The sequence below is a fragment of the Danio rerio genome, chromosome 13 (assembly GCF_052040795.2).
Source record: "Danio rerio strain M-AB ecotype USA chromosome 13, GRCz13ab, whole genome shotgun sequence".
In the NCBI taxonomy this organism is placed as follows: domain Eukaryota; kingdom Metazoa; phylum Chordata; class Actinopteri; order Cypriniformes; family Danionidae; genus Danio; species Danio rerio.
Window position 1 is genome coordinate 4634608 of NC_141033.1, and position 72089 is coordinate 4706696.

Consider the following 72089-nt stretch of genomic DNA (forward strand, 5'->3'; position numbering starts at 1 on the left):
GGATCATCAATATAAAAATTCACTAATGTTGATCCTGGATCATCAATATATAAATTCACTAATGTTGATCCTGGACCATCAATAAATAAATTCACTAATGTTGATCCTGGACCATCAATAAATAAATTCACTAATGTTGATCCTGGATCATCAATATATAAATTCACTAATGTTGATCCTGGATCATCAATATATAAATTCACTTATGTTGATCCTGGATCATCAATATATAAATTCACTAATGTTGATCCTGGACCATCAATATATAAATTCACTAATGTTGATCCTGGATCATCAATATATAAATTCACTTATGTTGATCCTGGACCATCAATATTTTAATTCACTAATGTTGATCCTGGATCATCAACATATAAATTCACTAATGTTGATCCTGGATCATCAATATATAAATTCACTTATGTTGATCCTGGATCATCAATATATAAATTCACTTATGTTGATCCTGGACCATCAATATATAAATTCACTTATGTTGATCCTGGACCATCAATATATAAATTCATTAATGTTGATCCTGGACCATCAATATTTTATTCACTAATTTTGATCCTGGATCATCAATATAAAAATTCACTAATGTTGATCCTGGACCATCAATATAAAAATTCACTAATGTTGATCCTGGATCATCAATTTATAAATTTACTAATGTTGATCCTGGATCATCAATATATAAATTCACTAATGTTAATCCTGGACCATCAATATATAAATTCACTAATGTTGATCCTGGACCATCACTAAATAAATTCACTAATGTTGATCCTGGACCATCAATATTTTATTCACTAATGTTGATCCTGGATCATCAATATAAAAATTCACTAATGTTGATCCTGGACCATCAATATATAAATTCATTAATGTTGATCCTGGACCATCAATATTTTATTCACTAATGTTGATCCTGGACCATCAATATATAAATTCACTAATGTTGATCCTGGACCATCAATATATAAATTCACTAATGTTGATCCTGGACCATCAATATTTTATTCACTAATGTTGATCCTGGATCATCAATATATAAATTCATTAATGTTGATCCTGGACCATCAATATTTTATTCACTAATGTTGATCCTGGATCATCAATATATAAATTCACTAATGTTGATCCTGGACCATCAATATATAAATTCACTAATGTTGATCCTGGACCATCAATATATAAATTCACTAATGTTGATCCTGGACCATCAATATATAAATTCACTAATGTTGATCCTGGACCATCAATATATAAATTCACTAATGTTGATCCTGGACCATCAATATTTTAATTCATTAATGTTGATCCTGGATCATCAATTTAAAAATTCACTAATGTTGATCCTGGATCATCAATTTAAAAATTCAATAATGTTGATCCTGGATCATCAATATATAAATTCACTAATGTTGATCCTGGATCATCAATATATAAATTCACTTATGTTGATCCTGGACCATCAATATATAAATTCACTAATGTTGATCCTGGACCATCAATATATAAATTCATTAATGTTGATCCTGGACCATCAATATTTTAATTCACTAATGTTGATCCTGGACCATCAATATATAAATTCAGTAATGTTGATCCTGGATCATCAATATATAAATTCACTAATGTTGATCCTGGACCATAAATATATAAATTCACTAATGTTGATCCTGGATCATCAATTTATAAATTCACTAATGTTGATCCTGGATCATCAATATATAAATTCACTAATGTTAATCCTGGACCATCAATAAATAAATTCACTTATGTTGATCCTGGATCATCAATATATAAATTCACTAATGTTGATCCTGGACCATCAATATATAAATTCACTAATGTTGATCCTGGATCATCAATATATAAATTCACTAATGTTGATCCTGGACCATCAATATTTTAATTCACTAATGTTGATCCTGGATCATCAATATATAAATTCACTTATGTTGATCCTGGATCATCAATATATAAATTCACTAATGTTGATCCTGGATCATCAATATATAAATTCACTTATGTTGATCCTGGACCATCAATATTTTAATTCACTAATAATGATCTTGGACCATCAATATATACATTCATTAATGTTGATCCTGGATCATCAATATAAAAATTCACTAATGTTGATCCTGGACCATCAATATAAAAATTCACTAATGTTGATCCTGGATCATCAATTTATAAATTCACTAATGTTGATCCTGGATCATCAATATATAAATTCACTAATGTTGATCCTGGATCATCAATATATAAATTCACTTATGTTGATCCTGGATCATCAATATATAAATTCACTAATGTTGATCCTGGACCATCAATATATAAATTCACTAATGTTGATCCTGGATCATCAATATATAAATTCACTTATGTTGATCCTGGACCATCAATATTTTAATTCACTAATGTTGATCCTGGATCATCAACATATAAATTCACTAATGTTGATCCTGGATCATCAATATATAAATTCACTTATGTTGATCCTGGATCATCAATATATAAATTCACTTATGTTGATCCTGGACCATCAATATATAAATTCACTTATGTTGATCCTGGACCATCAATATATAAATTCATTAATGTTGATCCTGGACCATCAATATTTTATTCACTAATTTTGATCCTGGATCATCAATATAAAAATTCACTAATGTTGATCCTGGACCATCAATATAAAAATTCACTAATGTTGATCCTGGATCATCAATTTATAAATTTACTAATGTTGATCCTGGATCATCAATATATAAATTCACTAATGTTAATCCTGGACCATCAATATATAAATTCACTAATGTTGATCCTGGACCATCACTAAATAAATTCACTAATGTTGATCCTGGACCATCAATATTTTATTCACTAATGTTGATCCTGGATCATCAATATAAAAATTCACTAATGTTGATCCTGGACCATCAATATATAAATTCATTAATGTTGATCCTGGACCATCAATATTTTATTCACTAATGTTGATCCTGGACCATCAATATATAAATTCACTAATGTTGATCCTGGACCATCAATATATAAATTCACTAATGTTGATCCTGGACCATCAATATTTTATTCACTAATGTTGATCCTGGATCATCAATATATAAATTCATTAATGTTGATCCTGGACCATCAATATTTTATTCACTAATGTTGATCCTGGATCATCAATATATAAATTCACTAATGTTGATCCTGGACCATCAATATATAAATTCACTAATGTTGATCCTGGACCATCAATATATAAATTCACTAATGTTGATCCTGGACCATCAATATATAAATTCACTAATGTTGATCCTGGACCATCAATATATAAATTCACTAATGTTGATCCTGGACCATCAATATTTTAATTCATTAATGTTGATCCTGGATCATCAATTTAAAAATTCACTAATGTTGATCCTGGATCATCAATTTAAAAATTCAATAATGTTGATCCTGGATCATCAATATATAAATTCACTAATGTTGATCCTGGATCATCAATATATAAATTCACTTATGTTGATCCTGGACCATCAATATATAAATTCACTAATGTTGATCCTGGACCATCAATATATAAATTCATTAATGTTGATCCTGGACCATCAATATTTTAATTCACTAATGTTGATCCTGGACCATCAATATATAAATTCAGTAATGTTGATCCTGGATCATCAATATATAAATTCACTAATGTTGATCCTGGACCATAAATATATAAATTCACTAATGTTGATCCTGGATCATCAATTTATAAATTCACTAATGTTGATCCTGGATCATCAATATATAAATTCACTAATGTTAATCCTGGACCATCAATAAATAAATTCACTTATGTTGATCCTGGATCATCAATATATAAATTCACTAATGTTGATCCTGGACCATCAATATATAAATTCACTAATGTTGATCCTGGATCATCAATATATAAATTCACTAATGTTGATCCTGGACCATCAATATTTTAATTCACTAATGTTGATCCTGGATCATCAATATATAAATTCACTTATGTTGATCCTGGATCATCAATATATAAATTCACTAATGTTGATCCTGGATCATCAATATATAAATTCACTTATGTTGATCCTGGACCATCAATATTTTAATTCACTAATAATGATCTTGGACCATCAATATATACATTCATTAATGTTGATCCTGGATCATCAATATAAAAATTCACTAATGTTGATCCTGGACCATCAATATAAAAATTCACTAATGTTGATCCTGGATCATCAATTTATAAATTCACTAATGTTGATCCTGGATCATCAATATATAAATTCACTAATGTTAATCCTGGACCATCAATATATAAATTCACTAATGTTGATCCTGGACCATCAATATATAAATTCACTAATGTTGATCCTGGATCATCAATATTTTAATTCACTAATGTTGATCCTGGATCATTAATTTAAAAATTCACTAATGTTGATCCTGGATCATTAATTTAAAAATTCACTAATGTTGATCCAGGATCAACAATATATAAATTCACTAATGTTGATCCTGGACCATCAATATATAAATTCACTAATGTTGATCCTGGATCATCAATTTAAAAATTCACTAATGTTGATCCTGGACCATCACTAAATAAATTCACTAATGTTGATCCTGGATCATCAATATTTTAATTCACTAATGTTGATCCTGGACCATCAATATATCAATAATGTTGATCCTGGACCATCAATATATAAATTCACTGATGTTGATCCTGGATCATCAATATATAAATTCACTAATGTTGATCCTGGATCATCATTTTAAAAATTCACTAATGTTGATCCTGGATCATCAATATATAAATTCACTAATGTTGATCCTGGACCATCAATATATAAATTCACTAATGTTGATCCTGGACCATCAATATATAAATTCACTAATGTTGATCCTGGACCATCAATATATGAATTCACTAATGTTGATCCTGGACCATCAATATATGAATTCACTAATGTTGATCCTGGACAATCAATATATAATATTACTAATGTTGATCCTGGACAATCAATATATAAATTCACTAATGTTGATCCTGGACCATCAATATATAAATTCACTAATGTTGATCCTGGATCATCAATATATAAATTCACTAATGTTGATCCTGGACCATCAATATATAAATTCACTAATGTTGATCCTGGACCATCAATATTTTATTCACTAATGTTGATCCTGGATCATCAATATATAAATTCACTAATGTTGATCCTGGACCATCAATATTTTATTCACTAATGTTGATCCTGGATCATCAATATGTAAATTCACTAATGTTGATCCTGGACCATCAATATATAAATTCACTAATGTTGATCCTGGACCATCAATATTTTATTCACTAATGTTGATCCTGGATCATCAATATATAAATTCACTAATGTTGATCCTGGACCATCAATATTTTATTCACTAATGTTGATCCTGGATCATCAATATATAAATTCACTAATGTTGATCCTGGATCATCAATAAATAAATTCACTAATGTTGATCCTGGACCATCAATATATAAATTCACTAATGTTGATCCTGGACCATCAATATATAAATTCACTAATGTTGATCCTGGACCATCAATATTTTGATTCATTAATGTTGATCCTGGATCATCAATTTAAAAATTCACTAATGTTGATCCTGGATCATCAATTTAAAAATTCAATAATGTTGATCCTGGATCATCAATATATAAATTCACTAATGTTGATCCTGGATCATCAATATATAAATTCACTAATGTTGATCCTGGACCATCAATATTTTAATTCACTAATGTTGATCCTGGATCATCAATATATAAATTCACTAATGTTGATCCTGGACCATCAATAAATAAATTCACTAATGTTGATCCTGGACCATCAATATATAAATTAATTAATGTTGATCTTGGACCATCAATATTTTATTCACTAATGTTGATCCTGGATCATCAATATGTAAATTCACTAATGTTGATCCTGGATCATCAATATATAAATTCACTAATGTTGATCCTGGATCATCAATAAATAAATTCACTAATGTTGATCCTGGACCATCAATATTTTAATTCACTAATGTTGATCCTGGACCATCAATATATAAATTCAGTAATGTTGATCCTGGATCATCAATATATAAATTCACTAATGTTGATCCTGGACCATCAATATATAAATTCACTAATGTTGATCCTGGACCATCAATATTTTAATTCATTAATGTTGATCCTGGATCATCAATTTAAAAATTCACTAATGTTGATCCTGGATCATCAATATTTTAATTCACTAATGTTGATCCTGGATCATCAATTTAAAAATTCACTAATGTTGATCCTGGATCATCAATTTAAAAATTCAATAATGTTGGTCCTGGACCATCAATATATAAATTCACTAATGTTGATCCTGGACCATCAATATATAAATTCACTAATGTTGATCCTGGACCATCAATATATGAAATCACTAATGTTGATCCTGGACAATCAATATATAAATTTACTAATGTTGATCCTGGACAATCAATATATAAATTCACTAATGTTGATCCTGGACCATCAATGTATGAATTCACTAATGTTGATACTGGATCATCAATATTTTAATTCACTAATGTTGATCCTGGACCATCCCTAAATAAATTCACTAATGTTGATCCTGGATCATCAATATATAAATTGACTAATGTTGATCCTGGACCATCCCTAAATAAATTAACTAATGTTGATCCTGGATCATCAATATATAAATTCACTAATGTTGATACTGGATCATCAATATTTTAATTCACTAATGTTGATCCTGGACCATCCCTAAATAAATTCACTAATGTTGATCCTGGATCATCAATATATAAATTCACTAATGTTGATCCTGGACCATCAATATTTCAATTCACTAATGTTGATCCTGGATCATCAATATATAAATTCACTAATGTTGATCCTGGATCATCAATATATAAATTCACTTATGTTGATCCTGGACCATCAATATATAAATTCACTAATGTTGATCCTGGACCATCAATATTTTATTCACTAATGTTGATCCTGGATCATCAATATGTAAATTCACTAATGTTGATCCTGGACCATCAATATAAAAATTCACTTATGTTGATCCTGGATCATCAATATATAAATTCACTAATGTTGATCCTGGATCATCAATATATAAATTCACTAATGTTGATCCTGGATCATCAATATATAAATTCACTAATGTTGATCCTGGACCATCAATATTTTATTCACTAATGTTGATCCTGGACCATCAATATAAAAATTCACTTATGTTGATCCTGGATCATCAATTTAAAAATTCACTAATGTTGATCCTGGATCATCAATATATAAATTCACTATTGTTGATCCTGGATCATCAATATATAAATTCACTATTGTTGATCCTGGATCATCAATATATAAATTCACTAATGTTGATCCTGGATCATCAATATATAAATTCACTATTGTTGATCCTGGACCCTCAAGATATAAATTCACTAATGTTGATCCTGGATCATCAATATATAAATTCACTAATGTTGATCCTGGACCATCAATATATAAATTCACTAATGTTGATCCTGGATCATCAATATATAAATTCACTAATGTTGATCGTGGATCATCAATATATAAATTCACTAATGTTGATCCTGGATCATCAATATATACATTCACTAATGTTGATCCTGGATCATCAATATATAAATTCACTAATGTTGATCCTGGACCATCAATATATAAATTCACTAATGTTGATCCTGGACCATCAATATATAAATTCACTAATGTTGATCCTGGACCATCAATATATAAATTCACTAATGTTGATCCTGGATCATCAATTTAAAAATTCACTAATGTTGATCCTGGATCATCAATACACAAATTCACTAATGTTGATCCTGGACCATCAATATATAAATTCACTAATGTTGATCCTGGATCATCAATATATAAATTCACTAATGTTGATCCTGGATCATCAATATGTAAATTCACTAATGTTGATCCTGGACCATCAATATAAAAATTCACTAATGTTGATCCTGGATCATCAATATATAAATTCACTAATGTTGATCCTGGATCATCAATTTAAAAATTCACTAATGTTGATCCTGGATCATCAATATGTAAATTCACTAATGTTGATCCTGGATCAACAATTTAAAAATTCACTAATGTTGATCCTGGATCATCAATTTAAAAATTCACTAATGTTGATCCTGGATCATCAATTTAAAAATTCACTAATGTTGATCCTGGACCATCAATTTAAAAATTCACTAATGTTGATCCTGGATCATCAATTTAAAAATTCACTAATGTTGATCCTGGACCATCAATATATAAATTCACTAATGTTGATCCTGGATCATCAATATATAAATTCACTAATGTTGATCCTGGACCATCAAGATATAAATTCACTAATGTTGATCCTGGACCATCAATATATAAATTCACTAATGTTGATCCTGGATCATCAATATATAAATTCACTAATGTTGATCCTAGACCATCAATATATAAATTCACTAATGTTGATCCTGGACAATCAATATATAAATTCACTAATGTTGATCCTGGACCATCAATATATGAATTCACTAATGTTGATACTGGATCATCAATATTTTAATTCACTAATGTTGATCCTGGACCATCACTAAATAAATTCACTAATGTTGATCCTGGACCATCAATATATAAATTCACTAATGTTGATCCTGGATCATCAATTTAAAAATTCACTAATGTTGATCCTGGATCATCAATATATAAATTCACTAATGTTGATCCTGGACCATCAATATTTCAATTCACTAATGTTGATCCTGGATCATCAATATATAAATTCACTAATGTTGATCCTGGATCATCAATATATAAATTCACTTATGTTGATCCTGGACCATCAATATATAAATTCACTAATGTTGATCCTGGGTCATCAATATTTCAATTCACTAATGTTGATCCTGGATCATCAATATATAAATTCACTAATGTTGATCCTGGACCATCAATATTTTATTCACTAATGTTGATCCTGGGTCATCAATATTTCAATTCACTAATGTTGATCCTGGATCATCAATATATAAATTCACTAATGTTGATCCTGGACCATCAATATTTTATTCACTAATGTTGATCCTGGGTCATCAATATTTCAATTCACTAATGTTGATCCTGGATCATCAATATATAAATTCACTAATGTTGATCCTGGACCATCAATATAAAAATTCACTTATGTTGATCCTGGATCATCAATATATAAATTCACTAATGTTGATCCTGGATCATCAATATATAAATTCACTAATGTTAATCCTGGACCATCAATATATAAATTCACTAATGTTGATCCTGGACCATCAATATTTTATTCACTAATGTTGATCCTGGACCATCAATATAAAAATTCACTTATGTTGATCCTGGATCATCAATTTAAAAATTCACTAATGTTGATCCTGGATCATCAATATATAAATTCACTATTGTTGATCCTGGATCATCAATATATAAATTCACTATTGTTGATCCTGGATCATCAATATATAAATTCACTAATGTTGATCCTGGATCATCAATATATAAATTCACTATTGTTGATCCTGGACCATCAAGATATAAATTCACTAATGTTGATCCTGGATCATCAATATATAAATTCACTAATGTTGATCCTGGACCATCAATATATAAATTCACTAATGTTGATCCTGGATCATCAATATATAAATTCACTAATGTTGATCGTGGATCATCAATATATAAATTCACTAATGTTGATCCTGGATCATCAATATATAAATTCACTAATGTTGATCCTGGATCATCAATATATAAATTCACTAATGTTGATCCTGGACCATCAATATATAAATTCACTAATGTTGAACCTGGACCATCAATATATAAATTCACTAATGTTGATCCTGGATCATCAATATATAAATTCACTAATGTTGATCCTGGACCATCAATATATAAATTCACTAATGTTGATCCTGGATCATCAATTTAAAAATTCACTAATGTTGATCCTGGATCATCAATACATAAATTCACTAATGTTGATCCTGGACCATCAATATATAAATTCACTAATGTTGATCCTGGATCATCAATATATAAATTCACTAATGTTGATCCTGGATCATCAATATATAAATTCACTAATGTTGATCCTGGATCATCAATATGTAAATTCACTAATGTTGATCCTGGACCATCAATATAAAAATTCACTAATGTTGATCCTGGATCATCAATATATAAATTCACTAATGTTGATCCTGGATCATCAATTTAAAAATTCACTAATGTTGATCCTGGATCATCAATATGTAAATTCACTAATGTTGATCCTGGATCATCAATTTAAAAATTCACTAATGTTGATCCTGGATCATCAATTTAAAAATTCACTAATGTTGATCCTGGATCATCAATTTACAAATTCACTAATGTTGATCCTGGATCATCAATATATAAATTCACTAATGTTGATCCTGGACCATCAAGATATAAATTCACTAATGTTGATCCTGGACCATCATTATATAAATTCACTAATGTTGATCCTGGATCATCAATATATAAATTCACTAATGTTGATCCTAGACCATCAATATATAAATTCACTAATGTTGATCCTGGACAATCAATATATAAATTCACTAATGTTGATCCTGGACCATCAATATATGAATTCACTAATGTTGATACTGGATCATCAATATTTTAATTCACTAATGTTGATCCTGGACCATCACTAAATAAATTCACTAATGTTGATCCTGGATCATCAATATATAAATTCACTAATGTTGATCCTGGATCATCAATTTAAAAATTCACTAATGTTGATCCTGGATCATCAATATGTAAATTCACTAATGTTGATCCTGGATCATCAATTTAAAAATTCACTAATGTTGATCCTGGATCATCAATTTAAAAATTCACTAATGTTGATCCTGGACCATCAATATATAAATTCACTAATGTTGATCCTGGATCATCAATATATATATTCACTAATGTTGATCCTGGACCATCAAGATATAAATTCACTAATGTTGATCCTGGATCATCAATATATAAATTCACTAATGTTGATCCTAGACCATCAATATATAAATTCACTAATGTTGATCCTGGACAATCAATATATAAATTCACTAATGTTGATACTGGATCATCAATATTTTAATTCACTAATGTTGATCCTGGACCATCACTAAATAAATTCACTAATGTTGATCCTGGATCATCAATATATAAATTCACTAATGTTGATCCTAGACCATCAAGATATAAATTCACTAATGTTGATCCTGGACCATCAATATATAAATTCACTAATGTTGATCCTGGATCATCAATATATAAATTCACTAATGTTGATCCTGGATCATCAATATTTTAATTCACTAATGTTGATCCTGGATCATCAATTTAAAAATTCACTAATGTTGATCCTGGATCATCAATATATAAATTCACTAATGTTGATGCTGGACCATCAATATTTCAATTCACTAATGTTGATCCTGGATCATCAATATATAAATTCACTAATGTTGATCCTGGATCATCAATATATAAATTCACTTATGTTGATCCTGGACCATCAATATATAAATTCACTAATGTTGATTCTGGACCATCAATATTTTATTCACTAATGTTGATCCTGGACCATCAATATAAAAATTCACTTATGTTGATCCTGGATCATCAATTTAAAAATTCACTAATGTTGATCCTGGATCATCAATTGATAAATTCACTAATGTTGATCCTGGATCATCAATATATAAATTCACTAATGTTGATCCTGGATCACCAATATATAAATTCACTAATGTTGATCCTGGACCATCAAGATATAAATTCACTAATGTTGATCCTGGATCATCAATATATAAATTCACTAATGTTGATCCTGGACCATCTATATTTCAATTCAATAATGTTGATCCTGGACCATTAATATAAAGAATTCACTAATGTTGATCCTGGACCATCAATATATAAATTCACTAATGTTGATCCTGGACCATCAATATATAAACTCACTAATGTTGATCCTGGACCATTAGTATACAGAATTCACTAATGTTGATCCTGGACCATCAATATATAAATTCACTAATGTTGATCCTGGACCATCAATATATAAATTCACTAATGTTGATCCTGGACCATCAATATATAAATTCACTAATGTTGATCCTGGACCATCAAGATATAAATTAACTAATGTTGATCCTGGATCATCAATATATAAATTCACTAATGTTGATCCTGGATCATCAATTTAAAAATTCACTAATGTTGATCCTGGATCATCAATTTAAAAATTCACTAATGTTGATCCTGGATCATCAATATAAAAATTCACTAATGTTGATCCTGGATCATCAATTTAAAAATTCACTAATGTTGATCCTGGATCATCAATATATATATTCACTAATGTTGATCCTGGACCATCAATATATAAATTCACTAATGTTGATCCTGGATCATCAATATATAAATTCACTAATGTTGATCCTGGACCATCAAGATATAAATTCACTAATGTTGATCCTGGATCATCAATATATAAATTCACTAATGTTGATCCTGGACCATCAAGATATAAATTCACTAATGTTGATCCTGGATCATCAATATATAAATTCACTAATGTTGATCCTGGATCATCAATATATAAATTCACTAATGTTGATCCTGGACCATCAAGATATAATTTCACTAATGTTGATCCTGGATCATCAATTTAAAAATTCACTAATGTTGATCCTGGATCATCAATATATAAATTCACAAATGTTGATCCTGGACCATCAATATATAAATTCACTAATGTTGATCCTGGACCATCAATATATAAATTCACTAATGTTGATCCTGCACCATCAAGATATAAATTCACTAATGTTGATCCTGGATCATCAATATATCAATTCACTAATGTTGATCCTGGATCATCAATATTTTAATTTACTAATGTTGATCCTGGACCATCACTAAATAAATTCACTAATGTTGATCCTGGATCATCAATATATAAATTCACTAATGCTGATCCTGGACCATCAATATATAAATTCACTAATGTTGATCCTGGACCATCAATATTTTAATTCACTAATGTTGATCCTGGATCATCAATTTAAAAATTCACTAAGTTGATCCTGGATCATCAATATATAAATTCACTAATGCTGATCCTGGACCATCAATATATAAATTCACTAATGTTGATCCTGGACCATCAATATTTTAATTCACTAATGTTGATCCTGGATCATCAATTTAAAAATTCACTAAGTTGATCCTGGATCATCAATATATAAATTCACTAATGTTGATCTTGGACCATCAATATATAAATTCACTAATGTTGATCCTGGATCATCAATATATAAATTCACTAATGTTGATCCTGGATCATCAATATATAAATTCACTAATGTTGATCCTGGACCATCAATATATAAATTCACTAATGTTGATCCTGGATCATCAATATATAAATTCACTAATGCTGATCCTGGACCATCAATATATAAATTCACTAATGTTGATCCTGGACCATCAATATTTTAATTCACTAATGTTGATCCTGGACCATCAATATATAAATTCAGTAATGTTGATCCTGGATCATCAATATTTTAATTCACTAATGTTGATCCTGGATCATCAATATATAAATTCACTAATGTTGATCCTGGACCATCAATATTTCACTTCACTAATGTTGATCCTGGACCATCAATATATGAATTCACTAATGTTGATCCTGGACCATCAATATATGAATTCACTAATGTTGTTCCTGGACCATCAATATATAAATTCATTAATGTTGATCTTGGACCATCAATATTTTATTCACTAATGTTGATCCTGGACCATCAATATATGAATTCACTAATGTTGATCCTGGACCATCAATATTTCACTTCACTAATGTTGATCCTGGACCATCACTAAATAAATTCACTAATGTTGATCCTGGATTATCAATATATAAATTCACTAATGTTGATCCTGGATTATCAATATATAAATTCACTAATGTTGATCCTGGACCATCAATATTTCAATTCACTAATGTTGATCCTGGATCATCAATATATAAATTCACTAATATTGATCCTGGATCATCAATATATAAATTCACTAATGTTGATCCTTTATCATCAATATATAAATTCACTTATGTTGATCCTGGACCATCAATATATAAATTCACTAATGTTGATCCTGGACCATCAGTAATTTATTCACTAATGTTGATCCTGGACCATCAATATATAAATTCACTAATGTTGATCCTGGATCATCAATATATAAATTCACTAATGTTGATCCTATATCATCAATATATAAATTCACTAATGTTGATCCTGGATCATCAATATATAAATTCACTTATGTTGATCCTGGACCATCAAGATATAAATTCACTAATGTTGATCCTGGACCATCAATATAAAAATTCACTAATGTTGATCCTGGATCATCAATATATAAATTCACTAATGTTGATCCTGGATCATCAATTTAAAAATTCACTAATGTTGATCCTGGACCATCAATATATAAATTCACTAATGTTGATCCTGGACCATCAATATTTTAATTCACTAATGTTGATCCTGGATCATCAATATATAAATTCACTTATGTTGATCCTGGACCATCAATATTTCACTTCACTAATGTTGATCCTGGACCATCAATATATAAATTCACTTATGTTGATCCTGGACCATCAATATTTCACTTCACTAATGTTGATCCTGGATCATCAATATATAAATTCACTAATGTTGATCCTGGATCATCAATATATAAATTCACTAATGTTGATCCTGGACCATCAATAGATAAATTCACTAATTTTGATCCTGGACCATCAATATTTCACTTCACTAATGTTGATCCTGGACAATCAATATATAAATTCACTAATGTTGATCCTGGATCATCAATATATAAATTCACTAATGTTGATCCTGGATCATCAATATATAAATTCACTAATGTTGATCCTGGACCATCAATAGATAAATTCACTAATTTTGATCCTGGACCATCAATATTTCACTTCACTAATGTTGATCCTGGACAATCAATATATAAATTCACTAATGTTGATCCTGGACCATCTATATTTCAATTCAATAATGTTGATCCTGGACCATCAATATATAAATTCACTAATGTTGATCCTGGACCATTAATATATAAACTCACTAATGTTGATCCTGGACCATCAATATATAAATTCACTAATGTTGATTCTGGACCATTAATATATAAACTCACTAATGTTGATCCTAGACCATTAATATAAAGAATTCACTAATGTTGATCCTGGACCATCAATATATAAATTCACTAATGTTGATCCTGGACCATTAAAATAAAGAATTCAATAATGTTGATCCTGGACCATTAATATAAAGAATTCACTAATTTTGATCCTGGACCATCAATATATGAATTCACTAATGTTGATCCTGGACCATCAATATAAAGAATTCACTAATGTTGATCTTGGACCATCAATATATGAATTCACTAATGTTGATCCTGGACTATCAATATAAAAATTCACTAATGTTGATCCTGGACTATCAATATAAAAATTCACTAATGTTGATCCTGGACCATCAATATTTCAATTCACTACTGTTGATCCTGGACCATCAATATAAAGAATTCACTAATGTTGATCCTGGACCATCAATATATAAATTTACTATTGTTGATCTTGGACCATCAAGTTGTTAAATTCACTAATGTTGATCCTGGACCATCAGTCGTATTAATTCACAAATATTGATCCTGGACCATAAATATATAAATCACTAATGTTAATGCTGGACTATCAAATATATCAATTCACTAACGTTGATCTTGGACCTTCAAAAATTAATAATAATAACATATAAACATGTCAATCTTGGTGTTTTATTTCCATATTTAGTAATTTGGGGAACATATTTAGTAATTTGGGGAAATTATTAAGGGGGGGGGGGTGTCCCTTATTTTCACATCCCAATGTTGACAGGTATGGGATAATCTGTTGATACAAGGGTCAATGACTCTACATCTACTGTGCCCTACAGTTATTGGCAATTTTTCCAGAATGCCTGACAGGTGATATAATAGTGCTTTATTTTGCGAAAACAGCTACCTTCATGTACATTAGTCTGCTTATTACAAAGCTGCTTGCCCCTAAAGCAAACAACTACACACAAAACATCAATCTGTGCTGTAATAATTAACTCTTTATTAAATGTAAAGCTTGCAGAATGAAAACACGAACCTAACCTACATATTATTCAGTCACAAGATGGCGCCAAACAGAAAAAGTGGTGTGACAGATAAGCATGTAATAAACATATGAACCTAAAATGAGTTGAAATACCCTGCTGAGCCTTTATTGTTATTAGTTTTAGCAGTTGTTATCTAAGATTATTAGTTTACTGATTGGTTAGTTATGACATTCTAAGGTCTGTTCATCTGAGATAACAACATAACACATGATCATCCGTGTATTCAGAAGTTAAAATTGGTAACGTCTGAATCATAGCAGCACTTGAAAATGAGAAATGTCCTAATACATAAGTCCTATGGTAATGTTTGAACACATCATCCCAAGTCCAGCTAGGACTTTACACCTCCGCCAAGAAGGACACTTTGCTGAAGGCCACTGATAAGATACCACTGTCTGAAATGTAGCTTATTCCCCCATCTAATCCTGTTTTCTCCCTAAATTGTTGTTGTTATTTTTTTTGTATTGCTTGATCAAGTTTGGGTTCTTTGTCATAGTCACCTTTAGTTAGGGTCAGTACAACTGCCTTACAGTTAAAACACAACCTCCACAACACTGACGTTTGTTTTGAACAACACAGGCTCATTGTAAAAATGTAGCCCTGTAAACATTTCTGGAAAGCACAAATTATGTAGCCAGAGCTACATATGGCTGCATTTCGTCTTTAAAATGAACGATACGAGGCGGTATGACACCGCTGATGGCTTCTGTTACTTTTCACGTTACCAGCTGACCACTTACCTCCATGTGGACGGCTTTTTCCCCTGTTACCAATTTGCTCAGTAGCTCACCATGTAGAGATAATGCAGAAATAAGTTGACCGCAACAATGGTATTTGATTCCGGCAAAGAGCTGCTCCAGAAAACAGGTAAAACAAAATCAAAAGCCAAAAAATAAAGCAAACAAGTAAAAAACAGAAGAGTGATCGGTCAGTCAGTCACTCGACAGCGACCTCTGGTGGATTTACATGAGAATAGCAGATGTGAATGGCGGGAGAAATCTGAGATCTGAAAAAGCGTGCACGGCGGCCTCTGGGGGATTTGGAATAACAAAAACTGCAAAAAATAAAATAAATAAATAAAAAACAAAAAAAAAACATAGCTCCTGGGACATATTTCGCAATCTACAGAAATGTTTATATAGTGGATGTAACAATAATGAGCCTGGGTTCATTTGGAACTCAACAAAAAAAAAAACTTTTCACTGCCATCTAGTGACAAATAATGACATTTCTTATGACAACACATAATAAAAGTAAATCTTTACAACGTAATGTCCTTTCCAGAACACAATCTGAACATGTTCCTTGTGCACAATTGAAATCAGTGGCATGCGGTTCATGTGATAAGAAACTAAGTGAGCAACTGAACATTTAAAGACTGACACTAATAATCAGTCTAATACTTGTACATAAGAAGGATTAATTAGAATATTTAAAATCATTAACGGTATGTTGGTTAACTACGCAAGCATTAATATTATACAATACAACACGACTTAAGGTGAAACCAAAAATAGCTTACAAAAAACATCCACCAAACCCTTGCTGATTCTTCAGACTAACCAAGTGTACAGAACTAAAAATAACACACTATCACACTTGTGTTGTTTTACATCAGGCATTCCAAAATACGTTAGAAAATATATTTAAATGAACACTTTGTATTCAAGTCAGCTGTACAAATACTTTACCAACAACCAGTGGTGTAAAGTAACAAATTACAAATGCGTACAGGTTTTTCTTAGGAGTTTTTATTTATTAAAGATGTGTACTTTTACTTTCCCTTGAGTACCTTTTTAGTGCTGTATCTGTACTTTTACTCCACTATCTTTCAACCAGCAGTCACTACTTTATTTTTTTCCTGTCTAAGGGGATTAGAAAAATCAGTCCCGTGATTCCTGTCAGATTAAATTGCACATAAAAGATAAATCGCATCATAATGAACAACCTCAAGACATGCAGCAAACTTTTTGGAAGCATTAAAAGTGTCCAAGAAAATATACACGACTCAGAGACTGTTTAGATTGAATATCCCTGATGAGAAGATGGCGAATGTTTATTGTAGGATGACTGAAATAACCTTAAACAATAACTAAATGCACTACAGAATGTTACGTTTACACACACACACGCACAAAAGCACAAATTACATGTAGACACAAGTAGAAGCTTTCCCAGCATAATATTCACTACTCATTACTCTTGGGTACTTTTGAAAGGTCTACTTTTCACTCAAACTTTGAGTAATAATTACACAAGATACATTTACTCTAATTGCATTACATTTCTGGGCAAGTAAAGGTACTTTTACTTGGGTATGATCTTTCAGTACTCATTCCACCACTGCCAATAGCTGTAACAAATCAGCCATCATTGATCCATAAATCTTATCAAAGCCTTGTAACCCAGTATTACTTCATACTTGCTATCTCCATGCTACTTCACATGACTAAATAGCCTAGCATGACTAGCTTTTTAGATTACCAACAGCATGCTAAAGCCGAAAACAGTTGTAACAAGCCAGCTAGTTTGACAGATAATTTAATCTGTGAGAGGAGACCATCTTCTTAGTGTGAACTGGAGATAAAGAAAGCCAAGATTGAATTACACTAGAGGAGTGTGTTTGACTGTGATTCACCGAGAGAGCAGCCTCAGCAAGAGATTGGACCTTACCTTTAACCTAAGCCCCAATCAATGCTTTGCTGTCTGCTTGATCTAATCACAGGTCAAAGTCCCTTCCACGAGGCACTATCAACACTGTCTGTTTTTTTCTGCTGCTCACTCTTTTTCCTTCGAGCCCTTCAACTTCGTCGGTCTCCCTGGACTGTACTGTAATAGGACATCATGTTTCCTCGCGCACTACCCCTGCTCCTGCTGTGTATCTCTGCAGGCTTGGCTGCGACTCTTATCCAGGCTTCAGTAGATGCGGCTTCAGTAGATTCGCCTGCTGGTGAAAGCCCAGATGTTAATCAGGAGAATCAGGCAGAGCATGTTTTAATGGCAGATGCCCCTGTTGAGGGAAAACCTGCACCGAGTGCCACAGAAGAATCTGAGGACGATGATGACTGGGGGTTCGGCTCTATCCGAGGAAGTTTACAGTCAGTCAATGGCTATTTTGACTCAATACTGGAGTTGATGGGAGGCCGTGATGGTGTATGTCAGTTCCGCTGCAGATATGGTAAGTGAAACTTATACTTTTACTTTTAAAGGGGACCTATGACGCAAAATCAACTTTTGGAAGCTGTTAGAACTGAACTGTGTGTAGGTATAGTGTGTCCACTGACATATTGGAGTGTTAAAAAGACAACAAGTCTCTTTTTAAAAAAATTCCTGACATTAAAATAGGCCTCAAATCCCAGTCATTTTGATGCCACAGCAACGTGATGAAGGACTGCAGTTTTCCACACCCACCAAATTGATTGACAGGTGCCAAGTCTCTGTAATAACATGTTTACACATGTCCACAGATCATTTTTTTGCAATGAAACTGGAAGATCTGTTTGAACTCTCTGTGATCAGCTGCACCTTAAAAATTAGTGTTATTAGTTTAAAACGTTTTTAAAACAGAACATGTTTGTAATAAAGAAAGTAAAATCACTGTGTAATTCTAAACCGCTATAATCACCGCAGCCGCATATGTGTGTGCTGCAAACGACATTAGTGTAACTCATCGTTTCAGAAAGGCTTGAATAAACTCCATAACAAATACATCAAATAAACATACTTGGCATTTTTGACCAATGAGCTGTATTTCAGCTTCATCCATGTCTGTCTGTATCACTGACTGCTGTTTATCTGACCTAAGGCATGATGAGAAGCAGACACAGATGAGAATGGTGGGCGGGGAGAACAAGCTCATTTGCATTTAAAGCCACAGGCTACAAAAACAGCCATACTGTGCTTACACTAAAATAGGAATATCCTGCATAAATAATAAATGATCTGATGGGTATTTTGAGCTGAAATTTTACAGACACATTCTGGAGATACCAAAGAATTATTTTACATCTTGTAAAAGGGGTAACATAGGTACGCTTTCAAGTTAGACAGATATGTCATATGACAGATACAAGCCTTAATAGGTAGATTAAAATTCATTCATTCATTCATTCATTTTCCTTCGGCTTAGTGCCTTTATTCATCTGGGGTCGAGAGCTGATGCTCTCCCAGCTGCTACCCAGTACTGGGAAACATCCATAAACAATCATTCACACTCATAAACTAAGGCCAATTTAGTTTATTCAATTGACATATAGTGCATGTTTTTGGACTGTGGGGGAAACCAGAGCACCTGGAGGAAACCCACACCAACACGGGGAGAACATGCAAGCTCCACACAGAAATGCCAACTGGTCCAGTCAGGACTCAAACCAGCAACATTCTTGCTGTGAAGTGACAATGCTAACCACTGAACCACCAAACAAACAGTTGAGATTACAACGTTTTCCCGTTTTATGTACAATGACATCACCGGTTGTAGGTTGAAGCTGCTCTGTGCACTGTTGACACAGTAGAAAGGTAAAGTTTTTAGATTTTCTCTGGAAAAAGCAGAGCACCTGGAGGCGTGCCATGGGCCTTTTCTGAGAAAAGATGGATGCAGTACTACTAAAGTACTCAAGATTACTATGAGAATGGCAAAATGAGCATGATACACCCACTTTTAAAACCTACAGAGACAAGCATCGCATTCCAGAATGAGTGTCTGCCTCAGGGGTGCTCTTGGCGGGGAATTCGAGGCTGAACACTGCTGACACAATGGAAGTCTCATCCATGAAATCATCTAAACACATTTTCGAATCACTAGCCTAAAATATAAACCACATAATCAAAATCTAAATGACAATATTCTCACCTTTAATGTATAAAAAAAAAAAATAGTAAAGTGGACGAACAGCCACAATATTTGTCTGTTATGTTTAGTCTCCCGCATGGCACTCTCTGTGGGTGGAGTAATACACACAGGTGAATATGTACACAGTTGAAAATATATATATATATATATATATATATATATATATATATATATATATATATATATATATATATATATATATATATATATATATATATATATATATATATATATTTTTTTTTTTATGCCTGCACAATAACTTTTCTAATTAACCTGACTTGCCTAATTAACCTAGTTAAGTCTTTAAATATCACTTTAAGCTGAATATTAGTATCCTGAAAAATATCTAGTTAAATATTATTTACTGTCATCATGGCAAAGATAAAATAAATCAGTTGTAGAGACGAGTTATTAGAGCTATCATGTTCAAAAATGTGTTGAAAAAAAATCTGCTCTCCATTAAACAAAAATTGGTGAAAGAAATATTTAGGGGGGCTAATAATCCAAAATATATCTTGCCAAAAGTTTTAGGACACCCCTCCTAATTCCATCACATGTGATCAAGTACCAATACATGCAGTCTGCTTTTATACACATTTGCGAAACAATAATAATGAAGTTTAATCAAATCAAATAAAAAGTCATTAAAAGATTCTTTTAATAATACCATAACATATTCTATTTGTTTTTGTTTTTTTTTTTTGTTTCAGGTAAAGCTCCTCAGCCTCGTCCTGGCTATCAGATGTCAGAACCTGATGGTTGTAGCACGTCACTGCTTGGCTTCCAGGTACCGAATAGTGTATGTGTCCTTTTATCACTACTAACATTAGCCAGTGGCCAGGCTGCCACCATGAAGCTTTGGTAAGATCCATCCACATGCTTGACAATGAAATCAAGAGACTTTGACATGTGCACTGTTAAGGGGAAGAATCCGTTCAAATTAACCTGCTTATGTGAAGTATTCTAAATAAAATAAGAAATAAATGGAGGATTATGATAGAATTATACAGTATGATGGAAAATATTGTGTCTTTTAACTAAATAACATGTTTCAGACCAGCTTTCAGTGTAATTAGTTACTATAATACGCTGAAAAGTATGCATGAGTTTCTATAAAATATGGTGCCAATAAATTAAAATTTTTGTGTTTTGGTCTTTTATTTAAAATGTTAGTGTTAAAATTAAAAAGACAAAGATCCTGTTTGTCTCAAAAAAATATGATTTAAACACTTTAATTTCTATTGTCTATGCCTTGAGATTTATGGGCATATGGGCATGTAACATTTAGCAGACTAATCAAATTACTTGCTGAGTAACTATATTAGAAAGTATTAGAAGTAATTTACTGTAAATACAATTTTAAGGATGTAATTAGTAATTAATTACTTTTAAGTAACTTGCAGGGCGAAATGTTGGCTCAGTGGTTAGCACTGTTGCCTCACAGCAAGAAAGTCGCTGGTTCAAGTGCCGACTGGGCCAGGTTGCCGTTTCTGCATGGAGTTCTGCATGTTCTCCACATGTTGGTGTGGGTTTCCTCTGGGTGCTCTGGTTTCCCCCACAGTCCAAACACATGTTCTATAGATGAACTGAATAAACTAAATTGGCTGTAGCGTATGAGTGTGTCTTTGAATGTGAGTGTATGGGTGTTTCCCAATACTGGGAAGGGCATCGGCTGTGTAAAACATGCTGGATAAGTTGGTGGTTCATTTCGCTGTGGTGACCCCTGATTAATAAAGGGACTAAGCTGAAGGAAAATTATTAAAAAGTAATTTGCATCAGACTCAGAATCAGTCAGACAATTGTTTCTATGATTTAATTCATAATAAGCTGCAATGTGGCACAGACTGTAAACCACTTAATTAAATGTCTGGCTTTGCAAGACAGCAAATTATTAAATATGTGGCTCCTAAAGCTGAGAGATTAGAAAGGACTTGTGAAGTGAACATCCAACATGTTCCAGACAGTGAAGTTTGGCATCTGACCAGAGGAAGACAAATGTGCCAATTACTTTCCTCACAAAGACTCACTGAACACCCTCTGTGAAGCTTTTTGCTCCTAAATAAATTAACTTTGAAGATAAGTGTCCACTCAATGAGTACTAAGCAATGTATGTCTTGTATTATAGTAGGCGGCAAATGAAACTTTGTTATGTTTCAACTTATGATGAGACTAAATAATATTATTGTTACATAACCAAGATTCTGACTAAATCAGTCAAGTCTTTTCACACCAAAGATGATGCAGGGAAGTTAAAACACATAGGGCCTTATCATACACCCTGCACAATGAGGCGCAAGGTGCGACGCAAATGTTGTTTAATAGTTTCAGCTCGGTGCAAGAGTCGTTTTGACGTTTGCATCACACTGTTTAAATAGTAAATGCATTTGCGCTAATATGTTCGCCCATGGGCGAGGCAGTGGCGCAGTAGGTAGTGCTGTCACCTCACAGCAAGAAGGTCGCTGGGTCGCTGGTTCGAACCTCAGCTCAGTTGGTGTTTCTGTGTGGAGTTTGCATGTTCTCCCTGTCTTGGCGTGGGTTTCCTCCGGGTGGAAAAGACATGCGGTACAGGTGAATTGGGTAGGCTAAATCAGCGGTTCATTCCGCTGTGGCGACCCCGGAATAATAAAGGGAATAAGCCGACAAGAAAATGAATAAATTAATGTGCGCCCATTCTGGTCTAGAAAAAATAGTTGGGGCGTTGCTGTTTTGAGGAACTATAATAGACTGCAAAATAGACCAGAACAAAGCAGGTCTTAAGTCCAGCGCAGAGTGCACTATTTGTGCGCTTCGCTGACACATTGCTTAATACACACAGGATGTACAGCAATATGCAAATATCTTTACAAATGAAAAATAATTAAAGGATTAAAATATTTAAAAAATTATTATTATCTAGCCTACATATAAAAACCACCGCCTCCATGCCTTCTTAATCTCAGGAGGCTTTTTCAGTTTATTAATAACAATTTGCACATGTATAATGTTATTATTATTAGCAGTATTATTTATTATATGCATATTTATATTTGTTTTATTAAAAACAAGCTTAGACTTGCCCACCTGTCAGGCTTTAGACCATATGGGGCACAGCAGGTGTATTTGGATATAACTCAGGTTTTAGAGCACACTTGGTTATTATTGTTCATTTATTAGTTTGCTGGAAATTTGAACTAAATTTAGAAATAGTTTTGAAACAAATCTTTGCACTTAACAAACGAAATTAATTATGTATAGGCTAATGGATGTCTATGCATCCAACACATTTCCCTATCCACGAGAGTGAAAGTGAAAGTCAAAAATGAGGAGGCTCATCTCTCATTCTCGCGCTGCAGATGCTCTGTTTAACTGTTTTCTCTCTAGTGAAGCGCTCGGTTTTTCCACTTACAAAGTTTGTCATGTAAATAGCAAATGCGCCATCGAGCGATGCAACTGAGATGAGACTCTGATTGGTTTATTCTCAAATAAACCATTCAGCCGAACCCAATGCGCAACCATCTTCATACCCGCTCCTCAGTTCGCGCACCCCCAACCCCCTACCCTTGGCTTATCCAATTCACCTATATCGCATGTCTTCGGACTTGTGGGGGAAACCGGAGTCCCCAATGGAAACCCACACCAACACAGGGAGAACATGCAAACACAGAAATGTGAACTGATCCATCCGGGACTCGAACCAGCGAGCTTCTTGCTGTGAAGCGACAGTGCTAACCACTGAGCCACCACAGCACTTTACAGTGAAAATTATTTTCGCCCAGACTGCAGTTATTGCATTCAAAAACAACTCTTTCCATCAACACTATACAGCATAAAGCCATAAAACACAGGAGCATTCACATTCTGCCAGCATCCATACTTGCAGTTTATTCATTCATTAATTTTCTTGTCGGCTTAGTCCCTTTATTAATCCAGGCTCGCCACAGCAGAATGAACCGCCAATTTATCCAGCAAGTTTCTTTCCCACCCCTGGGAAACATCCACACACACTCATACTCATACACTACGGACAATTTAGCCTACCCTATGTCTTTGGACTGTGGGGGAAACCGGAGCAACCACGCAAAGGCAGGGAGAACATGCAAACTCCACACAGAAACGTCAACTGAGCTGAGGTTCAAACCAGCGACTCAGAGACCTTCTTGCTGTGAGGCGACAGCACTATCTACTGCGCCACCGCCTGGCCCTACTTGCAGTTTAGTGTTTGAGTAATAGTCATAAGAGAGTGGCTTGACAAATCAAGGAAAGATAAGCAATAGTCCAGAAGACCAATTAGAGAGCAGTTGTGTTTAGCTGCACCTTTGATTTCAAAATTTCGCTTTACAGTCTATCCATAGATGAATTAAAACTGATTTTTATTATTATTATTTTTTAATGATTCTCTGGCATCCTCACTCCTCCAGCATCTTCAACAGACTCTGTACTGAAATGGAACATCAGTATTTCCAAAGAAAAATGGGATCTACAAGGTTTTTAAATATAGCTCTGTTTTTGTGGGTCGAAGATACTGGAGTAGTGTGGATGTCAGGCATATCTGTGACAATAATTCAGCAATTTTAAACAATTACACATTTTTGTAAATGCCATTGCATTTCAAGCACCTACCAGCAGCTGTATAAATGATGTATAAAATATTGGGTAACACTTTACTTGAAGGGGTGTTTACAAGACACCTTTATAAATATGACATGACACATGCCAGGACTGTGAATGAGATTTTATGCATGCTTATAACAACTGTCATTAAGTGTCATTTGCTTAGTTAAGACATTTTAAATGCAAAGATGACATTGTTTGGTATTTCAACTTAAAAAAAAACAACAACCTGTTTTTATGTTTGTTGTGATAACCTGACATTACAAGACAACAAAACTTGTCATAAATCTGTCATAAACATGATTGTCATTATAAATATGTGATAATTTTTTAACAGCATCATTAATATTATTTTTTATTTCAACTACAGTGGTAAAAGCTGAATTTGTCATTAAAATGTCATTAAATATTAATGACAGCGTAAAAATTATTTGATCGAAGAATGATACTTTTAAAGAGACTTTTTAATGACAAATACAGTTTTATTACACTGAAAAAGTGATCAGAAAAATATTCATGACACAATTATAATGCCCCATTACAATTATGTGTTGTTAATGTCAAGTTGTCATGACAATGAAAAAAAAAACTTTATGATTTGGGTTATGATGTGTTTTTTTTATGCCATTGCATTTCAAGCACCTACCAGCAGCTCAAGCTTCATGAACTTTTTGTAACTAACATGTTTTGTGTGTCTGCACTTTGTGCTTGCTTGTTTGCCAACAGTACTGTTTTCATATGCATATAAAGGTAACACTTTACAATAACACTACATGACTTTACTTGTAAAGACTTTACTTGGAGGGGCACACTATCATGAACTCATTCTTACTTACTCATGAACTATTTAAACTGTTCATTTTGATGTAGAATAAACACTTTTCTATCAATTCTCAATGTAAACAAGCACTAGACAGAAGTGCATAACTGTTCGTTTTAACACAGGAGTTGACGAATATAGTTAGGAGTGACTTAATGATAATAGTGTGCCCCTCCAAGTAAAGTCATGACAAAGATACATTAACATGTTATGAGTTCATGGTAGATACAATCAGCTCAAACGAAAGTGTTAATTCATATATTAATTAACAAGCATGTACTGACAAATAAATAAGGCAGTCGTTATTCACAGATGAACTTGTGTGTCTTATGTGGTAGTTAAAGTTGGTTATTAATTACTGCATGCCTTAACTCATCATCAGATCATAATAAAGTAACATTTAATTCACATATTAGTACATCATTATTCATGTAATGTTATTTTAAAGTGTTACCCATATATGAATGCATGATCTTGTTATGCACGTGGATTGTATTTTGGTAAATTGGTTTATTCTAACTAGTGTGAAAGTGTTATATTGTTTTATTTATCTTGTAAAATGTGTCTTTACTCCACAGTTTGATATGGGTGTCCCAGCCATGACCAAATGTTGCAACCAGTTAGATATTTGCTACGAAACCTGTGGATCCAACAAGTACCGCTGTGACACCAAATTCCGCTGGTGCCTCCACAGCATCTGCGGTGACCTGAAGAAGAGTCTGGGCCTTATGTCCAAAGTTGAAGGTGCGGAAATATTCACACACTGATGAATGCGGGTCTAACTTAAAGATTTTGTCTTGTTTATTTTTGTTCAAATATCTAAAAATTCTTAATTCAAGGAGCATTTTCTTGACATGTATAAAATATTGGGTAACACTTTACTTGAAGGGGTGTTTATAAGACACCTTTATAATTATGACATGACACATGCCAGGACTGTGAATGAGATTTTATGCATGCTTATAACAACTGTCCTTAAGTGTCATTCGCTTAATTAAGACATTTTAAATGCAAAGATGACATTGTTTGGTATTACAACTTAAAAAAAACAACAACCTTTTTTATGTTTGTTGTGACAACCTGACATTAAAAGACAACAAAACTTGTCATAAATCTGTCATAAACATGATTGTCATGAAGCCATTATAAATATGTTATAATTTTTATAACAGCGTCATACCTAATATTTTAATCTCAACTACAATGGTAAAAGCTGAATTTGTCATTAACATGTCATTAAATATTAATGACAGTGTTCATTATTTGATAGAAGAATGATACTTTTAAAGAGACTTTTTAATGACAAATAGTTTTATTACACTGAAAAAGGGATCAGAAAAACATTCATGGCACAATTATAATGCCCCATTACAATCATGTCTTGTTAATGTCAAGTTGTCATGACAATGAAAATAAACAGGTAATGATGCATTTCTTCATGTCAAGTTCTAATATATATATATATTTGCATTTGAAATGTCATAACTGAGCGATTGACACTAACTAACAGTTGTCATAACCACGCATAAAATCTCCGTCACATTCATAACGTGTCATGGCATAATTATTAAGGTCTTATGAACACACCATTCAAATAAATTGTTACCAAATATTTTACTTACACCACTGACTAGTTTAGCTTGGTTTAAGGAATAATTATCCTAATTTTGATTTATTATTTCTGAAAACAAAAGAGTATTTTTACTGTTTAATATTAAATACTTTCCTAGAAAATGCTTCTCGATTTTAATTTCTTAAATATTTGGGCTAGTTAAAAGATGAAAACACCAGGTAAGATAAAAAAGTGCACTAATACAATAACTACTGAGCTGAAAGGGGGAAAAGGCCGTTCTTTATTTTAGCTACACTCTATAAATGCTGGGTTGTCATTACTCAAAGTTAATGATGTCAAATATGGACAAAACCAAAGTTGGAATACATTTTTTTCAATTCAAACTTTCATACTTTTCACACTTGACCCAACTTTGGGTTGTGAAAAGCCATCATATTTAGAGTCTATAAAGACAGAAGACAATTATATAAAACACATTAAGAATCTTAGTCAAAAAAGCAGAAGTAAAATGTTTGTATTGAAGCAGAGCCATTGTCTAATATTTAAAAAATCAAATCCAACTTAGGCTCACTGAGATACACTCTGCGATACATTGTTGAAAACCGAGAAATATGTGTTTGAGGGTACATATGGCTGCATTTTGTGAGTAAAGCAAACGCTATGGATCGGTACTTACCTCCGTATGGACGGCTTTTTTAAAAAAAAAGCTGTTGGGTTGGCCCTTTCTCTTCTAGTTTGCTTTTGAAAACACTATTGGTTGGGTTTAGGGAAGGGGATATGTGGGTCAATCGATATCAAGATGATTTGTTATGTGCGATAAGCCAACCGACTTCTCTCATGGATGCTTGCAAGATGGATGTACGCAGAATTGTACACAGCGTCCTCAGGTGAATTTACGAGAAATGTAAAACGTGCCCAAGTAACTATATTTATAATCGTCAAAAATATGCACAGGGGCCTCCAGTGGATTTGTGAAAGCAAAAACTGCAAGAAGATGTAGCCCCTGGTACATATTTCTGGGTTCTCAAAAATGTAGCCCTGGGTACATACAATTGAAGTCAGAACTATTAGCTCTCCTTACTTATTAGCCCCCTGTTTATTTTCCCCAATTTCTGTTTAACAGAGATTTTTTTCAGCACATTTCAAAACATAATAGTTTTAATAACATATTTCTAAAAACTGATTTGTTTTATCTTTGCTATGATGATAGTACATAATAAGTTATTATATAACAGTGTTTTGTCTAATAATTTAGACTTCAACTGTCTCCCGAATGAGCTTGGGTTGCTTAAAACAAGGGAAAGCAAACCAAATCAGTTCTGATATGTAAAAAAAGGGATTAACATTTGTAATAACAAACTGGATGATCTCTGATAACTTTTCCTATTCTTTCCCCTGCACAGCATGTGAGACCTTTGCAGACACCATGTACAACACTGTGTGGACTTTGGGCTGCAGACCCTTCATGAACGGCCAAAGGGCGTCCTGCTATTGCGAAGGAGAAGAGAAGGATGAGCTCTGAAGACCAACAAAACCACAAAACACACCACCTTCAGCACATATAAACACTTCATAGCTTTAAACTATACCACACAAGGCACAAGTCACATTCAAACAAGTCACATTTCACTACAAACATTGAGTAGAAGCTATTGATCGACATTATTTTAGAGTGAAATGTGACCTTCACACGTTGTGGAGATTCATCAACTAACCCTTGAACTGGTGCTATTGGATTTTGTCAGACAAGAAAAAGTTTATATGGTATATGGGTGTCATTATCGCATATGTATTGTGTGTGTGTGTGTGTGTGTGTGTGTGATTGTGTATAGGTTTCGCACACAGAAATCTGATATATGGCAATGTATGCAAATTTCATATATAACATACAAGTTTATATTTGAATTTCACATATAGAAAAATCGGTGGTTCATTCCACTGTGGCAACCTCTAAAATAAAGACTAAGCTAAAGGGAAATGACTGAATATAGAAAAATAGATGTCCGTTTATGTGTATATTTTAAGTTTCAACCATTTTAATTACAGATGTGTACATTGCATATGTGTGTGTGTCATATATGAACACAAAATGATTGCTAATATATTTGAACCTATACGGTATGTACATATTTGTAATTATAATGGTTGACAAACTATATATGTAAACAGCCATTTTTGCTACATACACTTGTATGTCATATAATTCATTTGCATATATTTCCATATGTCGGATTTCTATATGGGTTGTTATATGGGAAGACAACATTTAACTTCTTATGACCATAGATGAAGCCATTAAGACGTAGAGAATTCACACAAGTATTGGTACCGAACTAATATTTAATATATTAAGGAACATTTGTTTGGTGATGATCTAAATATCATGGTAATATTTATGTAATATTACTGCATTACTATTATTTTCTTCAAATGTAACTAAATGTAGAATCAGTGCTCAGCAAAAACACGCAGGAATGTTTTTCATTGTGAGTAAAGACTGAACGAAAAAGACTCGGCTGTAACATCACTTTATTTCGCCCAGTAAAACTCTGCTAATCATATATGCAAATGAGCCATTCAAGCTTTTTTATTTATTCTGTGCTTCCATGCTTGTTAATTGTACACATTACAGTACTACAAATGAATGCAGATGAAAATGCATTTTTCTTTTCAGTTTAGGTGAGAATAATATGACAGAGTAGGATTAGAAGTAGTGGAGATGGGATAGGCTTCAACAGAGCCTCCTCTTATCAATTCATGTATGATTATTACTGACTAAACCGTAAAATATCCATAAATTAGTGGATTTCCATATTTTGCGATTCATGTTTTTATTTATGCTTTTGAGTTGCATTATGGGATGTATGGGATCTTTCTTCCAACAACGTTTAGCCTTGAAAAGTTTGGTAAAAGTGACTTTTATAAACATTAATAATAGTTTAAAGTGCTATATTGTCTGGGTTGGTGTTGTATATTACGCTACATACACCTTGTAATAAACTGCCAGCACATTTTCTGTTCTTTTACAGACTTATTTCTCTATATATTAATTATTTTACATTACCAGTGGTCCCCAGCCCCTGGGTCATGGTACCGGGCAACACACGAAATCATTAATCACTTCTGTTTTATTTATCATCTGAGTCTAAACGATCTTTTATTTTGAAAAATGTTTTATTTTGAAAAATTATCGTATTCTCTCAGTTGCATCTCAGTTACTTGAGCGCCAAAATGTAACCCACAAGCTAGCAAAAAGAGTAAGAAACAGACATCTTTGGAAATTTCCTTTTGTGAACAGGAAAAGGCCCAGTGAAGGAGCCACGAACTGCCATGGAATGGACCCACCACCCATTTGTCAACAAATCAGGTGAATTCAGCATGTCTGTGCAAGAAAAAGATCAACTGCTGGAGATCGCAAATAATGGCGGCTGTGTTCACAAATTGTGTCTTCTTCACATGCAAGTTCATTATAACACAAGTGCCGCAACTCGCTCACGTATTCCAGGCGCACCTAGCTGAAAACATCCCAGCTTTTCAGAATGCTGTGAGCGCACCGGGAGTCACTTGGCAAGAACTGGCCAATCAGTCACATACTTTGTATGGAATAGTTCATTTATACTTTGTGTTTCGGTAGACTAAGGCCCAATCCCAATTCTACAACTCAGCCCTTCCCCTTACCCCTCGTTTTGCACATTCACGTTAAGGGGTAGGGGTGTCTAAATTCTCTTTAGCTTGAAGGCGTAGGGCTAAGGGGAAGGGGTGAATAGTCCTTCGAACAAAGATTTTTCAGGACCACACTCGAAACCAAGGGGTAAGAAAATTTCTCAGAATACACCAGCCACAACGGCAGAATTGCTGAACCCGGTAGAAAGGATATCCACTAATCTGTATTTTTTTGTAATTATTATGAATTCTTACAACAAACAAGCACGTGTTTTAATATATTCATAACCACGTTCGTGTTTTACAGTCATGCTTAAAAAAAACCACACTAAAATAAAAACCGCTAAATTTCACGATCTATAATCCATAATAACAACTCCTGTACAGCAGTTCCACAACATTCTGCAACTCGATGACACTCAAACACCCTGTCAGAAATGTCTAGTGTCTGGGAATGAGCTTTTTACAGTGTCTGCTATAATAGTAATGTTGTTTTTGGTGTGTTTACATAAATGAATATGGCCACTGTGTAAATGCGTAGTATAGCTACGATTTTATTGCCACATTAGATCGTTATGATAACATAATATATGGCTTCAGTGATTTCATGAAGATAAATACCAAAAATCTCATATGCAGCAAGAGATCTTGAAGACATATGATTACGTGTGCAGGTGCTGTAGTGCTTATCCCATTTCTTAGGGGTAAATTTTGAAGCCCTTCCCCTTCACACTTAGTTTAACGGGCCAAGGGGAAGGGCTAGGGGTACAAAAATAGAATAAGGAATGGGCCTAAATACCTTCGACACACAGAACACAGAACAATTTAATTTTCTCCAGAGATAAAAATTTGTATTAGAGTTACAGCAATGTTGGGTCAGCTTGTCATCCTCTGAGAAATAGGTACAGTAGATGGTCCCCTAGCAATATACGTAGACCTCCCCCGCTTAAAATTGTTATGTGTTGACTGGCCCGCAGTGATAAAAAGGTTAGGGACCACTGCATTATATTATTTTAAATGACTAAAATGTTAATAAAAGTCACTTTGTTAAACTGTAGAGTTTAATTTTCAACATCAAAAGTCCACAGAGCAGAGATCAACAGCCCATAATGCAATTCCCAACTGTACATGAATGGAAAACAAAATACGGAAACTGTTAATTAACATATTTGTTTTCCAGTGCAGACTGCGATCGGGTGTTGAAATACGTTAGGTTAGTCTGTAGATGGCGCTGTTTACTTTATGCTGGCTCATGGATCTGGAAGTATGTGAATTGGCCCACTGGACAGTATGTTTTGCTCTTGGTGCTGATCAGTCCAGACATCTCTTCTCAAACGCTTTCGGCAGCCCTGTGTACAGCGAGACTCCCCTTGTGTCTGCCCACACACGAGCACACGGCAATGCAGAAACACTTCCTAACACAGCACGGACAAATTCAGTCAACGACTCGCTTATTTTCATATGCATTTATCACAACTGGCTCATTAGCGCGCACGCACGCACGCACAGACACGCACGCATGCACGCACACGCACACACACACAAAAGCACAAGCTGAATTGTCCCAGCATGCACCTGTTCCCTACTCACTCTGTTGTCCTTGCCGATGAACTTGAAGACTGGGACCTGGTAGTGTTTGGAGAGCTCGTCTTTAGCCGAAAGCTGACGCACCGTTTCATCAGAAATGCACCTGGCAAATGTAAGGCCATTAAAGCACAATGGTCACTTTGTATCAGCACATGTAGCCCCAGTCATATAGCGCAGTGTTTCCCAACCCTGTTTCTGGAGGCACACCAACAATGCATATTTTGGATGTCTCCCCTATCTGACCTATTGGGCCCTATCATACACCTGGCGCAATGTGGTGCAAGACACGGGGTAATAGTATTTTGCTAGTTTCAGCTTGGCGCAAGAGTCGTTTTGAGGCGTTGCGCTACGCTGTTAAAATAACAAATGCATTAGCGCTCATTTTTGCGCCCATAGGCGTTCTGGTCTAAAAAGGAAGGTGTTCTGAGGCGGACCGCGGGCGCGTTGGTATTTTGAGAAACTTTAATAGATTTTTTATTAGACCAAAACTAACCCAGACTAAACTCCAGCGCAGAGTTGTGCCTCGCTTACACACTGCTTAATATGCACAAGAGAGCAGTAGGCAAATATCTTTACATATGAAAAAATGTAAATATTAAGGATTTATATTGGATATAATAAGAATAGATATAGGATATAAATATAAAGGATTAAAATATTACAAAACATATTATTTTCTAGCCTACATCAATATGAAAAATCACTGCTTTCATGCCTTCTTCATCTCGGGAGGCTTTTTCAGTTCATTCATAACAATTTGCTTTTGTATAATGTTATTATTATTAGCAGTATTATTTATTATATCCATATTTATATTTGTTTTATTAAAAACAAGCTTAGATTTGCCCACCTGTCAGGTTTTAGACCATATGGAGCACAGCATGTGTTTTAGGATATAACTCAGGTTTTTGTGCACATTTCGTTATTATTGTTCATTTATTGGTTTGCTGGAAATTAAAACTGAATTTAGAAATAGTTTTGAAACGAATATTTGCGCTTAACAAACAAAATTAATTATTTATAGACTAATTGATGTCTGTGCGTAAAGGATTCCCTATCCAAGAGCAAAAGTGAAAGTAGATCCATTATCTCTCATTCTCATGCAGTAGATGCTCTTTTTAACAGTTTTCTGTTAACTGTTAACTGTTTGCTTGTGAAATGCTCAGTTTTTCCACTTAGACTTACTTTGCGTCCTGTAAATAGCGAATGCGCTCTTGGCGCGACGCAGCTGGCACTTAAAGGGAATGGGAGATGAGACTCTAGTTGGTTTATTCTCAAAACACACCTATAACTCATTAAGAAAATAAACTCAACCCTTTTAGACCATGCGTCACGGCGCAAAGCAGATTTCCCGTCCTTAAATTAGCAAAAATGCGTTCTGACACGCCCTGAAAGCGTTTGCGCCCTGCGTTTTGCGCACTGCGTTTTGCGCTCTGCACATGGACCGTCAAAATAAAGCCCATTAACTTCAGGTGTTGGAGACTCTGATGAGTTGATTCAGGTGTTTAATTAGGAAAATGTGTACTGTTAGTGTTCCTTCAGGTAAAGAGTTGTGAAACACTGATATAGCATACAGCATGGTATTGTAAGTGTACAGAATAATATAATATTAAAATTGAATTCTTTTGAATACCTTACCCGTCTTTGATGAGATAATACTTCAAGGCCTGGTCAGCCTTGGGACCAGGTGTGGCAAAACAGTTTTCTACAAAAGCAGCAAGGCCATCCACCCGCTCCCGAGGCTCAACACCAAAGTACAGCACGTCGCGTAACTTCAGCTGTGGAGGTTGGTTGTAGGGTTCGGAAAATTCAGCGCTCTTAAACAGCTCCAAACTGAAGGGGAATATTCCTTCGCTGTGGCCCGCTAACTCCAGCGCTGTGTTGCGCAGACTTGGCAGGTAGCCGTCCGACACCTCATACTGCCGTGGAAATTCACACGTAATTGGCAGTAAAAGTTTGCTCGTGCGCACAATCAAATCCCCATTGCTGCTGGGACTTGACCGTGGTAAACCTGTCACCAAGTTGGTGCCAATGATTTTGTCGCCACTGACCTGGAACAGAGGAAGGAAGAGGATTATCCGCTTTTTCAAATTTGCAAAAAAAAATAAAAAATCCATAATTTTTTCTGAAAAAAATATGTAAAATGACAGCCGTTAAATTACAGAAATTTACTGTGAAATAACAGAGGGGGAATTACAGATATGTACCAGAAATTTAAATTGAAAGAAATTTCTGTAATTTAGAATAAACAAAATAAATAAACCGTAAAATTACTGATTTTATCAAATTGTAGTTTAATGTGACAGTAAAGAAACGTGATGTAAAAATTGTAGTTTACGCTAATGGATAAACACATGGATCCTAAAGAGTTAGACTGACTGATTGACTGATTGATTGTGACTGACTGATTGACTGATTGATTGTGACTGACTGATTGACTGATTGATTGTGACTGACTGATTGACTGATTGATTGTGACTGACTGATTGACTGACTGATTGTGACTGACTGATTGACTGATTGATTGTGACTGACTGATTGACTGACTGATTGACTGATTGATTGTGACTGACTGATTGACTGATTGATTGTGACTGATTGATTGACTGATTGATTGTGACTGACTGATTGACTGATTGATTGTGACTGACTGATTGACTGATTGATTGTGACTGACTGATTGACTGATTGATTGTGACTGACTGATTGACTGATTGATTGTGACTGACTGATTGACTGATTGATTGTGACTGACTGATTGACTGATTGATTGTGACTGACTGATTGACTGATTGATTGTGACTGACTGATTGACTGACTGATTGACTGATTGATTGTGACTGACTGATTGACTGATTGATTGTGACTGACTGATTGACTGATTGATTGTGACTGACTGATTGACTGACTGATTGACTGATTGATTGTGACTGACTGATTGACTGATTGATTGTGACTGACTGATTGACTGACTGATTGACTGATTGATTGTGACTGATTGATTGTGACTGACTGATTGACTGATTGATTGTGACTGATTGATTGTGACTGATTGTGACTGATTAATTGATTGATTGTGACTGATTGATTGATTGATTGATTGACAGATTGATTTTGGTTGGTTGGTTGGTTGGTTGGTTGGTTGGTTGGTTGGTTGTTTTGTTTTGTTTGTTTGTTAGTTTGTTGGTTTGTTGGTTGGTTGGTTGGTTAAATGATTGATGTGACAGTGAAGAGATGTGATGTCGAATTGTAAAATGCAAGGATATCCTAATAAGTTAACAAGGCGGACATCCACATTGACAAAACAAACATACAGGGCCATGGAGGTAACATTATGCAAAAAATGATTAATTGATTGATTTTATTGATTTCATTAATTGATTGATTGATTGAAGAAGTTTTATTCATATAGTGCCTTTCCATTGCTTAACGTTGCTTAACATAGCAAACATCCACATTGACAAAACAAACAGACAGGGCCACTGAGGTAACATTATGCAAAAATTGATTGATTGATTGATTGATTGATTAAACTATTGATTGATTGATTTGTCTTATTTATTTAAGTCTGACTCTTTTCACCTTTTTTCTGTAAGTATTACAGCTGAAAAAGCCACTGCCATACCAAAAACGGACATTTTAACAGAAATGTAGTAATCTGCATGAACTGGAAGTTGCTGAGACTTTTGTTTCAATATGTTGATGTACTTCCAATTCCAACTGAACATTAAGTAGTGGGTGGGGCTTTCTTTTTGCATATTATTTCCTCATAGCAAACTAATGGTAAAAGGGAAATATTTAAGAATATTGTTGTTGAAACTGACAGCCACAGAGAAGGACCGCCACTCCAAATGCAGATGCAAATGATCAGGGTTTGATTGAGGATTACCAATCCTTTTTTTTATTTATTTAAGTTTAACTTGCATGGATTAATTGTTCACTTAGTTGAATAACAATATGAGCTAGCAAAATAAACATTGTAAATTTTGATTTCATACAGACATTAAGAATGTTCCATACATGTGGCAAAATAAAAAGAAAAATAATTTTAGAATTTTATTTGGATTAGCATGAATATTACTTCTCAGTAAGATCTATATATATATATATATATATATATATATATATATATATATATATATATATATATATATATATATATATATCGAAATCTTGAAGTGACTGAATAGCTCATTTATCACTATGATTTCTGTAGGGCTGTCATATGTTTATGAGGACTACAACTCCCATGATTCCACACTTAGTCACAGAGCCATCAATATATATATAATTTACCTGGACCACAGTGCCGCAAGTCTTCAGACTGAAGTGGATATTAATGTGAGTCCCGTTGGAAATGCCACGGCAGGAAGTGTTCGAGAGAAAAAGTTCAAGCCCTCCCACCAGGTCTTTGGGAACCGAGACTTCTATGGAACTAGGATCACACTTCACAGGGACTATAAACAAACCCAATGTCAAAGTGAAGTCTACAGACTCTGACAGAAAGAGAGGAAAAAGCTGGAAGAATTGGTTTAGCTCACCCTGACAGGTCCGTTTGTCATCCCCCAACATCAGTCCCCAAGGACAGTGACAGTAATAGGAGTCTTCATCTGATGAGCATCCATGGCTACAGCCTCCATTAACATTGTCACAACCTGCGGTCTCTACACAAAACCCACCAAAAACATAGACACAAATAAATTCTGCCCATATACTATAGAGTATCGTGGTAACACTTTACAGTAAGATTGTATTAGTTAATGTTAGTTAATGCAGAGTTTCCAAACCCTGTTCCTGGAGGCACACCAACAGTACATATTTTGGATGTCTCCCTTCATTTCAGGTTTTAAAGTCTCTTCTAATGTTCTTATGAGTTGAGCCCAGGTGTGTTTGATTAGAAATAGGTTGAAAATGTGTACTGTTGGTGTGCCTTCAGGAACAGGTTTGGGAAACACTGAGTTGGTGTATTAACTAACATGATAAAACAATGAACAATATGTTTATTACAGTATGTGTAATAATTGTTAATGTTAGTTAATGTAAATACAGTCGTTCATTGTTAGTTCATGTTAACTCGGTGCATTAACTAATGTTAACAAGCATGAATTTGGATTTTAGTAATGCACTAGTGGCCTGTTTCCACTGAGTGGTTTGGTTCGGTATGCTTTTATGACCGTTTACACTGTCAATACCTAAATGTGAACTGCACCGTACCACTTTTTGGGCACCCTTTGCAAAGGGTACCTAGCACAGCAAAAGGGTACTAAAGGGCGGAGCTAGACCAGGAGCTGAAGACTATTGATTTACACTTGTGCATACACAAGCAGAGGAATGACAACAAAGAAACCGCCATTTTATAGTTGCGCTAACATTAAACTTCTTTGGAACAACATTATTTTTTATTTATCATCCTTATTTAAATTTTATTTAAATTTGTAAATATAAGAACCTAAAGGCAATACCTAGATTTAATACCTTTCTTGTTGAAATTTCGTTCAATATTAAATCTCTTATGCTTATTGTTAATAATAAGAAGAATAAGTTTGTTAAAGCTTATGATAATCTTTTTCTTAATGACTGAGGCTTTATAAAGATTTTTTTTCTTAATTTTTGTTATTGTATTTTTTCTTCAATGCAGTGATGTAATTTTCATGTATTCAATGAAACAGAAGAAAAAAAAAACGCCATTTTTAAATACACACCCGAGACATTACATCGTAATACTATATGCATACAATAACAAACCATGGCTGACCCGAGCTCAGACAAACCTTATCTTTGTCTTGATGTACAGCCACAAAGCAAAGAAAAAGAAGAACAAAATCTTCCATGTCCTGTTTTTGTTTTATGAGACCGTCTAAAAGTGCAAGCGGTTTCACTTTCTTCAGGGAGCTGGCGATCCCTCACCGCGCGTTTACAGTTAAAATAACGAACTCCTTGAGCGGGCGATAATAAAGTGCACGTTATTATTGAAAAGCTTTTGACATCCGATCCTTTCAGAAACAAACGCAAAAGTGATGCGCAAAAAAACAAAAAACAAAGGAGAAAATTATTCTTTCATCAACCTAAAACATGAACAAACTGCCATGTTTAACTATTATCATCAGCTTTTGGACTATTATGAATTCAGAATGACGGAATTGCTTTCTAACAGAGGTCACATGTGCTGCTAAAGATTACAGATGCAGATGAGAGGTTTGCACTGACTGTGGGCTATATGTTGCGTGTTGTTTTTGAACCCAAATAAGGACTAAATGTATGCTGTGTGTAGTTTTTCTGTAATTGGTAGCAAATCGGAGACTGTAAGTGTATGTATGTGTTCATATATGTTGCATTTATTTATTTATTTCATATAGTTGCAGACGTTACAGTAGGCTATTTCGCATCATTGATCTACAGTTATAATCAGCTCATGTATATAGAAAGGTTAGTAATGAACATTTATACACAAGTTTTGATGTGTATAAAGCATCTGTTTTGTGAGAAGTGCTTCTCATATGATATGTGAACACCACAACCACCAAAAGGGTACCCTTGGTAGCCTTTAGGCAGTGGAAATGCAAGCCTGATAAAGGTGACCCATACCGACCCATACTGTACCATATTGTACCAGTCAGTGGAAACAGGCCACAGTAAATGTTGAACAATGATTATTAAATGCTGTCCCAGTATTGTTCATAATTAGTTAATGTTAGTAAATACATGAACTAATGAATCCTCATAGTAAAGTGTGACCGGTATCTTCTTGTTTTACTGTGTATCTTACCTTTACAGCTCTTCCCATCTACGTCCAGCACTTTACCAGGTCCACATTCACATCGCCGAGAGCCCTTGGTGTTTATGCATAGCTCTGCGCATCCTCCATTCCCTTTCTCACACTCATTCACATCTTAAAGATTAAACAGAAGCAGGCAAGTAAACCTGGGGTACATACAGATTAAGCTTTGGCTCTGCTCTAAAATCTATAGTGAGCTGCCTTGGTGTTTACTTCAGCAGTCTCCTTCGGGTATCCACCTAAAATTATGCAAAAATCTCTTTTATAAGGGGTTTAAACACAGTTGTGTGGCAACAGTGTGTGAATATAACCAACTTCTAATAGTAAAAATGTATTAATGTTATTGTTTTAAATTAAACTTGATCAAAAGAAACACAGAAACACTTTGATTGACATTCTTCCTTTGTACATATCATCAGAGGGGGAAAGCCCCGCCTACTAGTCATAATCTCTCCCTCATTAGCATACAAAATTAGTCTTGTTTTTGAATTCGCCACTATGCTGACCCACAGCCATTTGAAGCTCCACCCTCTTTTACAAAAACCACAATCTCATTTGAATTTAAAGCGACAGTCACCAAAACAGCACATTTTGAATCAAGTCTAGAAGGGGGCAGTTTCAAAGCGTTATAAAACATTACTTGTGTGGTATTTTGAGCTGAAACTTCACATACACACTCTAGGGACTTCAGAATCTTATTTTACATCTTGTAAAAGGGGCATGATAGGTGCCCTTAAAATAGACCATCATGCATGTGAAAGGCTTCAGTAGATCCAAGTGTATTGCTGCTTTGGTAAATACCTCTGGCTTTATCCAAGCTACTATCGAAACCGAAGCCTTCTCTTCAGGTATTCAACAAAGCCAGTAATTTATGTTCTGCTTGGAGCTGAATTGAAAGCGATTAGTTAAGTTTCTCCTGAAGGGTAAAAAGGTTATGAAATGCTTACGGGAAAGACTGAAAGACAGAGTGAAAAGATCGATGAGGGGATAGGGGACTTAACATTCTTAATTACACCCAACCCAGTGACTGAACACATTCAATTACATATAATTGTTTTTACTCATTCCATTTACTTCGTATTGTCCTGCTGTGTCTTTGCCACTTTCGATACAGCATTTAAAGTCAGCGCCGATTTTTATGTGTTGTGTTTTTACTGCTAATAAAGTGACTGTATACTACATTTTCTCTTTACATTTACTGTACATATTAACACAATTTCAATTGGGACAGAACACATAGGTTACTTAGTCTTAACATGGCATCCACTATTTCTAAAAGAGGGTAATATTACAAACTACTACAGTGTCAATATCCTACATAGTATAGATCCAAACCACCAACTTGGAGGATTCTAGTAATTTTAAATACCTTGATTAGTTGGGTCAGATATGTTTTCCACACTTTTTGGAAATTTGCTAGTTTTTCAAGTTTACACTCTCAGAAATAAAGGTACAAGAGCTGTCACTGGGGTGGTACCTTTTTGAAAGGTACATATTTGTACTTAAAGGATATATATTGGTACCTCAAAGGTATATATTAGTACCAAAAAATGGTATTAGGTACTAATATGTAGCCGTGAGGTATTATTAAGGACCCATTAAGTACAAATATGTACCTTTCAAAAAGGTACCACCCCAGTGACAGCTCTTGCACCTTTATTTCTGAGAGTGTAGTGAACAGTTTCTAAATCCATTCAGATCATCTCCGGTTTAGGTGGGAGAACTGTTAGCTTAGCTTAGCATAATTCATTGAATCGGATTAGACCATTAGCATTTCGCCTATTCCAAAATTCCAAAAAGAGATTCTATAATTTAAAGTTTGACTCTGCTGTTGTGTAGTGAGACTGACGGAATATAAAAGATTGCTGTTTTCTAGACCCAAATGGTTTGGAACATATAGCAGATACCCTTCCAGCCATAACCCAGTACTAAGAAACACTCCTACACTCTCAAATTCACACACACACACTCATACACTATGGACAATTTTGTTTACCTAATTCACCTATACCGCATGTGTTTGGACTGTGGGAGAAATCGGAGCACCCAGAGGAAACCCACGCCAACACAGGGAGAACATGACTTGAACCAGTGGCCTTCTTGCTGTGAGGTGATAGTGCTAACCACTGAGTCACCATGCCAATTGCCAAAAGATATGAGTTTCATATCTATAATATTTATGAATATAAGTTATGTTCTTTCTAAAAAGTAACCTTAGCAACAGTACCAGATGGGATCCAAAAAAAAAAAAAAGAAACAGAAACCTTCTGGAAGACAAACTTCATCAGACTGTGTCCTGAAATTTCCCTATGGTACATTAAGTTCTTTAAAAATGCAGACCTTTTTGCAAGTTGCTGCACAATTTACACTGTTATGTATTTGTTTTACCATTAAAGGCATTGATTTTGCTTTTTGTCATCAGTGGTCTGTTTCTGAATTTAGCTTTTCTTGTGGTTTCTTTCTCGCCAGTACTTCATTGTAAATGCAGTATAACTCTTGTGCTCTATAAGCATTTATGTTGCCCAGACCTGGACCACAATGTTACTCACCCAGACATGTCTGTGCATCAGGGCCTAGAATGGTTCCCTCAGAGCATCGGCATTCAGGCTCGACAGGGCAGTCAGATCCTGTACACTCTGTCTCATCACATATGTCATAGAAATCTATGGCGGTACACATTACAAAAAAGTCTGAGGGAAGTCAATTCTTGAAGGGTTAGTTCATCCTAAAATTTAAACCAAACCATCATTTCAAATCAAACCGGTGTTCATTTTGATTTAATTTTACCCTTAGTTTTTTACTGAAATACTATTTAACTTTGGTCACACAGTATTTCAGTCTTCTGAATTTGTTGCAGTTTTAGTCTAAGTTGACTAAATCTTTTCTAGACCTACTAAATCATACTGAAACGGTATTCAGCCTTCTGAATTCATTCTAGCTTTAGTCTGAGTTGACTGAATAAATGAGATTTTAGTTGACTAAATCTTCTCTAGATATACTTTACTAAATCTTCCCTAGATCTACTCTACTCCACTAAATCTAGTCTAGATCTACTCTACTAAATCTAGTCTAGATCTACTCTATATACACTACTAAACCTAGTCTTGTTCTACTCTGCTAAATCAATTCTAGATCTACTCTACTAAATCTACTCTAGATCTTCTCTACTAAATCTAATCTAGATCTATTCTACTAAATCTACTCTAAATATACTTTACTAAATCTAGTCTAGATCTACTCTACGAAATCTACTCTAGATCTATTCTACTTAACTCTAGATCTACTTTACGAATTCTACCCTAGATCTTCTCTCTCTCTCTCTCTCTCTCTCTCTCTCTCTCTCTCTCTCTATATATATATATATATATATATATATATATATATATATATATATATATATATATATATATATATATATATACTTTACTAAACCTAGTCTATTTATACTCTACTAAATCAACTCTAGATCTACTCTACTGAATCTGCTCTAGATATACTCTACTAAATCAACTCTAGATCTACTCTACTGAATCTGCTCTAGATATACTCTACTAAATCTACTCTAGATTTACTCTACTAAATCTACTCTAGATTTACTCTACTAAATCTACTCTAGATATTCTCCACTAAATCTAGTCTAGATCTACTCAAGATATACTCTACTAAATCTAGTCTAGATCTACTCTACTAAATCTACTCTACTAAATGTAGTCTAGATCTACTCTACTAAATTTAATCCAGATCTACTCTACTAAATCTAGTCTAGATCTACTATACTAAATCTAATCCAGATCTATTCTACTAAATCTAGTCTAGATCTACTCTACTAAATCTACTCTACTAAATGTAGTCTAGATCTACTCTACTAAATTTAATCCAGATCTACTCTACTAAATCTAGTCTAGATCTACTATACTAAATCTAATCCAGATCTATTCTACTAAATCTAGTCTAGATCTACTCTACTAAATCTACTCTACTAAATGTAGTCTAGATCTACTCTACTAAATTTAATCCAGATCTACTCTACTAAATCTAGTCTAGATCTACTATAATAAATCTAATCCAGATCTACTCTATTAAATCTAGTCTAGATCTACTCTACTAAATCTACTCCAGATCTACTCTACTAAATCTACTCTAGATATAATCTACTCAATATAGTCTAGATCTACTCTACTAAATCTACTCTAGATGCAAAATCTAACCATTATATAGTAAATCCTCAAGCTCTAAAATTTTCCAAGCTCATTGCATACTCCTGGAGAACCCAATTTTAAATATTATGCAGGCAGAAAAAAATCTGGCCCTAATTTGGCATAAAGCTGGCATAGCAGGCATTGGCATACTGGCGATATTGCTAACTTATACGTTTTTGCTAATTTGTTTCAGCTCATTTTAAATAAGTAGTTTGAACAAACAGCAAACATCTTTTATTAATCAATACAACTTTTTTTTACATCAATGCAACTTTTTTTGAGTGTGTAGCAAGGCAAGATGAATACTTACGGCCACAGTAAACGTGGAAGCAGACAGAGGGCCGGGGTAAACGATAGACATAGTAACCCCTCGGACAGGCCTTTACCTCCACACTAGCAGTCCAATGGCAGCAGTTATTATTGAAGCTAGCACACGCAGATAGAGTAACAACTCCATCACTAGGCCCAGGGTGACTCCCATTCAGCCAAATGGGCGCATGGGTTCCACAGTGGTTTTCTTGGATACAGAAGGTTGGCATAGCATCTCCAGCCATACCCGTGAAGCGATACCATTCCCCTGATACATGCCGGTCGCACAGAGGGACACCCGCAGAGTTGTTGACATGGTAGTCAGTGTTCCTCCATGGTTCGTTCAGACTAATATACGCTGAGCAGGGATCTAAGGCTGATTAGAGATTGAAAGTGGTCAGAACTGGCCATTTATCCAAGTTTATTTGCATAGCAATAATAATTATTGTTTTGTTTACAAACATTCATCAGCATCTTAAATCCTTGAAGGGTTTTAATATATAGATTTTTTCTAAAATTATGAGCATTTATATGCATTTATGTATGCATTACAGTGCATATGGAAAGTATTTATAGCACATCACTTTTTCCACATTTTTTTATGTTACAGCCTTATTCCTGAACGTATTGAATTCATTTATCTTCTCAAAATTCTACACACAATACCCCATATTGACAATATCAAAATATGAAAAGGAGTTTTTGAAATTGTTGCAAATTTCACTTGATGTCTTACTTACATATTGCACCTTTAAGGGGGCTAATAATATTGACCTTAAAATGGTTTTTAAAAAGTTTAAAACTGCTTTTATTTTAGCCTAAATAAGACTTTCTTCAGAGGAAAAAATGTTATAGCAAATACTGTGAAAAATTTCTTGCTCTGTTAAACATCATTTTGGAAATATTTGACAAAGAAAAGGAGAGCTAATAATTTTGACTATGACTGTATGTGGTGTATAGTTGAATGTATAGTTTTAAAAAAATAAGTTGTAAAATTTGCCTATTTTCCAAAAAAAAAAAGTAAAGTGTCCCTTAAAAGCAAACCCTAATATTCTGAACACCGTCTGCTCCTGAACTTTTCAACCGAGCAGGATGATTAAAACACTACCAAGGAAATCACGTTATGGAAGGAACATGAAACTGCTTGTTAAATAAGATCTGTCGGCGCAAAGTCCTTTTCCCTCAGTTTGTTGGCGGATTTCAAAGACTTAATCAATACTCCACACTGCACCACTGCAGCCTCCCGAACACAAATGAATTAGGTCCTAGGTGAAGTTGGCTTGCTGTGCTGGACCATGCGGAAATGAAAAATGATGCAGCATAAGGAACGAATGAACATTAGTCAATGAAAGTCAGCAGCTTGATGAGGCATAGAAGGAGAATCTTTTCCACAGTAAATGTTCTGCTCAGATAAAACAAAACTCAACACTGGCGAAAACACACTGTTGAACTACTAAAACAAAATACCTAAATTCAACCTTTTTTTCAGTCAGAAGAACTCACATAGTCCCTTTCAAGGGATGGTTCACCCAAAAATGAATATTTACTGACTATTTATTCACCTTCAGTGTGGTTCAAACCCTCTATGAGTTTCTTTCTTCTGTTGAACACCAAATAAGATATTACAAAGTAAGTTAAAACCTGTAACCATTGACTTCCTTAGTAGGAAAAACAAATGGAAGTCACTGGTTTTCAGCTTTCTTCAAAACGTCTTCTTTTGTGTTTTACAAAATTATGAAAGTAAAACAGATCTGAAACAAGTAATGGGTGAGTAAACAACGACAGAATTTTTAGTTTTGGGTGAACTATGCCTTTAACATGTCCTATGATTTGAGATATGATTCCCCCCAAAGCACATTAAAGTATGGAAATATAATTTACTGTAATTGTGCCTTAAAAATATATTTTTGAATGTAAATAAGAGTGTAATACTATCAGTGCATGCAGACTGTAGATAGGGATGTTCAACAGATACAAAAACAGCTGGAGGTCAAGGAGAAGCGGATGTTCAGGTCAATAATGTTTACTGTAAACACAGCATTCCTGGACAGTGCTACAATAAATCATCAATGTGCTTTATATATTCATCCAGAATACTTTTTTTTTCTTTATGTTTCTTATTTCCATGGCATCTTTTGGCACTAGTTGATGTCAAATGCGATTTTGTTTTTACTTTTTTTTTTTAATTTCCCAAATTATGTGTAACAGAGCAAGGAAATTGTCACCGTATATCCTATAATAGGTTTTTTATTATTTGATTTATTTTGGCTATAATAAAAGCAGTTTTAAATTTTTAAAACTATTTCTTTATTTCTGAAAATGCACTGCAAGCATTAGCAAGAACACAACTCACATGTCTTAAAACTCTGTGTTGAATTTAGAAATGTTGTCATATCAATAGACTAACAACATAGTATAGAATAAAACTCACTTAATATGCATATTAATAAGAATACATACTAATATTATCTAAAATTTAGCAGTTTTCCATATTTTGTGATTCAGTTTTTTAAGTTTTTCCCATTTTTTTGTGCTTTTGAATTGCATTATAAGAACTTTTAACTTTGAGAAACAACTTTTAACCTTGAAAAGTTTGAAAAAGTGACTTATGAACATTATTAATCGTTTAAAGTGATATGTTGTCTGGTTTGGTGTTTTATATTACAGTACATAATAAACTGCAGCACATTTTCTCTTATTTTACAGACTTATTTCTCTTTATGTTAATTCTTACACATTATATTAATTCAAACCACTAAAATGTCAATAATAGTCACTTTGCTTTACTGTAGATTTGAATTTTTAACATCAAAAGTCGACAGAGCAGAGATCAATATAATCCCATAATGCAGTTCACAACCACAAATAAAAGAAAAACACTTGTGAATCATAAAATATGGAAACCATTAATTAACAGATATATATTTTACATTGCAGTGAGGCTATCATGAAACAGTCAGTGCTTACCTATGGCCTGTGTATCACTCACAGCTTGCAGAACAACAAACAGTGTAAAAAGCATGTCCAACTGTAGATACAGCAGAACCCGAAAGTCACAGATGTACATCCAGCCGTTCCTGTCAAAATGCTTCAGGTTTTCGAAGAGCTTTGTGGTTTAATAATGGACTATGTTATCTCTGTCATTGTGAAGGATGGGTCCACCAGCACAGTGACGGTAAATATTTTGCTTATTGTCTTCCCCATCTATCTCTCCTTGACCTCTTCTCCTGTCCTCCTGTCCCCACACCTCCGGAAAGAGACAGGACCATCCTCTTATTGTTACTGGAGTCTGGCTTATCCACCCGCCCTGATACATCCCCAAAAGCCCTCCATCATCAGTCAAACACCTACAGATGCTGGCTCCATATGTGCAGACGAGATGATAGTTTCGTAAAGGGGTAGTTCAAACAAAAATGAACATTTCCTCTTTATTTACTCACCCACAAGTCCTTCAGGATGTAGGAGATGTTCTTATTCTTAAGTAGAGCGTCAAAGAAGATTTTGAGCTGAATTTGTTGGTGATTCACGCAATGCCAGTAAATAATGACAGGTTTTTAGATTAAAACCAACCACAAATGATTCCAAATCATTAGCCGTGGCTATTGAGAAGCGAAACGATCCATTTTATTTATTTAGTTATTTATTTATTTATTTACTTAATTTTATTTAGTTATTTTTTTAAACTACCCAGGTTCTGCAGGTTGCAATGTTCCCAATTTTGGTTGCCAATCCTAAGCCAGTTGTAATGGATTGTTTTGGTTCAATTTGGAACACCCTGGTCCAATGATTTATTTTTATGACAGAAAAGCAAGAGCTGGTGACACAATCACGAAATATCTATCAACAAACTGCGTCACCTGACCTCCTGCCCAAGCTTTTTCATCAAAGTCTACAAGGACTACAAGGGGACTAGATTCATATTCGCCAAGAACTGTTTGACTAGGCCTTGGATTAAGGCTATTAATATTATAAATAGTGTTCAATTGCTTACACAGACTGAACGTTTCGTTTCACAAGACCTCATTGTGTCATTGATTTGGACTTGTGTTATTCCTATTAGTATGGTTATTGGTTCCAATTATCCTGGACTTTTATTTACTTTATAAAAAATTGTTCATATAATACACATACACTCACCCACTTTATTAGGTACACCTTACTAGTACTGGGTTTGACCCTTTTGCCTTCAGAACTGCCTTAATCCTTCGTGGCATAGATTCTGGATAGGTACTGAAAATTTTCCTCAGAAATTTTGGGTTATATTGACATGACAGCATCACGCAGCTGCTGCAGATTTGTCGGCTGCACATCCATGATGCGAATCTCCTGTTCCACCACATCCCAAAGGTGCTCTATTGGATTGAGAACTGGTGACTGTGGAGGCCATTTGAGTACAGTGAACTCATTGTCATGAGAAACCAGTCTGAGATGATTTACAATTTATGACATGGCACATTATCCTGCTGGAAGTAGCCATGAGAAGATAGGTACAGTGTGGTCATAAAGGGATGGACGTGGTCGGCAACAATACTCAGGTAGGCTGTGGTGCTGACAGGATGCTCAATTGGTACTAATGACCCAAAGTGTGCTAAGAAAATATCCTCCAAACCATTACACCACCACCAGCCTGAAACGTTGATACGATCCATGCTTTCATGTTTTTGACGCCAAATTCATATTATACTGGCTATATTATACTGTATTACAGTATATAAAGGGTATGCTACTTATACCCTGGAAGTTACCCTCAGTTTTAGGTTCTGAAAGCTGAGGTCATCCACTTACTCTTCAAAAGTTTCCAGGTTTGTGAAATAACCTGCTTTCTGTTTCTGGATACCCCAGGTTAAATACTGATCAGTTTCTTCGGTCCCACTTTATATTACTGTAAGTGGCCATAACTATATTGTACTTACACTGAAATTAATCAATCGTTACAATGTATTTGTTGTCTAAATACAAATTTTTACATTGTACTTATGATTAATAAATGCATGCATGTTACTACATCTGTAATTAATTTATGTAATAACACTGTTGATCAATCCTTACACCTTAACCCAACCCTTAAACCTACCCATAACCACCAAACCTGTCTCTAACCTTATCCATGTTCCACCTCAAGTGTTCTCCAATTCATTAACACATTAAGTACATTGTATTTATATTTTTTATGCAATTACATAGTAGTTAAGGACACTTAATATAAAGTGGGACCATTTCTTCTACTCTGACTACAGTGTATGTAATTGGACGAAAACTTCAAACTGTTTCTAGTTTTCAGACATTTTAAATCCGAAATTTATCCAAAGGTGTACTAAAAGAATCTACTCAGTACTGCAGAAAGTGAACCAGCAAACACACGCTTCATTAAGCATCTCGACTATTTTCAGATGTGCTAATAATACCCTTCTCAAGTACAACATCAGCACATTAGAAGGGTTTTATGAGGATAATGCAGCACAAGATCCTCATAGACAGGAGAAATGGCTGCTAAAAATGAGGGTTGGCTATATGGGGGACTAGGGGTGTTACTTAAAATAAAAGATCTTAATTGGCAAACAAATAAATAAGTAGTAAATTAAAGTCTGTTCCCTTATGAAAACCAAGTGTATTCAATTATTTTAAACAAGCTGGGGCCACTACTGTGGATGGGTTAAATGCTGATTCCAAATTCTGAGTATGGCACGCCATACTTGGCCACATCGTGATTTTCCTTTCAAGTAAAATGCTTGTGAGTTACAATATATTCATTAACAGATATTTTAACAGGGTATTGTATGGTGTCATAAAGCTGAAATAGAAGCTTTTCTTCTTATCAGTTTGGAGTGAACTGCTACTTTAAGCCCGTCAGCAATCAGTCAGCCTTAGCTTTGTTCTTGGTGAAGTTTGTCGTCTTTCCTTTGCCCTTCACAGCAGCAGGAAAGAAAGGACAATGTGCTAATCACTGGTATCATTAGCGCAGAGTAGAGGAAAGTGTCTGAAGGTTATCACAGAAACCCAAGAGTCTAGAGGCGATGGGCAAATTGAAGAAAAGCTGCAGGTCTTCACCAGTCTTAGAGCTTAACTGGCATGGATGTGTCCATTTTGGTCAAAGGCAGATTTTTTTTTCCCCTACGCTCTCGCTCTCATTTAAGTGTCCTTTAGAGCATCTGGCAGTCCAGTAATGCTGTTTCTCTGTTGATTACGATCAGTCGTGGAATTTCAGAGTAAACGCAGACTAAAAAAAAACAGTCTGGTTTTCTTCAGTTGGCAGAGAGCTAACATTGTCTTTAAAGGTGTTTGCATGCTCATGTTTATAGAATGGTGAATTGTGCACAGAGGGATCCTATCTATAAGTGGAGTTAAATGGGAAGAACCAGGCCTGAGGATGCACAGTCCAGCAGGTCAAGGTGATCATCGATGCTGGCAGAAACATGACTTATTTGTAACATTACAGATAAGTTAAATATATAGTGCATGCGGAAAGTATTCATAGAGCTTCACTTTTTCCACATTTTATGATCCAGGCTTATTCCAAACTGGATTTAATTTATTTATTTTTTTAATTAATTTTTTTTATTAATTCTACACACAATACCTCATATTGACAATGTGAAAAAAAAATTGTTTTTGAAATTGTTGCAAATTTATTAAAAGTAAAAAAGCTTAAAAATCACATGTCCATCAGTATTCACTGCCTTTGCTCAAAATTTTGATGATGCACATTTGGCAGCAATTACAGCCTCAAGGCTTTTTGAATATCATGCCACAAGCTTGGCACACCTGTGCTTGGGAATTTTTGCCCATTCCTCTCAGGTTGGATGGGAAGCGACAGTTTACAGCCGTTTTTAGATCTCCCCGGATCTTCAATAAGATTTAGGTCTGGGCTCTGGCTGGGCCACTCAAGGACATTCACGGAGTTATGAAGCCACTCCATTGATATTTTGGCTGTGTGCTTTGGGTCACTGTCCTGCTGGAAGATAAACCGTCGCCCCAGTCTGAGGTCAAGAGCACTCTGAAGCAGGTTTTCTTTCAGGATGTCTCTGTACATTGCTGCATTCATCTTTTACTCAATCCTGACTACTCTTCCAGTTCCTGCTGCTGAAAAACATCATCACAGCATGATACTGCCACCACCATGCTTCACTGCAGGGATGGTGCCTGGTGATGAGCGGTGCCTGCTTTTCTCCAAGCGTAACGCCTGGCATTCCCTCCAAAGAGTTCAATTTTAGTCTCATCTGACCATAGAATTTAGTTTCTTATGGTCTGAGAGTCCTTCAGATGCCTTTTGGAAAATCCCAGGCAGGGAGCGGCTTCTGTCTGGCCACTCAACCATACAGGCCTGTGGATTGCTGCACAGATGGTTGTTCTTCTGTAAAGTTCTCCTCTCTCCAAAGAAGAATGCTGGAGCTCAGACAGAGTGACCAGTGGGTTATTGATACTTCAGAGCAGCAGAAATGTTTCTGTAACCTTCCCCAGCCTTGTGCCTCGAGACAATCCTGTCTCTGAGGTCTACAGACAATTCCTTTGTCTTCATGCTTGGTTTGTGCTTTGACATGCACTGTCAACCCTGGGACCTTATATAGACAGGTGTCTTTTCAAATCATGTCCAATCAGCTGAATTGACCACAGGTGAACTGCATTGAAGCTGCTGAAACATCTCAAGAATGATCAGGGGAAGCAGAATGTACCTGAGCTCAATTTAGAGCTTCACGGCAAAGGCTGTGAAAACTGACGTACATGTGATTTTTAGGTTTTCTATCTTTATTAAATTTGCAACAATTTCAAAAACTCTTTTTTTTACATTGTCATTATGGGGTATTGTGTGTAGAATTTTAATCCATTTTGGAAAAAGGCTGTAACATAAAAATGTGGCAAAAGTGAAGTGCTATGAATACTTTCTGGCTGCACTGTATACTGTATTTCTCTCTTGAAACAATGCTAGTATATCAAATACAACATGTCTGTTACGGACATTTCAATCATTCTGATGACTAAATAAATAAACACCACTACCGGATCCAAAATTGGATAAGTATTTATTGATAATTGAATTACATTTCTCTTTTATACACATTTCATAAATGATACAGGATTTTACATTGTCATTTTTAAATTCTTCTAACATTACAGCATCCGATGCCAATGATGAAACCAACAAATGAATATGAAAAAAATGGTTTTCATCCAAATGTCACACATTTTCCTTGTTTTTTTGTGTTTTTTCCCCCCCAAAATATAGTTTTAATTTTAAGTGCACATGAAGAAAACGTATTTAAAACAACAATAGCAACATAATAATCAGTGTAGGAGTATGATAAGGAGCTAAAGAAATGGGTGTTTGAGAAGAATATATAATGCGCTGAAGTCTCCTATACGCTCTGTTCTCAGATCAGTGTTTTGAATAAAAGGCAGCGCTGCAGCAATAGAGCTACAGCATCAAGACTGAGAGAGCAAAGACCGGCTAAATCAAGGGTATAAAGGTCATGGAGGGAGAAAGAAGAAATAAAAAATATCCAAAAACTCTTGTTGAACTGAAGTCTGTTAATCTGCAATCAGCATTCATAATAATCTTTGCTTTTTTTATTCATTTATATATAATTTCCCCATGTAAACATACATTCATGCAACACCCGCTTTAGAATAGATTCCATATATATTTGATATATTATTATTATTATAATAAAAAAATAAAACCCTGAAACATACATAAAACACAATGAATAAACTAAAAGAAGTTCAACTGAAGTTGAGATAATGGCCCGACCCGAGTCCCGACATCAACTGTATGTCTCGGGAAGTCAGTGTACTGGGCATCCTTGAGCAGATGATACTGTAGTGTTTTTGCTCAGCGACTTTATCTTGGAGTGTGTTTTAGGCTGAGTTTATAATTATGGGTCAAATAAGGCAGAATGGATGGATATATTTCACCTGTTTTGTACTGCTATGGACCATCTACGAATTTAAAATCGACAATCATGACAACAAGATGGACAACTCTCATTTATTTAGTGTCATTAATGTGCACAGTGCCCTTGATTCTGACTTTCATTAACAACCTCACAGTTTCTCCAATGGTATCTTATTCAACCAGTGAGCTTTTAAGGTTAAGAATTAAAACATGTATAATGATTCAGTCATTTCCTTTAGGGTGATTAAAAAGGAGCGCTCCACTTTTTCTTTTTTATAAACGGAGTCCTTTTTCAAGTGACCAGGAGCTAAACAGTCAAGTTTTATCATTACAGCCAATCTTCAAGTGTGGCGGGAGCACTTTTAGCTTAGCTTAGCATAAATCATTGAATCAGATTGGGCCATTAGCATCTAATGTAGCTGATATGTTTAGGAACTATACACTCACTCTGGTGTAATAATCAGGGGGCTTTGCTGTGATTATAATATGCAGCTCCTGAAAATAGTCCCCAGCTAGGTAACAACACCGTGTAATGTCTTAGCGGCTACAGCGGGATATGTCAGCAAAGTTCCTTGATTATTACACTAGAATACGAGTATAGTTCCTAGCTATATCGGCCTAGAAAATAGCAACTTTTCATTTTCCATCAGTCTTAGTACACGAAGTTACTACAGAAGATTTAAGATTTAAATTGGAAAATTATACCATAAAATTGAGCAAGATGCTAATGGTCTAATCTGATTCAATTATGTATGCTAAGCTAAGCTAAAAGTCCACCCACCAGACTTTGAGATTGGCTTAACAGCTTCAAAAATTAGGGATCTTCTAAAATGAGCCTATTTCTAAAAAAGTGGATCGTTCCTTTAGTACTTAGGATCAGCACAATCCTACAATGTTGTCCCAGGACCAACAGTAGATATGCATTTATCCTCATTAGCTGTAACTAGATGAATAGAAGTGTCCAATCTGAAATAAACGCTCTTCATAAACAAAGTGGAATTAAAAAAATTATATATATATATATATATATATATATATATATATATATATATATATACAGAGAGAGAAAGAGAGAGAGAGAAGCCTCTTTAGTGAAAACAGTGGGCCTTTGACGCATTTATTAGAAAACAACACCTCCGGACTTGGTGTCAATGTAATTCAGCCATTCGCGCTGGAACTATTGCCATATGAAAACCACAGCTTGGATAAAGGAATAGTTCACCCAAAAATTTTAATTCTGAAATGTACCAAAAATGAGGTTTAATCAGAATATTACCAGTCTACGACAATGCGTTTGTGCGCGCATGACCTTATTCTACAGTTCCTTTTATTCAGTGTCAGTATAGGGTGCATGTTCAATAGATCACTGTGCTCTTTAAGCATGTGACGCTTCGTTGAGCTTCTGAAATATTAACTCGGATACGCCTGTGCTTTGTTTAAAACGGAAGTTGCATGTTGGCATCTGGATATACATCAGTGCACAGTGCTCATAAATGTAAACCCTTTACTGACACAAGAAGGATCAGGTTAGGACACTAGGCTGGACATTTCATGTTTTGAAAGTTTTCAGCTTCTTTACACACTTGTGTGACAGGGTTCATTGCTCTGCTGGTTAATTGGGTGAAATGCGAGCTCTATACTGACACAATAAGGTTCCGGTTAGGACTCTAGGCTGGCCATATCCTATTTTGAAGGTTTTTAGCTTCTTTACAGGCTTGTGTGACAGGGTTCATTGTTTTGTTAGTTGATTGAGTGAAATACAAGCTCTATACTGACACAATAAGGTTCGGATTAGGACTCTAGGCTGGCCATTTTATATTTTGAAAGTTTTCAGCTTTTTTACAGACTTATGTGACAGGGTTCATTGTTTTGTTAGTTGATTGGATGAAATGCGTGCTCTATAATGACACAATAAGGTTCGGGTTAGGACTGTAGGCTGGCCATTTTATATTTTGAAAGTTTTCAGCTTCTTTACACACTTGTGTGACAGGTTTCATTGTTCTGCTGGCTAATTTGTTAATGAAGTATGGGAAAGAACCACATGTTTCTGAGGGGGCTTTTAAAAAAAAACAGTTGCATGGTAAAAGAGGCCCAAATCAAAAAGGCCAAATCTATTTTCTGGACTTTTAATGAGTCAGGACTGTTGCTGTTTCTGAAAGATGAGAGAGCTCCTGGATTTCATCTAAAATATCTTAATTTGTGTTCAGAAAGACAAACAAAGATCTCAGGGGTTTAGAAAGACATGAAGCCATGTCATTAATAAAAGAATTGTTCTCTTTTTTTGTGGGTGAACTAACCCTTTACCAAGAACTGGATTGTTTGGTCTGTTTAAAAGAACAGTTCCTCATAAATAGGAATTCTGCCTTTTTTACCTTGTCATTCCAAAGGGATAGGCTGTTCAATATAGATACATTTAAAAAACCTTCAGCTCTTTTCCAATAACAAATAGTTTATAGTGATCATCTCTGTAAAGCTCTTATATAAAGGTACCACATATGAATTAAATCTCCTGACGTCATACCTTTTTTTTTTTTGCTTGAGGAACAGATTTTAAAAAACTTCTTCATCTTAAAATGTCATCATCGTTTACTCATCCTCAGATGGGTTCGGAACAACATGAAGGTGGGCAAATATTGACACATTTTGTATTTTGGGCAAATTACTTACTTGATTAACTAAGACTTCCAAATTCAGCCACTCTAAAACGTAAAAATATAAACATGAATGACATTTAATTTTGGCCTTAAAGAGATAAAAATGTCACCCCTTTATCAGAATTGTCAAATAGAAGATTTCAAATAGAGAGGAGTTATATTTAAAGACTATTATCCTTAAGTCAATGATGGGTTTTTTTGGCCTCAAGTAAGTTCTGTGGTTAACACAAGTTCATTATATTTCACAACTGAAAAGCCCATAGAATAGTACTAATGGCTTTATTGTTGAGAAAACTAGGGTGAAATAAAGTCATTACAGCAGTGCTCCATGTAGTGTCTAAAATAATATTCTTATGATTTCAGATATTAAAATCTGGCATGTTCCTTCTGCCAGAGCTTTACACTAAAAAAAAAAAAAAGTTAAAAGATGATTCCTTGGTTTACTACATTTTTTAAGGTAAGTGGTTGCAAACAATTTATTTGGGTTGAGTTTAAACAAATAAATTTAGTTGAACATTACTAAATTTAATTAGTTTGTTTCAGTTCAGCCCATATAAATTGTTTGCAACAATTTTGCAGAAATCGTTTTTTCAGTTTAGACTGGAGCTCACCCTTTGAGATTTAAACACATTATGAATTGAGGACTAAACTGTGTCAAAATCTCAACATGAATATGAATTTGAAAAAGTGTAATGACCACCACACCACAGAAAGTGATAAGTTACTTCACTTTTAAAGTCTGTTAAAAGTGACAAGATGACTTTACTTAAAGTGAGTAAACCTGTTATAACTTGAACCTGAAGTTGGCTTCACTTAATTATTATAATAATGCACATATTTCATTGACTTAATTTTAAAAGGAACACTACAGTTTTACTTTGGAAATAGTAATTTTACGTCACCAAGCAAACTACAGGAACAGTATACAAAAGTATAATTTAATTTTTTGTCTCTCTTCGTACACTATGTAAAAACAGAAGAGTCACACTTTAAATAGGAAAATTATAACAATTTTGGAGATGCTAATAATCCAATACAATTATTTATGCTAATCTAATTGTGCTCCTGCCAGATCCTACTCTTGGTGACTTGTAAAATAAGTCAATTTCTAAAAAAAAATAAATAAATAAATTATATAAAATATAATAATAATAATAAAAAAGTACAGTGTTCCTCACTTTAAAAAATAAATAAATAAATAAATAAAAATCGGTCCCACTTTAAATTAAATGTTCTTAACTAATATGTATTGAAATTAAATACACGAAAATTAACAGTTTGTTAAAAAGCACTTAAATGTACTTACGTTTTACATTGTACTTGTGCTACATGTAATTACATCTGTAATCAATTTCTGCACTACATTTATAATTACACTGTTGATCATTCCTTACACCTTAACCCACCCTTAAACCTAACCACAACACCCAAACCTGTCCCTAACCCTACCTGTTTCCTACCTCAAGAGCACCAGAAGTGTTCTGCAATACATTATGAACACATTAAATACAGTATATTTACATTTTAAAGTAAACAGTAGTTAAAGAACACAATATAAAATGGGACCATCAAAAACATTATTATTTTTTTTCAAATTTTGGAACGACTTGCTAATGGTCTAATCCGATTGAATGATTTATGCTAAGCTAAGCTAATAATGCTCCCGTAGGACACGAAGGAAAACAAGGAAAAAACTAACCTCTTTAATGCTTGGTGACATGTAAAATGAGGCTAGTTCTAAAAAAAATAAATAAAAAAATACTTTTACTGCTTGTTCTAACTTCTTATTTATGATAAGTTGAATCAACTAAATTTTTGAGTTTTTTTGGGGGGGGAGAACAACTCTTAATTGTTTTATGTTTAATCAACTTAAATTAGCAAAAACAAATTAAGATAACTTAAACTATTTGTGTAGATACCACATGAAGGAATTGTGTGGAACCCAGTGTTTAAAGCAACGGGTTTACTCACATTTTTTTTTAAGTAAATTCAACTAATCACTTTACAAGCAACAGGTTTACTCAGTTTAAGTAAAATCAATCGTACTTTATATTAAATGTCCTTAACACTGAAAATAAAAATTTGTTAAAATGTTCTTATTGCGTAAATACAAGTTTTACATCGTACTTGTGCTACATGTAATTACATCTGTAATCAATTTCTGTAACTACATATATAATTACCTTAACCCACCCTTAAACCTACCCACAACATTCAAACCTGTCCCTAACCCTACCCGTATCCCACTTTAAGAGCACCAGAGGTGTTCTGCAATACAATATGAACGCATTAAGTACAGTAAATTTACATTTTGATGTAAGTGCATAGTAGTTAAGGACACTTAATATAAAGTGGAACAAATCAGCAATGAGATGCTAATGGTCCAATCCGATACAATGATTTATGCTAAGCTAAGCTAATAGTGATCCCGCTGGAACTGAGGACTAGCTGAATGAATTTTTTTTTCTAAAAAAATGGTAAAACTCAACTCTTTAACTCTTGGTGACTTGTAAAATAAGTATATTTCTTTTAAAAATAAATAAATAAAATAAAAATGTTACTGTATTTTTACTGCTCATTCCAACTTCTTATTTATAATGAGTTGAATCAACACATTTGTAACTAAAATGTTTTATGTTTAATCAACTTAAATTTGCTAAAACAATTAAGCTAACTTAATTGATTTGTGTTGAGACAGCTTGAAGGAATTGAGTGGAACCCTGCACTGTTTACAGCGTTAAAAGCAACAGGTTTGCTCACTTTTTTCAAGCAACTAATCACTTTAAAAGCAACAGGTTTACTCATTTTTCAAAGTAAAAACAACTAATCACTTCTCACACTGTATATGGAATAGCCATAATAGACAAAATGATTATATATCAGGCTTAAGGCCTAAAAAACTGATAAAACTAATACGATCCATTTTTTAGGTACCAATATGGGTCTAGTTGATTGCACATCCCTCAAATTCAATAAGACTGGGTGGCCATTTCTGTCCAGACGAAAAGGGAAGTGATTAGGAGAACTTGATATTTAAAAAAAATGTACCTTGTGTAATAAATAGCTGTTTTGAAGATGCATGTTGAAAAAGGAACAAAAATGACGTTGATGATCAGCTCAACCCAGCTCGAATCATTGCTAAGGCCCGTCTGCTAAAGACAGCACATGTAGACAAAGGATGCGACGATCTCTCTCTATAGCATGCCACGAAGTGTGCAAAACACACGCTAATTCTAGAGCTAATATATTACACGTTCTCTGCATGTTCCGAACGACTTGGCATATCGAGGCAGATTTATGCAGCTAAAAACGCCACACAGTTGATGGGAAACGGATCGCATCTGGAACATTTTTCAAAATAAAGTCAAAGAAAATGTAAAAGTCATCATGTTTTACACAGTGACCTGCCTTAAGACTGACTGATGGGTCGTTTTTTTAGGATCGCATCTTACAAGCAGGTAGCAAAGCACGCTGCAGCAGACGCTGTGAGGCACTGTGGGAAAATGTCATTTGATGATGTTCGGAAAAAAACAGAAGATTTTTAGAGACCTTTGTACTGTATGTGCGTTTCTCATCACAATGTAAACCGATGGAGTGTGTACAGGCATACTAGATTTCTAAAGACAGAACACTGTAAAAAAATATCTGTTAATTAATTAATTGACTCACTGTATGAAAAAAATAATAAAGTTGGCTCAACTTAAAATTGTAAGGAAACTTTTTGTTTTTGACTCAAGTACTGTAAAAAAAAATTCTTGCTGCCGTAGATTTTTTAGTTGAGTCAAATCAAAATTTTTAAGTTATCACAACTTAAATCAAATCAAACTGAATAGTTAAATTTTGCATAACTTAAAAAATTAGTTGAAACCTGATTAACATATTAAAATAAGTTAAAGCAACATACAAATATTTGTTGTCTTGACTTGTCATGAATTAAGTTGTCTCACAATTTTAAATCGAGTCAACTTTTCTTTTTTTACAGTGTAATCTGTATTTTGTGATTAATGTTTTTTCTGTTCATATATGGTTGTGAATTGCATTATGGGACTGTTAAATCTGCTCTGTTCACTTTTGATGTTCAACTGTGATGTTTAAAGTCACTTTAATTGACACTTTAGTAGTTTAAAACAATATTTTGTTATAAAAATATTATTAAAATGTCAATAAAAGTCACTTTTCCAAACTTTTTTAACATCAAACGTTGTTGAAGAAAAAAAAAAAAATCAAGGTCCCATAATGCAATTCAATGCACAGTTTTTTGTTTCATTTGACTTTCACTTTTAACTCAAGTTGCCTTATAATTGTAGGTTGAGTTAACTTTATTTTTACAGTGTAATCTGTATTTTGTGATTTATGTTTGTGTGCATTATGGGAGCTTTATCTCTGCTCTGTCAAATTTGATGTTAAAAATTCAACTGTATTTACGAAAGTGACTTTTATTCACACTTTAGTAGTTTAAAACAATATATTGTTATAGAAGTACTATTAAAAAGGTCAATAAAAGTCCCTTTTACAAACTTTTTTAACATCAAACATTGTTGGACAATAAAAAAAATCAAGGTCCTATAATGCAATTCGGTAAACAGCTTTTGTTTTGGGTTGACTAAACCTTTAACCCAAGCACTAAAACATTGTTGCCGTTAATTTTTTAGTTGAATCTTTAGTTGAACTTTTCTAGTCATCTGAACTTTACATCAGTCAAACTGACTAAAAATGTGAAGCTCAACTTTGCATAACTTCAAAAATTTTGTACAAACATGATCAACATATTAAAATAAGTTAAAGGTACATCCAAATATTTGTTGTGTTGACTTGTTGTCATACAATTTTAACAGTATACTGCAAGCTCCCCTACAATTTTAAGTTCAGTCAACTTTTTTATTTATGTTTTTTCTGTTTATTTATGGTTGTGAATGCATTATGGGAGCTTTATCTCTTCTCTGTCAATTTTTGATATAAAAAATTTAACTGTGTTTAAGAAAGTGACTTTTATTGACACTTTAGTAGTTTAAAACAATATATTGTTATAAAAAAAATAATTTAAAAAAGTCACTTTTACAAACTTTTTCAACATTAAACATCACTGGATCAAAAATCAACGTCCCATAATGCAACTCAAAGCATAAATAAACAGAAAAACAGATCACAAAATACAGATTAAACTGTAAAAACGTTGACAAAATTGTAAGGCGACTTGCAGCACACTGTAAAAAAAACTTATGAAAGGACAACAAATATTTTTATGTTGCTTTAACATTTCATAACTTAAAAATTGTTGAAATCGGATTAACATATTAAAAGTTGTGACTTGAGCATTACTTGACTTGACTCAAGTCTTTAAAGTGTGCTCCAGGTCACCTTACAATTTTAAGTTGAGTCAACTTTTCCTGTATTTTGTGATTTGTTTTGCTTTTTTTATGTTTATTTATGGTTGTGAATTGCATGATGGGACTTTTATCTCTGCTCTGTTCACTTTTTATGTTGAAAATTAAACTGTGCAGTTTGACAAATTGACACTTTAGTAGTTTTAAACAATATATTGTTATAGAAATACTATTAAAAATGTCAATAAAAGTCACTTTTACGAACTTTTTTTAACAATAAACATTGTTGAAGCACAAATCAAGCTCCCCAAATGCAATTGAAAAGCATAAATAAATAAACAAAACAAAACATTAATCACAAAATATGGAAAACTCTTAATTTGAGTCACGTAAAATCAATCTTTGAGAATCTTTAGATATGTAATGTCTGATGGTATGATTTTAAAAAACAAAACGTCATCTAACAATGAAAGAAAGAAAGAAAGAAAAAATAATCTACTCACTTATTTTCATCATCATAACAAACATAATATGGCTTTTAAAATTAAAAAGTGCCACAATTTCTTTGATTCTTTCTCTTTTTTTCCTTTTTTGTTTTTTTGGAATAATAACACACAGTGATATTTCAGCTGTTAGATCTGTCTTCAGCTCTTAACAGGTCCGTACAGGAAGCCAGAAAGAAATAGTAGGTTTAGCTGAGGCTGTTGAATACAGGCGTCGATGCAGCGTTTCGGCCACAAGAAGACTGGCTCAATGGTAAACGTATCTTTTTCCCGAGATGGAAAAAAGAGCACCACATCCCGAAATCTCTTCAGCAAAAGTGTCAGAGTTAGGGACATCAGCAGTACTCCAATGTGGGAAAACAACGAAAAAAAGAAACTGTTCAACCCAAGATGGGTTTTTAGACCTCAGAGTCCCATGCAAGACGCGGGAGGTCTCATATAGAGCGATGTACTGTTTCAATCCCATCATCCTCCTGTCTGAAATAGCTGCGCTTCTCTCTCTGTGTGGTCCTGTATAGCGATATGATCAGCATCTATCATCCGTTCAGTGTCGTTTCATTGAATCGTATCTCTCCTCCGCTGCATAGACGTGCCAAATTAAATAACGAAATTAACAGAAAGTATTGTAATAAAATTCTGAAGCTTGCTGTGGATATGTGTTTTTTTTTCATTGAGGCTGTAAAAATAAAACAAACAATAAAAAAAGACAGAAAACTAAACTAAAAGGCAGAGGAGAAAGAAATGTGAGAGAAAGAAAGAGAGAGGCTGAAAGGGCTTCACATTCTCATCAGTCCTTGCTGGTATCGATTTGCTGGATAGGGAGATTCAACTGCAGCGGGTCTCGTAGACGCTTTAGATCCAACTCCGCCTGAGGTAGAGATGAGAAAGAAGACAATTAAACATAATAATAATAATAATAATAATAATAATAATAATAAAAAACTTTATTTGTATAGCACTTTTCCAACATACATGCAACTCAAAGTGCCTCACAAACAACAACAAAAGCATTAAAATAGACCACAAAAACTTATCACATATACTGAAATAAAAACATTCATGTACACAAAAAAATTCTAAAAGTCCAGCACTAGAAGAGCGTAGTAAACAGTTTGAATTATATATTGTTAAACAGTCGGAAATGTAGGAAGGTGTCATATTGTGTAGTGCTTTAAAAACTAATAAAAGAATCTTAAAATCTATCCTTTGGTGCACAGGCAACCAGTGTAATTCTATTAATACTGGTGTAATGTGTTCTCGTTTCTTCAAAAAGTTTCGTTTCATTAAAACTCTGGCTGCTGCATTTTGTAATTTGCTGCATTTAAAACAAATAAAACAAATAAACAATAAAAACAAATAAAACAAATAAAAAATAAACCCAATGGCCACTATTATTTTTAATACAATAAAATATCTATACAGTTAAAGCCAAAATCATTATCCCTCCTGTGAATTTATTTTCTCTTTTTAATAGTTCTCAAAGGATGTTGAACAGAGCAAGGAATTTTTCACAGTATTTCCGATAATATTTTGTCTTCTGGAGAAAGTCTTATTTGCTTTATTTCAGCTAGAATAAAAGCAGTTTTTAATATTTTTAACACCATTTTGAGGTCAATATTATTAGCCCACTTAGCAATATTTGCTTTGGATTGTCTACAGAACAAACCATCGTTATACAATGACTTGCCTAATTACCATAACGTGCCTAATTAACCTAGTTACGCTTTTAAATGGCACTTTAAGCTGAATACTAGTATCTTGAAAAAAAATAAAAAGCAAGCTATAGGAGATACCAGGACATCCAGAAGAATGACTGTCTGTCCAGAGCATGCAGTATTTTTAAGGACTCCTCTCACCCTGCTCACAGACCGCTTTCTATCCTGCCTTCCGGCAGGCGCTTCAGGTTCCCCCAGGCAAAAGCCAGCAGACTAAAGAACAGCTTTTTTCCCAAAATTGTCTCCCTTTTAAACTCTGTCCCCCACAGACCCGGTTCATCTTCCAGCAGGACAATGACCCAAAGCACACCACCGAAATATCAATGGAGTGGCTTCACAACAACTCGGTGAATGTCCTTGAGAGCCCAGACCTACAGTAACGCCCCCTTCACACGGGGCTTCAGCGTCAACGCTTGACTGAAGGCGTGTCTGAAGTTGGGGCTGAAGTGATCGTCATAGAAGCGTCAGCCAATGAAATTCGGTCAGCAATAGGCCACTGTCTAGCTGGTGTATTTGCATACAGCGATCTGATAGGCTGACGCTTTCATCGGTGCTTGAAAAGTTGAGCTGGTCCCAACTTCTGCAGCGAGCAACGCCTCTGAAGCGGCACCGACGGATCCACAATGCAGTTCGGCAACCCCTGACCTCACCCATTCAAAGTGTATCGGAAGCGTTGACGCTGACGCCTCGTGTGAATGGGGCGTTAATCTTATTGAAGATTTCAGGAGAGATCTTAAAACGACTGTACACCATCGCTTCCCATCCAACCTGAGAGGAATGGACAAAAATTCCCAAGCACAGGTGTGCCAAGCTTGTGGCATCATATTCAAAAAGCCTTGAGGTTGTAATCGCTGCCAAAGGTGCATCGACAAAGTATTGAGGAAAGGCAGTGAATACTGATGGACATGAGATTTTTCAGCTTTTTTATTTTTAATAAATTTGCAACAATTAAAAAAAAACTTTCACATTGTCATTATGGAGTATTGTGTGTAGAATTGAGGAAATAAATTAGTTTAATTCATTTTAGAACAAGGCTGTAACATAAAAAAATGTGAAGAAAAAGATTTGTTTGGATTGAAATGTGTTCGTTTTGGATATCACTCTTACCTCAGCGATGGCATCCTTCAGTTTGTTGTACTTCTCAATGTCAAAGCGTGTCCTCTTTGCTCCCCGATGAAAGAACAGCAGGTACTGTCTGTCCCTGGCGTCCGGGTATAGATATTCCTGTGCGAGAGAGGAGCATAGACAGGTCAGATGAGTCTCCCTGTGTGTCATTCATTCATATTCCTTCGGCTAAGTCCCTTATTTATGAGGGATCACCACAGCGGAATGAACCACCAACTATTCTGGCCTATGTTTTAGGCAGCGGACGCCCTTCTAGCTGCAACCCAGTACTGGGAAACATCCATGCATACTCATTCACACACACATTCATACACTCCGGACAAATTAGATTATCCAATTTATCCATAACGCATGTGTTTGGACTGTGGGGGAAACCCACGCCAACACAGGGAGAACATGCAAACTCCACATAGAAATACCAACTGACCCAGCTGTGACTAACCAGCAGCCTTCTTGCTGTGAGGCAACAGTGCTAACCACAAAGACATGTGGTACAGGTGAATTGGATGAACTAAATTGGCCGTAGTATACGAGTGTGTAAATGCGTGTATGGGTGTTTCCCAGTGCTGGGTTGCGGCAGGATGGGCATCCTCTGTGTAAAACATAAGCCAGAATATTTAGGAGTTCATTCCGCTGTGGTGACCCCTGATAAATAAGGGACTAAGGTAAACGAAGGAATAGATGCGTTTAGGAGGAACCTTTGGAAGGACTGACGGATAAAGAGCCGCTCACCTGACGTGTTAGCACGAAGTAAGCGTACATGGCCATGGCGGTGCCGTAGGTGATGAAATACGTGACAGGCTCCATGATATCCCATGAGTACTCCCACCAGGTCAGCCGTGCCAGAATGCCAAATTGCGTGGCCATGTAAGCCATTCCCCCCCACAGCACCCAGGTAGTCCTGCGCTCGGCTTTCTTACTCAGCTCCTCTTTAACCTGAGAAATGAAGATTACAGCAGAATGACCAAACATTGCGATGGAGTATAAAGCGAAATATGGACAGCCCTACGACAAACAGAGCTCCGAAAGACGATTTTGGTTCCATAGCTGGAATATTATTGGCCAGGAAATGGCTATAGCGGACTCACAAACAGATATACAGCGCAAACTAATTAAATAAACACACATGTACAGACACATGTAGACACAGACAGACAGAATATATAGACTCACAGACACACACACAGACACACACATAAAGACGCAGGCAGACAGACAGACACAAAGACAGACACATATAGACACAGACAGACAGAATATATAGACTCACAGACTCACAGACACACACACACACACACACACACACACACACACAGACACAGACACACAGAAAGACGCAGGCAGACAGACAGACACACAGACAGACACAAATAGACACAGACAGACAGAATATATAGACACAGAGACATACAGACACATATAGACATACAGACACACAGAAAGACGCAGGCAGACACATAGACACAGACACATACAGATAGACTATATAGACACAGACACATATAGACACACAGAAAGACACAGGCAGACTAACAGACACATATACAGACGCAGACAAACAGACACATATAGAAGTAGACAGACAGAATATATAGACATACAGACACAGAGACACACAGAAAGATGCAGACAGACAGACAGACAGACATATAAACACAGATAGACAAACATACACACAGAAACTGACAGACAGACATAGATGCAGACAGACACATAGACAGATACAGACAGAATATGTAGACACAGAGACATAAGGACACACAGAAAGACACAGGCAGACAGACAGACAGGCAGACACGTATAGATGCAGACAGACAGACAGACACATTTAGAAGCAGACACACAGAATATATAGACACAGACATACAGCCACATAGACACACAAAAAGACGCAGATTGACAGACACATATAGTAGCAGACAGACAGAATATATAAACACACACACATAAAAATGTAGACAGACAGACGCAGATGCAGACAGACAGACAGACAGACAGACAGACACATATAGAAGCAGACATACAGAATATATAGACACACAGACACATATAGACACAAAAAGACGCAGACAGACAGACACATATGAATGCAGACAGACACATACAGAAGCAGACAGACAGAATAAGCAGACAGACAGAATATACAGACACACACATAGACACAAAGATGCAGGCTGACATATAAACACAGACAGACATAATATATACACACAGACATACAGCATATATAGATACACAGACAGACAGACACATATAGACTCAGAAAGACACAGACAGAGAGACAGACCTATAGGTGCAGACAGACTGACACATATAGACAAAGACAGACAGAGTATATAGACACACAGACATACAGACACATATACTGTAGACGCAGAGAAAGACGCATACAGGCAGAGACACACATATAGACCGACAGACACAAACATATATAGATACACAGAAACAGACAGACACGCGCGCACACACACACACACACACACACACACACACACACACACACACACACACACACACACACACAAACACACACAAACACACACAAACACACACAACAAGTCGTTTTAGACGTCTTTAACAAAACTTTGCAATTACAGAATTAGCAGTATTCATGCAGATCTCAGTGTGTAAAACCCCACACAATTCCACACAGTCAATGTACTGTGCAATTAGACACTCTCAGCTTAATTATCAGCTGTCGTTATGATCAGATAATGGCTGTTCGCATCACTATAGCAGTTTCGCTTGCCGTCTGTGTTATCCCATGTGTTCATTCTGTGTGTGCGGTTCAGCGGTTAGTTGAACTAATTAAACATGAAGAACATTTAACCGCAAGTCTATTTTTTGTGATTTTGTCTATACTAAAATATATACAGTTGAAATCAAAACTACTAGCCTCCATGTATATATTTTCCCATAATTTCTGATTACTAGAAAGATTTTTTTAACAAATTTCTAAACATAATAGTTTTAATAACTCATTTCTAATAACTGATTTATTTTATCTTTGCCATGATGACAGTAAATAATATTTGTTTAGATATTTTTCAAGATACTAGTATTCAGCTTAAAGTGACATTTAAAGGCTTAACTAGGTTAACTAGGCAAGTTTGGGTAATTCAATTGTATAACGATGATTTGTCCTGTAGACTATCGAAAAAAAATATTGCTTAAAGGTGCAGTATGTAGGTTTGACACCCAGTGGTTGAACTAGGTATTGCACTCTTGGTTCAAAACACAAACAAGCGCAGGTTGCCAGATTGATGACATTAACAGAATTGTGCCCAACTATCGAGCCTAAAGGCTGATTTAAGTTGTGTTCTAATAAAAAGCAATGGCGCCTGACAGAAGGAATATTTTACATATTAAAATGAGTTTTTGTCCTAAGCAACACCTAAAATTTATATATTAGAAACGGCTTCTATTTTTTGCAGCTGAACAACAGGATAAACTGACAATGATCATCTCAGCTACCCCTCATGTGCTATATTCAGTGTTAAATGCTAATAATGTGAGTTTGCAAGCCATTAAACATGACATTTATTGCTGTACTACTGAAATCAGCTGCAGATAGTTCATCTCAGATCTGGAAAATAAATAAACTGTTTGAAATTGAACTTTAGAGCTGTGACTCAACACGTATCAGACATTCAGCATCTACATTTAATATTGTTAAAAAAGTTTAATATGTACTAGTTAGATTATAAACCTTACCATTTCGCTGGAGTGCAGTGAGTGCACTATTCTGTGCTTCGGAATGGCTGTATTTACATTTCTGTCGTGTTTTGTCTGATGCAAACAGCCTAATTGCTTATCAATGCAAATCTTGTCATGTAGCGTGTTGTTAGGACACAGGGTTGCGATTGTAACCTGCTCACCTAGTGTTTATGCTCGTAATATTTATATTATTTGCTAAATAATAACCACCTCATGTGGAACTCTGAATCTGCGTCTCATTTCGGAGTTTGCTACAGTCCACCGGAGGTCGCATTTAGGTTGCGGACACATGCTTTGAGAGCCTTCATGACTGAAATGCGCGGTTTCCCATGAAGGTAACCCAGGTTGCTGAAATATAATTGGCTAAACTGCCATTCGGGCATGTGACACACATATTTAAAGCAGAATATCTGACTTCAGCATTGTTTTCCAGGTTAACAAGAATGTTCACCTGTTTCTTAAATATCTGCAAACATATTATGGTGTTTTTATGCTTTAGAAGAGTCAAAAACTTACAGCACCTTTAAGGGGGCTAATAATTTTGACCTTAAATTAAAAACTAGCTTTTATTCTAGCCAAAATAAAGCAAATAAAACTTTCTCCAAAAGAAAAAATATTATAGGAAATACTGTGAAAAAATCCTTGCTCTGTTAAACATCATTTGGGAAATATTTGATCACAAGAGGGCTAACGATTTTGACTTCAACTGTACATTTCTATGTAAAAACTCCACGTTTTTAAGCTCATGAGGCAGGATATCATGAACAAGATGAAATATAATCAATCCATGTACATCAACCCCACTTAGAATGCCCACAGTTTCTGTTTTCCATGCATCATCTGTCATTACGGCTCAGCATGTGGGCAGAGGAGAATCACACAGAGCAGGGAAACTGCTTACGGTAACATTAACTTCCTCATTTTCTTTGACAGGGAAATGAATCATGGGAGTTCTGCTTTCTCACGCTGTTGCTCGTTTGCATCCATTTGAACTTTTCTTAACTATTGTAACATTGCTTGATCAAAAAAAAAAAAAAAAAAAAAAGATTACAAAAAATTACTTGTAATGAATATATCTCTCATTTAATTTAGCTTTCATTGCAACACATACAGTTGAATGCACATTTGTAAATAAATTGACTCAATGATGGGCTAAAGATTCCATGTGAGCCCACATACATATCACCTAAACAACACACCTTCTCCAAGGGCTGGAGCTGAGAGTTGAGGTCCTCCAGTCGTCCAATCAGCTCTCTCTCTTTGTTGAGCTGATGCTCCTCTATACGCAGGGTGGTGTAGAGCTGCTGAACCAAAATCTTGACATCGTTCAGCCGCTCGCCGTCCTCGTGCGGTAACAGATCTAACCAAATGTCAACAAAATATCAAAAGCTCCTCTGGGCCTCTGTAAAATCTTACCCCCCCAATGACCCACAATGCAACAGCGCACGCTTACCTCTCCTGGGGGGCTGCACCAGGTATGAGGTGTCATTAATGACTAGCTTAAAGTTGTCCATAAGTAAAATGTCAATCCCTGTTGAGGACGCTATTCTTGCTCCATCTACAAACAGTGAGAGAGAGAGAGATTGTGGGAAATTAGAAGTGCATAAAACCGTGCAGTCTGTTAAAGTCACCATGATTTCACCTACTTATTTTTATATTTAGGCATTTTCAGCAATATGGATGTGACATTTGCAGTAAATAAAAGATTAATTCAGAGAAAGTATACAGTGCATCCAGAAAGTATTCATAGAGCTTCACTTTTTCCACATTTTTTTTATGTTACAGCCTTATTCCAAACTGTATTAAATTCATTCATTTCCTCAACATTCTACACACAATACTCCATAATGACGATGTGAAAAAAGAGTTTTTGAAATTTTTGCAAATTTATTAAAAATAAAAAAACCTAAGAGATCACATGTACGTCAGTTTTCACAGCCTTTGCCGTGAAGCTCTAAATTGAGCTCAGGTACATTCTGTTTCCACTGATCATTCTTCAAATGTTTCAACAGCTTAATTAGAGTTCACCTGTGGTAAATTCAGCTGATTGGACATTATCTAAAAAGACACCTGTCTATATAAGGGCCCAGGGTTGACAGTGCATGTCAAAGCACAAACCAAGCATGAAGACAAAGGAATTGTCTGTAGACCTCCGAGACAGGATTGTCTTGAGGCACAAGGCTGGGGAAGGTTACGGAAACATTTCTGCTGCTCTGAAAGTTCCAATGAGCACCATGGCTTCTATTAACCGTAACTGGAAGATGTTTGGAACCACCAGATCTCTTCCTAGAGCTGGTGGGCCATCTAAGCTGAGTGATCGGGGGAGAAGGGCCTTAGTCTGGGAGGTGATCAATAAACCACTGGTCACGCTGTCTGAGCTCCAGCGTTCTTCTGTGAAGAGAGGATAACCTTACAGAAGAACAACCATCTGTGCAGCAATCCACCAATCAGGCCTGTATGGTAGAGTGGCCAGACAGAAGCCGCTCCCCACCTGGGATTTGCCATAAAGCATCTGAAGGACTCTCAGACCATCAGAAACTAAATTCTTTGGTCTGACAAGACTAAAATTTAACTCTTTATAGTGAATGCCAGGCGTAACGCTTGGAGAAACCATTCACCGCTCATCACCAGGCTAATATCTCCCTTACAGTGAAGCATGGTGGTGTTGGCATCATGCTGTGGGGATGTTTTTCAGCAGCAGGAACTAGAAGATTAGTCAGGATAGAGGGAAAAATTAAGGCAGCACTGTACAGAGACGTCCTGAATGAAAACTTGCTTCAGAGTGCTCTTGATCTCAGACTGGGACAACGGTTTATCTTCCAGCAGGACAATGACCCAAAGCACACCGCTAAAATATCAATGGAGTGGCTTCACAACAACTGGGTGAATGTTCTTAAGTGGCCCAGCCAGAGCCCAGAACTAAATCATATTGAGCATCTCTGGAGAGATCTGAAAATGGCTGTACACCGTCGCTTCCCATCCAACCTGATTGAGCTTGAGAGGTACTGCAAAGAGGAACGGGCAAAGATTCCCAAGACAGGTGTGCCAAACTTGTGGCATTATATTTAAAAAGGCTGTACTTGCGGCCAAAGGCGCATCAACAAAGTATTGAGCAAAAGCTGTGAATACTGATGTACATGTGATTTGTCAGGTTTTATATTTTTAATGCATTTGCAACAATTTCAAAAACTCTTTTTTCACATTGTTATTATGGGGGGTTGTGTGTAGAATTTTGAGGAAATAAATGACTGTAATCTATTTTTAAATAAGGCTGTAACATCAAAAAAATGTGGAAAAAGTTAAGCACTATCAATACTTTTCACATTATATTAAAACAT

At 34.8% G+C, this 72089-nt stretch overlaps 3 protein-coding genes across 5 annotated transcripts in view; 1 reads left to right on the plus strand and 2 right to left on the minus strand.

Moving 5' to 3' along the window:
* The first annotated feature begins 19235 nt into the window (after positions 1 to 19235).
* pla2g12b (phospholipase A2, group XIIB) lies at positions 19236 to 31306 on the plus strand. 2 transcript variants are annotated; one of them, NM_001442038.1, is given in 4 exon segments: positions 19236 to 19633; positions 22018 to 22106; positions 27296 to 27461; positions 29694 to 31306. In NM_001442038.1, coding segments are annotated over 4 exon segments (708 nt in total). In that variant the 5' UTR covers positions 19236 to 19299; the 3' UTR covers positions 29813 to 31306.
* Positions 30803 to 48081, minus strand: oit3 (oncoprotein induced transcript 3). The gene is made up of 9 exons (XM_087278926.1): positions 47791 to 48081; positions 44825 to 45199; positions 42865 to 42978; positions 40307 to 40429; positions 38082 to 38204; positions 37837 to 37997; positions 35179 to 35591; positions 33544 to 33643; positions 30803 to 33368 (listed from the first exon to the last, which is right to left on the minus strand). Exons 1-9 carry the CDS (start codon positions 47888 to 47890, stop codon positions 33204 to 33206), a joined length of 1674 nt encoding a protein of 557 aa, XP_087135052.1. The 5' UTR covers positions 47891 to 48081; the 3' UTR covers positions 30803 to 33203.
* Positions 48082 to 60333: 12252 nt separating this feature from the next.
* The window catches only part of mcu (mitochondrial calcium uniporter), a 130767-nt gene continuing 119011 nt past the window's right edge, over positions 60334 to 72089 (minus strand). Inside the window, exons 5-10 of one of the 2 annotated variants that reach the window (XR_015505438.1) lie at positions 70205 to 70309; positions 69951 to 70111; positions 65767 to 65970; positions 65017 to 65133; positions 61953 to 63062; positions 60334 to 61353 (exon numbers count right to left, since the gene is read on the minus strand). Coding sequence is in view for 1 of the 2 variants with exons in the window: in NM_001077325.1 (NP_001070793.1) it covers positions 62982 to 63062; positions 65017 to 65133; positions 65767 to 65970; positions 69951 to 70111; positions 70205 to 70309 (668 nt within the window). In the remaining variant the exon portion in view is untranslated. 2 annotated transcript variants of the gene reach the window in all.

What these genes read in the sequence shown, in the direction of transcription:
- oit3 (XM_087278926.1), bottom strand. Translation starts at nt 47,890, where the DNA reads ATGTACATCTGTGACTTTCGGGTTCTGCTGTATCTACAGTTGGACATG. An exon ending in TGATGCACAGACATGTCTGG is followed by an intron (nt 40,430 to 42,864) that starts GTGAGTAACATT and finishes TTAATCTTTAAG; the next exon opens with ATGTGAATGAGTGTGAGAAA. An exon ending in TGACAAACGGACCTGTCAGG is followed by an intron (nt 37,998 to 38,081) that starts GTGAGCTAAACC and finishes GTTTGTTTATAG; the next exon opens with TCCCTGTGAAGTGTGATCCT.